Source organism: Talaromyces rugulosus, chromosome VI (assembly GCF_013368755.1).
Source record: "Talaromyces rugulosus chromosome VI, complete sequence".
NCBI lineage: Eukaryota > Fungi > Ascomycota > Eurotiomycetes > Eurotiales > Trichocomaceae > Talaromyces > Talaromyces rugulosus.
Genome location: NC_049566.1, coordinates 3,478,194 through 3,550,282, shown reverse-complemented (window position 1 = coordinate 3,550,282; position 72,089 = coordinate 3,478,194). Strand labels below are relative to the sequence as shown.

General features: G+C 29.0%; 5 protein-coding genes across 5 annotated transcripts, besides 2 other annotated features; 4 read left to right on the top strand and 1 right to left on the bottom strand.

Annotated features, from left to right (window-relative positions):
- Positions 1-13,589: 13,589 nt before the first annotated feature.
- Positions 13,590-13,628: a sequence feature (Short protein (TRUGW13939_11542, QKX64368.1) was converted to a misc_feature.).
- Positions 13,629-13,686: 58 nt separating this feature from the next.
- Positions 13,687-13,689: a sequence feature (Short protein (TRUGW13939_11542, QKX64368.1) was converted to a misc_feature.).
- Positions 13,690-20,626: 6,937 nt separating this feature from the next.
- TRUGW13939_11541 (uncharacterized protein) lies at positions 20,627-22,391 on the top strand (the record flags this gene model as incomplete). Its single annotated transcript, XM_035494648.1, has 2 exons — positions 20,627-21,254; positions 21,310-22,391. 2 exons carry the CDS (start codon positions 20,627-20,629, stop codon positions 22,389-22,391), a joined length of 1,710 nt encoding a protein of 569 aa, XP_035350541.1.
- A 950-nt stretch (positions 22,392-23,341) lies between these two features.
- Positions 23,342-23,821, bottom strand: TRUGW13939_11540 (uncharacterized protein; the record flags this gene model as incomplete). The annotated part of the gene is made up of 2 exons (XM_035494647.1): positions 23,342-23,424; positions 23,482-23,821. The coding sequence occupies 2 exons, from the start codon at positions 23,819-23,821 to the stop codon at positions 23,342-23,344; spliced, it is 423 nt and encodes a 140-aa protein (XP_035350540.1).
- A 5,999-nt stretch (positions 23,822-29,820) lies between these two features.
- Positions 29,821-30,837, top strand: TRUGW13939_11539 (uncharacterized protein; the record flags this gene model as incomplete). The annotated part of the gene is made up of 1 exon (XM_035494646.1): positions 29,821-30,837. The coding sequence occupies one exon, from the start codon at positions 29,821-29,823 to the stop codon at positions 30,835-30,837; it is 1,017 nt and encodes a 338-aa protein (XP_035350539.1).
- A 5,656-nt stretch (positions 30,838-36,493) lies between these two features.
- On the top strand, positions 36,494-38,425 carry TRUGW13939_11538 (uncharacterized protein; the record flags this gene model as incomplete). Its single annotated transcript, XM_035494645.1, has 1 exon — positions 36,494-38,425. The coding sequence occupies one exon, from the start codon at positions 36,494-36,496 to the stop codon at positions 38,423-38,425; it is 1,932 nt and encodes a 643-aa protein (XP_035350538.1).
- Positions 38,426-38,588: 163 nt separating this feature from the next.
- On the top strand, positions 38,589-42,455 carry TRUGW13939_11537 (uncharacterized protein; the record flags this gene model as incomplete). Its single annotated transcript, XM_035494644.1, has 1 exon — positions 38,589-42,455. One exon carries the CDS (start codon positions 38,589-38,591, stop codon positions 42,453-42,455), a length of 3,867 nt encoding a protein of 1,288 aa, XP_035350537.1.
- Between the last annotated feature and the right edge of the window lie 29,634 nt (positions 42,456-72,089).

The following is a 72,089-nucleotide window of genomic DNA, read 5'->3' as shown; positions in this document are numbered from 1 at the left end:
TAGTTATCTAGTAGTTAGAGATTTTACTAAATCTAAAATTTATTCTTAAAGTCTACTATAAATATTACTTATAAAAAGATTAAAATACTAAAAGATAAGTGCAGATATTATATAAAGTCTAAGAACTCCCTCTAGGCCTAGTATAATAAATCTAAAAGGCTATTATATAGTTAGTAACACTTTATAAGACTAAGTTTTAATAATATAGATAAAAAAACTGTCTAGAAAGACTATAAAGCTTAATTAATAATTAGGTCTAAGTAGTTATAGATATACTAAAATCTATCTTATTAAAACTACTTATAAAAAAGATAGCTTTAGAATTAATAGAGGCTTTATTAAATAATAAATAATAGTAATATATTCTAAGACTTCTAAGACTTCTCTAAGAGTATCTAGTAGCAGAAATACTCTTTATAATACTTAGAAAAAAAGATATCTATATATAGCCTAAAGAATAGCTATTAAAAGACTAATCTTAGATAATACTAACTTACTAAAGTCTTTAGAAACTGGATATAGGCCTAGTTTATAAGCTATAAAAGGTTTTAATTATTAATTTTTCTTAAGACTTTAAGCATACAATAAAGCCTAGTAATAGATCTATATTATTAGATTTTAGGATAGACTCTTTTAAAACTATTATATAATTAGTCTTAGACTCTTTAAGTAGGATAAAGAACATTAATCTTTACTTAGATAGTTCTAGGTTAGATAATTAGTATATAGATGCTGTAGTAGTTTATAAATTACTTATTAGTCTTTAAAGATTATATTTAACTCCTCTAAATATAGACTTTAAAGTCTTTAATATAGAATTAATAGAAATAATTAAAGCCCTAGAGTAAATATTAGTAAAGAATTTTAAAGAATTAATTAAGATATTTTTTAATACTTAAGCTGCTATAAGCAGGCTTTAATATATCTAGCTAGGCCCTAGCTAAGCCCTAGCACTATAAGTATATAATCTAGCTAAGGAACTATAGGCCACTGGCTATAGGATTACTATATATTAGATACTAGGCCATAAGAAGGTCCTAGATAATAAAGAAGCTAATAAAGCCGCTAAAAAAGCTATAGGGAAACCCTAAATAGATAAATACTTGAGTATTTTACTAGTATATGCTCAATAGACTTATACTAAAGCTTATAGAGCTACTAAAGCTAATTAGCTTACTGTAAAGCTTATAAAGTATGTCTAGTAGGCAAGCTAGGCCTACTATCCTCTTTAGGGATAGAAACTTGACCTAATATTAGCGAACATTTCTAAATATCTAGTATAGTGATATTATCAGTTTAAGACTGGCTATACATTAATTAAGGCCTATTTACACCGAATTAAGGTCCAAGACTTTCCTAACTGCTTAGAATACTCTAGGGGGACTGAAATAGTAAGACACCTTTTTATAAGCTACTAGTAGTGGTATTATTAATAGAAAAAACTATATACTGGCTTGGCCGAAGTGAGGGTAGAGGTCTTATAGGATAAGAAATAATGTCTTAAAGTATATCTATTCTAAGATCCAAAGGCCACTGCAATACTGCTGGTATTTATAGAGGCTATTAAAGAGTAAGAGGATAATTAACAAGCCTAGGAGCAGATCTATAAAATTAATAATTAGGACATTGAGGCCCTGGATAAGGGGGAGCAAGAGGGGGAAGAATAGTAGACAGGAATAGCCCGCTATTATAGGCAATGCCCAAACGTTAGTGGCTATAAGAAGAGGGTAATAATTACTACCTACTATAAGCCTCTAAATTATCCTGCGCATATAAGCGGTATAGGATAAGGAAAGTACAAGATTGTGAGGATATTATATAGAGAGCAGGCAAGAGTTGGATTTGATAGTAAAGCTATGGTTCGCTAGGTAGTCAAACTGATTGCTGACCTTCAGCAACCCCTGTGCAAAGGTCAGTATATATATACTGCTTCATTAGTGGCTTAGCAATCCTCTGTAAGGCTAGTGTAGTAAGATATAATATTTAGTATATCCTGAAGATTTTATAGCCTTATATTACCCCCTCTTTTTTTAGAAACTGCGTTGGTATTTTTTATATAGATTTTTATAGAAAATATAAATAAACTTAAATATTATTATTACAAAGACTAGTATATATGGTATATAGATTTATCTACATATATTATTAATATATTATTTATAGGTTAGACTGTTATTTATTTTTTTTTCTTTATTACTAAACAGTCTATTATACTATTACTAATTTTATATTTATTCTCTCTACTTTCTTATTTATTTATATTATCTAAATGTAAATAATATATTTTTTATTAGTTATCTTATATCAATTATAATATCTGTTTAAATATTTACTTAGTTTATTATTTACTAATAGTTTGTAGAATAATTTTAAAAAAGAAGACTCCCTACTATCTCTTAGCTATTTTATTAATTATTTTGTTCTCTAATAAGAATATCTCTATATTAAACTGTACCTAGCTAATATATACTACTAATAATATAATTATTAATATACTATAGTCTATAGTACAGAAGAAATTATTAAAGAAATTACCCTTAAAAAAGAACAAGTTTATTACTATTTCTCTTTTTATAAAAAAGCGCATATGCTTCTTTTTTTTTATTAATACTGATAAGAATAACATTAAGAATAAAAACAATAATAATAATAAAAATAACAAAGCTAATACTGTGTTGTCTAGTATATTAATTCTCTCACCCTATCACAAATCTCATACGTATCTTCTAAAGGCGTATTTTCTACCTTATTAGCAGTGTTTATAATTATTAGACTATAATCCTAATTTAAAATATCCTAGTCCCAGCAACAAACCCTATCTCCAATACAAAGAGTTAAAAAAGTCTGCAGCTGAGTACTATCTAATAAGTTTTTTTTTTACTTATATATTTCTATAGATATTAATATTCACTAAGTTTCTATAGAGCAGTTTAATTAGACTACTATAATTATAAAACTAGTAATAATCTATACTGCTAATTAAAAAGATACTGTTATTTATTTATTTATTTATTTAATCAAATTTAACGTCTATACCGAGCCCTAGGCTATGACAGACAGCGATTCGTGTGGATTAGGCCTGCTTATAGGGGTTGCCCCCTATAAACCGGTGCCTCTACCCCCATTGGATCCATGCTTTCAAGGTATCTTGCACTTTCCTCGCCCCAAGCCACTTATATGCGCAGGACGATTCGGGGGCTTATAGTGGGTGGCAACCACTACCCCCTCCTTATGGCCACTAACGTTTGGGCGTTGCCTACAATAGCGGGCCGCCCCTGCCCGCTATCCTTCCCCCTCTCGCTCTCCCTCATCCAGGGCCTCAATGCCCCAAAGATACTGTTAAAATATTAAATATAGTAATATATTATTAGTCTAATCCTTGTTCAGCTAAATCTTTAACTAGTGTAGGTAGTTCTACTTTTATTATAGTAATATAGGATGATTTACCTGCTATTATAACAGCAGATTCTTTAACTACTATCTAGCAATTTATAAACCAATACTCTACCCCCTTTAATAACCCTATATTAGATATTACTACTCTATATAGATTAACTATATCACCCTATATACAGTGTAGATTACCTACCTTTAATTACAAAGAACCCTTTAGTAGTTATAGTGCTAAGTTCAATCCCAAACTTATATATCTACTGGCTAAAATATACAAAATAACTCATATTTTTAGTGATTATCTCTATTATTAGAGATATATCTGAAAAATTCTTTTTTATATAGTGATGCTATGGTTTTTAGATCTAAATTAAAATATGTTTGCTTATTTTTTAAAGCTTTTTATAAATATTCTAATGTTCTAGTGTAGTGCTTTATAGAGCTTATATTTAGATACCTTTAGATAATTTAGATTTATTTTATTTTTTGTCTTTTTTGTGCAGTATACACAGTTTTTAGGCTTTTAATAGAAAGTCTTTTTTGTTCCTCTTTTCTTTAGTTTACTGATATAGTTCTAATATAGTTTACTCTTTAGCTTTTTTTTATAGATAGATATTAAAAGCTTTAGTTTCTTTAACAGTTTCTTTTAGTTCTTAGATAGCTTTCTTAATTAATCATCTTTTCTATTAAACTATATATTCTGTTTCTCTGTCTCTTTTTTAGTCCCAAACTATTCCTTAAATAGTATACTTAGGTTCATTATCTACTAGTATTGGTCCTAAAGAAATATAATTTTTAGTATTAGTGTAGTGTAGCTCTAATAAAGAGATATAAAAAACTAAATAGATTTCTCTATATTTTAGAGTAAGGTCAAATTTATATATATTAAATCTCTATATATTTACTATTTAAAATAAATCTAGATATCTATTAGCTAGTTTTTTATTATATTAAAATAAAGTTATATTCTTTGTCTAAAGTATAATTTATTCTCTAATTTTGAATTTTTAATAGATTTTTTCTTAGTTATAGTATTTTATTTATACTTTTTTAACTTCTTTTAAATATTTCTAAATATTTGTCTGTTTAGTACAGAGCTTTTTTATCTAATTTATGACATGTGGCTTTTAATTCTTTAGATTTAAAAGAGTATTTTTAGGAATATCTATTCTTAGATCTCTTTAGAATCCTATAAAAGTTTTTATTAAAGATTACCCTATGACACTATGCTGATTATTGTTGTATATATTTTATATTAATAAGATTTACTATAGCCAGTCTATCTATTTATAGTTTATGTAGTATTAGAGGAAGTGTTTTATTATCTAATTCTAGTGCTCTGTCTGTCTATCTATTTATAAATAGACTATTGTTAACAGTTTCTAGATTATCTTTAAATAGAAACACATAATTTGCTAGAATTTATTAATAAATAGCTTATCCTAATCTAAGATAATATACTATAGAAAAATAATTTACTATATTAGGTTCTCTAAAAATAGCTTTATTAGTCTTTTAACTGATAATACTTTCTATATTAATAAGTAGATAGTGTATTTTAAGAATAGATTAATAATAATTAGTATAATGTTAACTATCATTCTTTATTATTCTATAGATAGTAATCTTATTATAAAGTCTATAATTACTATTTTAAACAGTTCTGATAGAACTAGTAACAGTTTAAATAGTCTATACTGCTGATATCTATATATCTTAACCTATTGGTAGGTAGAATAGATTTAGATATAATAGTCTATATTAGCTTCTAATATTAGCTAATAGTATTTCTAATAGATAGCTGCTATAGTACAGACTTTTTTAAAATAGTTTCTCTATACATTATCATGGTTATTCTTTATAATTTCTGACTATAAAGTTTTATTAAATAGTATATATATAGCTCCCTTGTACCAAAGAAGATTATGCTCCTTAATATTCTATACTAAACCTTTGGTCTGTTCTATATAAAGTTTTTTTAACTTCTTCTATATAAAGGCGTCCCCTTGTTGATATTTTTAAAAAAGACTCTCTATATCAGGTTTCATTTCTAAATAGGCTGTCTTAGTCTTTATAGTTTTAATTACTAGAGACTATAGCACTAAAAGTTTTAGATTCTCTATATTATCAGTAGTGGTGTTCTTATTTATAAAAGTATTTCTTTCTTTAGATCTATAGATATTTTCTTTATTAATAATAAAAAATATTCTTTAAGCCTTTTATATTTATATCAGTATATTTATAAATAATTTTTAATTATATAAAAAGATTAGATTTTATTCTTATTTTTTAAAGTAACCTTTTTATAGCTTTTTCTATAGAATTAAAAATGTTATTATATCTTTTTTAATACTATCTATATAGTCTAGATGATGATTTAATAAATCTATAGAATTTTTTAAATCTAGATAGTATTCTATATTGTAATCAAATACTAATAAATATTTTATCTATTAGATCTAACACCTGCTAAGTTTTTTAGTAATAGCAAAGTACTATAAATTACTATAATTTATTAAGATCTTAATTATATATTAGCTATTTTCTAGATATTATTACTAGTATTTAAAAGCTTCTATTATTATTAAAAGTTTTAAATTATATATTTTATAGTATATTTTTAGTTCTTTAAGCTTCTAGGATCAAAAAGCTATTAGATACTATTAAGAATTTTTAAATAGCTGAGTGATTACTGCTCCTAGGACTCTATCTGAAGTATCTATTTCTATATAAATTAGGAGTATTGGGTTATAATATCTTAGTATAGATTTATATTAAAATGCTTATTTTAAGTTTAAAAAGAATTCTCTGGCTTTTAAGATTATATTAAATTCTTAGATAATGCTGTTTTTTTGGTTATTATATTTTATTCTTTTTATAGGACTTTTAATTACTTTAGATAGCAGTACTGATATATACAAGAATTGATATATAAAATTATAATAGAAATTTATAAATTTTAAAAATAACTAGATCTTTTTAACTATCTATAGTTTAGGTTATTCTGTGATGATATAAATCTAGTCTAGATTTATTATTATTTTTTGTGGGTTTATAATGAACCTAAGATATTTTATAGTGTTTATTCTGAAGCTATATTTGCTTTGCTTGTAGTATAAGCTATGGCTTTTTAATTAGCTTATAACTTTCTGCATCTGGGCTTTATGTATCTATAGGTTGGCTGAATATATAATTATATTATCTAGATATATTATTATATAGATATCTAATAGGTTTAATATTATTTTATTGACATATATTTGGAATATGGTTGGTATATTTATAAGGCTGAATAGTATTATCTGGTATTTAAAGTGGCTATAATGGGTTTAGAAAGTGGTCTTCTATTTATTCTCTATTTAGATTCTAATATGATAGTATGCATCTTTTAGATCTAGCTTGGTAAAATACTTTGTGCTAGTAAAGTGATCTAATATCTTTTAGACTAGGAGAATTAGGTAATGATTCTTTACTATAATTGTATTAAGTCTTTAATAGTCTATATATAGTCAGAGCTCACTATTTTTTTTGGTACAAAAAGAATAAGGGCTCTTACTAGGCTTTTAGATAATTTAATCTAATCTTTTTTTTATATTTTACTTAGGTAGTTCTTTAGGACCTTATATTTAGTTTCTGTAAGCCTATATATAGATTTATAAAAGGAAGTTGTTCTTAATTCTAAATCTATAGTATAGTTATACTTTATATATTTAAATAGCATATTAGCAGCTTTTTCTAAGAATACATCTGCATAGTTAGATAGATAATCTAGTAATTAAAGCTTATCTATTCCAGATATCTTTATATCTGATAGTACTTCCTAGATGCATGCTCTATTATTCTTTTATAAGATATAAGCGGTATATAAGTATAAGCTTAATTCTAATACATCTTAAAAATCTATCCAGTATACCGCATACCTAGCTACTAAGCTTTTATATACTTTATAAAGAGATATAATCTCTATCTCTTCAACCAATATATAATCCCAGTATCTAAACCATTCTACAACCTAATCTATATTAAGATTTATCTTTTTTAACCAGAATATACTAAGGATTATATTATATCCATTAATATTCACTATATAAAGAGGGTGTCCACTTATTTAAATCAATCTTTCAGAGTCTATAACTTTTATATCTATATAATATTATCTATATATTTAGATAACTCATCTATTAATAGCTTTTACTAGCCTAGAAGCTTTTCTAGTAATCTTAATAAACTTCTTAGCAAGTTCCTAGCTTACAAAATTGTCCTGAGTACTATTATCAATAAGGGTCTATATCTTCATGATTTCTAATAGCTTAAGGAATTCTATTTCTATTATTAATAGTTACTTTTCTTCTATATTTTCTTCATAGACTATTCTTAGCATAGCTGTTATATGTAAGCACTGAGATTTTAATTTTTTAATAATTTAGATATTTTTTATATTTTATTAAATCTCTTTTTGTAACATTCTTTTTCTTAGTATCTTATCTTACTATAATAGTTATAGATAGACTTAGTCCAATTCTTTTTAGACTTTCTATATTCCTTTTTTTTTAGGTTTTTATTACTACTTTTATCTACAGTGGCCTTATTCCTTTAAAGAAACTGGTTATTCTTTCTATATTTATCTATAGAGAGTCTCACTCTAGTATAGCAATAATTCAGGGCTATCTAATATTTATTATCACTACTGCTATAACTATCTTATTATTAAAAATTTCTTATCTTTTAATATTCAGATATAATATTTTTCAGTTTCTGTAGAAATTATACTATATCTTTATATATTTAAGATTTCTCTAGATATTTCTATAACTCATTTTAGATAAACTATAAGATTTTTATTATAAAAAGCTTTATATACTATTCCTTACTATACTACATATCTATTTAGTCTTTAAAAGTTTACAGGTAGCAGATAAATTCCTATACCAATTAATCTTTTAACTATTTAGTATTATTATAATCTTATATAGTAATAATATAAAGAAACTTAAGATTATAAAATAGTCATTATAAATATATTTTAAAGTCTTTCTAAATAATAGGTTCTAGTTTTTTCTTTTTCCAGTATATATTAAAATTAAGAAATTATTTAAAGCTTAGATTATCTAAAGCTTTATCAACTTTATAATATAGATATTAGTTATACCACTCTAAATATTTACTAAACTATAATTTTATATATTTTATAAATATCTTAAATTCAGTCAAGAATTTCTTACTATAAAAATCTTTTATTTTAAATCTTAAGAGGTACTTCTTTATAGAAATTATATTAGTTTAAGGTCTCTTTTCCTTATAAGTGTTGTTATTAGGGATTCTAGTATCTTAGTTCTTGTGTATTAATATATTATATAGCTATATTTAGGTTTATAGGATCTATTATTTTAGGTTCGTAATATAAAGCTCTTAGTCTAGCTAGGTTTTTATAACTTCAAGTTTTTCTATTAATATGTCCTCCAGTTCCTATTCTAAAGATAATCATATTATTCCTAAATCCAGATCTTTACTAGTAAAATAATTCTTTTCTAATTTTACTATTGGTTCTTCTTTATTATTATATCCATCTAGTATTTCTAATATACTAGATTAGATTTCTACCGCTAATATGGAACGTTCAGTGATATTAATAAAAATAAAAATACTTCTAGTAGTAACTATAATTCCAAAACTTACTAGTCCTCTTCCTAAAAATAAAAAACAATCAGAATATAAGAATATTATATAAAGAATAGACAAGAGTTAGATTCAATAGTAAAACTATAGTTCGCTAGGTAGTCAAACTGATTACTGACCTTCAGCAACCCCTAAGCAAAGGTCAGTATATATATGCCGCTTTATTAGTGGCTTGGCAACTTTCTGTGAGGCTAGTGTAGTGAGGTGCGGCATCTGGTGCGTCCCGAAGGTCTCATGGCCTCACAAAGATACCTTGAAAGCCTGGATCTAATAGGGGTAAAGGCACCGGCTTATGGGGGGTAACCCCTATAAGCAGGCCTAATCCACACGAATCGCTGTCTGTCATAGCCTAGGGCTCGGTATAGACGTTAAATTTGATTAAATAATAATAATAATAATAAGAAGATTTAACTTTAAGTTGATGTATTTAGAACATAGATTTAGAATAGACTGTAATAGTCTTAGAGATATAGTCTAATAGGAATTATATTAGAGCTATAAAGAAAATCTATAACTTATATTACTAAAGATATTTAGTTATTATTTTTAAAGTAATCTGATAGGTCTTATTTAGAGATCTAATCTATAGATTAAAGATAGACTAAAGTCCTAAATTAACAAGTAAGTATACTGGGATTAGCTAGAGACTATTAGTCTAGAGTAGATAATAATAGAAGAACCACTTAAAAAGGAATATTAGTTGATACTATTATAGGTAGTTATAATAATCTTTTAGTTACTTAAGCATAACTAGTAGAAAAAGATTAGCTACTATACTATTAATCTATCTGATCTTTCTCTAGTCAAATAAGTTATAATAAAATATATATAGAAGAACTTTTGGTTATATAACTAAAATTTATAAGATATTATAGTTACTTAGTATTTCTATTCTATAGTTAATAATAATAATTATTTTATTTTTTTACTGTCTAGTTATAAAAGATAAAAGTTAATAGTAAAAGAAAATTTCTATTAAAGCTGGGAGTTAATTTCTATTAAAGCTGGGAGCTAATCTCTTTAGCCTAGTAAGTGTTAGATTCTATTAATATAGAACAGATAATAGCAGCTGTATTGAACGGAAATGGGAGTTTTAGTAGTAGGGAATAGTGAGAAAAAAGCTTTAGATAAAGTGTTAATGCAACTGACCGTGATATAGAGAATTTTCTTAATAAAATGCTTTAGAATAATACGGAATTAAGAGCTGCTAGTGACTATGATATATAAGATTTGATATTATAAGAGGCTCAGCATATTCCTTCTTCTACTGAAATCCAGTCGGAGAATGAAGTTAATATAGATAGGGAATAAGATGTCGCACTGGAATAGCTATAAGACAGCCCCTCATAGTTGTTAATGATTTCTTTAGATTTTCTACAACTATACGACCAGCTTAATCTATAGAAATAGGGTAGTGCGGATTCAAGTAACACTCCTAACCGCGTTGAAAGTATTTTATCTATCCTAAAATCTATAGAGACCAAGATTGGTAAGAAAGGACCATCTAAAAAGCTGAAGATAATAAAATCTCCTATAAAAAATCAACCTATAATTTAATAGGTATAGTAAGAGGTGTTTTGTGTTATGGCGGTTATTAATGAGTTGGGATTAGACCTTGATAGATCTCTGTCTGCTTTTACTTCTATGATAGAGCCCTTTATAGTAGAATCTCGTCTGCTATATCTGGAGGGTAATAATCCTGGGGTGTAATTAGGGAACTCTACTTTAAATCAATAGGCACTGACAATACCTGGTAGCTATTAGAGAGTTAATATCATGTCTGGTTTTAACTTTATAAATTAGATAGCGCAATAAGGGATAGCACAGTAGTAGGTAGAAGAATAATTGGTAGAATAATAGCATAAAGGGCCTTTTAAGCCTATGAATATGATATCTATTGGAGTTAAATTCTACTATTATAATAGTAAGAGCTAAGGAAAAAAGGATATTCTGCTAGTGAATTTATTGAACATAATACTACTGGAGGAGATCGTTCAGGGTTTTAAGTAGAGAAAATTTTTTGTAGTGAATGTAAAGAAGTAACTAATAGATAAGGAAAAAAGTTTCTATAGCGCGACTATTAAAGGATCAAATGCATTATTTGTAATTCTAAAGTCAATATAGAACCAGATTAAAGTAATAGATCTTCTACAGGTTTGGTAGTAACTATCTAGAGATTGGCTTTTGCGAAATTTATAAATTTTATAATGATGGATTAAATTAATAGTTTAAAATATAATACCACTTAAAATGAGGTTGAGATATATAGAATCTTATAATCTAGGGAAGGCTGTGTTAGTATGAATATGATAGCTGCCCGCTGTGAAATGTCATTATTAAATAGAAGTAATCTTCTAAGACAGTTATATAAATAGGAGTAGATTCTTAATTTTTATTCTAATATATATTGATTCTTTTATATAAATATAGAGAATATAAGAAGGAATAGTATATAATAATATTATTATATAGAGAGATACTGTATAATAGATCTTTTAAATAGCTATAAATTATAGATAGATAATAATAAGACTAATTTTACAATATAATTTTATTGATCTAACTCTTATGTTTCTTTTCTTATGTAGGGCTATATCTAAGAAAGAATTTTCAGAAAGCTTATCAGTCTATAAGAATCCTTATAAAAAGAAATTTAGATTAAGAGAAACCATCTGATTTGATGTTTATTCTAAGAATGATCACTATATATTTCAAACTATCTAATCTAATCTATCACCTAGTATAGCTATTCTATATATACTTATATCATAGGAAAATTGTATTATCCATTTAATTTCTCTATTGTTTATATAATATGACTGCTATTTCTGTAAATTTTATTCTATAAATACTAGTTTTACCTTATTAAGCAACCGCATTTGCGACTGGTTGTGAGGCTGTGAGACCTTCGGGACGCACCAGATGCCGCATCTTGCTATACTAGCCTCACAGAGGGTTGCTAAGCCACTAATGAAGCGGCATATATATTCTAATCTTCGTATAGAGGTTGCTGAAGGTCAGCAATCAGTTTAACTACCTAGCGAACTATAGCTTTACTATCGAATCTAACTCTTGCCTGCTCTCTATATAATATTTTTATATTCTAATTGCTCTTTACCTTTGGGAAGAGGGCTAGCAAGTGTTAGAATTATAGTTATTACCAGGAACACCCCTATTCCTACTAATAATATTGAACGTTCTGTACTAGCAGCAGAAATCCAACCTAGTATGTTGGAAACACTGAATGGATATAGTAATAGGGAAGAACTAGTGGTAGAACTGGAAGAGAATCATTTCACTAGTGAAGACCTGGATCTAGGGATAGTATGGCTACTTTTGGAATAGAAACTAGAGGATATGTTAATAAAAAAATTTAAAGCTATAAAAACCTAGCTAGATCAAGAGCTTTATATCACGAACCTAAAATAGTAGATTCTATAAATCCAAGCACAGCTATGTGGTGTACTGGTGTATGAGAACTAAGACACTAGAACCTCTGACAGCAGTGCTTATAGAGAAAAGAGATTCTGAACCGATATAATTCCTACGGAGAAACGCCCCTCAAGATTCAAAATAAAGAATCTCTACAATAGAAAATCTCTGACTAAACTCAAGACATTCATAGAACATACAGAATCATGGTTCAATAGATATCCAGAGTGGTATAGCTAATATCTATATCATAAAGTTGGCAAAGCTTCAGACAACCTAAGCTCTAAGCAATTTCTTAACTTCAATATATACTAGAAGAAGAAGGAACTAGAATCTATCACTTAGAAAGATTTTAAAGTGTATCTGTAGCAACTATTTCATAATCCTAAGCTCCTTCATATTGCTACCACACAAGATCATAATGATGCTAGGCAGTTGGAAAATTAATTAGTATAGAAATTTATTCACTACCTATAAATCCTTAAAGACTAGATAGATATATAGTATAGTAAGAAACAGCGTATAAAGCTTTTTATAATAAAGATCCTACAGTCTATCTAAGATAAGTCGCAGAAGTATCTAGAGAAACCCTAAATATACAAAGACACTATACAATTCCTGTAGAAGCTGAAAGATACTATACCTAAACATTAAAAAACAAGAAATTCCTGATGACAGAATAATCACAGCAGCAGCGGTAACAAATACCGGGTAGCCCTAAACCATCACTATACTAGAGCGAGATCCCCTATAGATAAATATAAGAAAGATAACCAGTTCTTCTAAAGAGATGAGGCCATTACAGATAGAAGTAGTAATAGAAACCTAAAGGGAAAGAAATGTAGGAAGTCTAAAGAGGATTAGACTAGGTCTATCTATAACTATTGTGGCAAGGTAGAATACTGGGAAAGGGAATACTATAAAAAGGGGTTTGATGAAGCGCGAAAGATGTCTAAACTATTAAAAAACTAGGACCCTGGTGCTTGCATGTAGTGGCTGCGCTAGGAATAGCCTATAAAGGGGATATAAGGGAAGAGTAACTGTTGATAATAAAAACAGAACTCCCTAAGCTACTAGGAATTGTGAAGATGTGGACCCTTATTGATAGTAATGCCCAGGGCAATTTTGTAAGTCAAAAACTTGTTAAGAAATTTATTAAGACTACTGAAAAAGTCTCTAGGCTAGTAAAAGCTATTAATAGGCGAGTTGTCCGAACATACAGGTAATATTATATAGATATAAAAGTTATAGATTTTAAGGGGCTGACCTAAATGAGCGGGCACCCTCTTTATATAATGAATATCAATGGATATAATATAATCCTCGGTATGCCCTAGTTAAAAAAAATAAATCTTGATATAGATTGGGTCGCAGGGCGGTTTAGATACTGGGACTATATGTTGGCTAAAGAAATAGAGACTATGTCTCTCTATAAAGTATATAAAAGCCTGGTAGCTAGGTGTATGGTATACTAGATAGATCCCTAAGATACACCAGAATTAGGTTTACACTTATATACCACTTATATTCTATAAGAAGATAATAGGATATGTATTTAAGAAGTACTATCAGATATAGAGATATCTAGAATAGATAAGCTTTAACTACTAGATTATCTATCTGACTATACAGATATATTCTTAGAGAGAGCTGTTAGTATACTATCTAAATATATAGAGCATAACTATACTATAGACTTAGAACTAGGAACAGCTCCTCTTTACAAACCTATATATAGGCTCACAGAAACCGAATGTGAGGTCCTAAAAAACTATCTAAGTAAAATATAGAAAAAAAATTAGATTAAACTATCTAAAAGCCTAATAGAAGTCTTTATCCTTTTCATACTAAAAAAAAATGGTGAGCTCTGACTATGTATAGACTATTAAGGACTTAATATAATCACAGTAAAGAACTATTATTTAATTCTCCTAATCTAAAAGACATTGAACCATTTTGCTGGTGTAAAGTATTTTATTAAACTAGATCTGAAAGATATATACCATTATATTAGAATCTAAATAAGAGACGAGTGGAAGACCGCTTTCTGAACCCATTATAGCCACTTTAAATACCAAATGATACTATTTAGCCTTACAAATACATCAGCCACATTCTAGGCATATGTCAATAAGACAATATCAAACCTATTAGACACCTATATAATAGTATATCTAAATAATATAGTTATATATTCAGCCAACCTGCAGGTACATAAAGCCCAAATATAGAAAGTTATAAGCTAATTAAAAAGTTATAGCTTATACTACAAATAAAATAAGTATAGCTTTGGAGTAAATACCATAGAATATCTTAAATTCATTATAAACTCACAAAAAATAATGATAGACCTAGACCAGATTTATATCATTACAGAATGGCCTAAACCATAGATAGTTAAAGAGGTCTAATTATTCTTAAGATTTACAAATTTCTATTATAATTTCATACATCAGTTCTCGCACATATTAGCGCCACTATCCAAGATAATTAAAGATTCTATAGAGAGAACAAAGTGTAATAGCTAAAAGAACAGCGCCATCTAAGAATTTAATATAATCTTAAAAGCTAGAGAATCCTTCTTAAACTTAAAGTAAGCGTTTTAGTGCAAATCTATGCTAAGATATTATAATCTAGCACTCCTAATTCATATAGAAATAGATGCTTCAAGCGAAGCCCTAGAAATAATAATCACTTAGCTGTTTAAGGATTTCCAATAGTATCTGATAGCTTTCTGATCTTAGAAGCTTAAGAGACCAAAGGTGTGCTATAAAATATATAATTTAAAACTTTTAACAATAATAGAAGCTTTTAAATACTAATAATAATATTTAGAAGATAGCTAATATATAATTAAAGTCCTAATAGATTATAATAATCTATAGTATTTTACTATTATTAAGGAACTTAACAGGCGTCAGGCCCAATAAATAGAATATCTATTAGTATTTGATTTTAATATAGAATACTACCTAGGTTCAAAGAACCCTATAGATATACTAAGTTGTCGTCTAGACTATATAGATAATATTAAAGAAGACATAATAACGCTCTTGACCCTGCAGAAAAAGCTATAAAAAGATTACTTTAAGAAACAAGAATAAAATCTAATCTTTCTATATAACTAAGAATTATCTATGAATATACTGGCATAAATACAAAAAGCTTAGAGGATATCTTTTATTATTGACAAAGAAAATGCCTGTAGGTCTAAAAAGGGAAATACCCCTACAGATAAGAATATCACTGCTGATGATACAAGGAGTCTAGAACTCCTAATGCCATAGTCCCTAGTGACTGAAGCTATAAGAACTAAAACGACCTATTTAAAAATGAAATCTGACATAGAGAGTCTCCTTTAAATATATCAACAAGAGGACGCCTTTATATAGAAGAAGTCGAAAGAACTCTGTATAGAACAGGCTGAGGATTCAATATAGAGTATTAGGGAGCGTAATTTTCTCTAATATAAGGGGGCCGTATATATACCATCTAATAAGGCTTTATAGTCAGAAATCATAAAAAATAACCATGACGATACGCAGGGAGGCTATTTTAGAAAAGCCTGTATTGTAGTAGCTATCCATTGGAAATACTATTGGCTAGTATTAGAAGCCGATATAGATTACTATATCTGAATCTATTTTATCTATTAATAGATTAAGATACACAGGTATTGGCAGTATAGGCTACTTAAGCTGTTGCCAGTTCTATTGGAACTATTTAAAACAGTAACTATAGACTTTATAACAAGATTACCACCTGTGGGATAATAGAGAGTGATGATTGACATTATACTAGTCATTATCGACCTATTCTTAAAATACACTATCTACTTGCTGACGCAGAAAGTGTTATTAGCCAAAGAATTAGCGAAGCTACTCCTAGAGAATTTAGTATAGTAGATTACCTTCCTGCAGTATATTGTCTTAGATCGGGATAAGCTGTTCACCAGCGAATTCTAGTAAACTATATACTTCTATCTAGAGATAACCTGGAAACTATTAACGACAGCCCATCTATAAATGGATGGATAGACGGAGCACCAGAATCAGATGGTGGAACACTTCCTCTGATGCTACGCGAACTATGAGTAGATAGACTAGCTACGGTGGATCTTACTGGCGCAGAATATGTACAACAATAGTTGGCATAGTATCACAGGGCAATCTCTAATAGAAACCCTTATGGGATTCCAGAGAGACCTGAGAATAGATGTTCCCAAGGACGCTCCCTTAAGTCCGAAGAATTAAGAGCCACGTGTTATAAATTGAATAGAAGAGCTCCGTACTAAATAGGCAAACATTCGGGAACGCTTAGAAGAAGCTAAAGAAGCACAAGCAAAGTACTATAACTAGAGAAAGATCTATTAGGAATTCAAAATCGGAGAACAAGTCATACTTTGAGCAAAGAATATAGCTTTGCTCCAATATAATGAAAAACTAGCTGATAGATATCTAGACTTATTCTGAATAGTAGATATATGGGGGTCAAACATATATAAACTTGACCTTACTCCAAGATATAGAGAAATCTATCCAGTTTTTCATGTCTCTCTACTGAAGCTGTATTATATCAATGCTAGAAACTATACTTCCCCAGGACCAGTACTAGTAGATGGCGAATCTAAGTATACTATTTAAGGAATAGTTTAGGACCGGAAGAGAGGCAGGGGAATAGAATATATAGTCCAATAGAAAGAATGGCCGATTGAGGAAGCCACCTGGGAATCAGAAGAAACTGTCAGAGAAACCGAAGTCTTTGATATCTATCTGCAAAAGAAAGCTGAAGGATAAACTATATTAGAACTACACCAGTGAACTAAAGAGAAGAGGAATGAAAGAGACTTTCTATTAAAAGCCTAAAGGCCGCGTATACTGCACAAAAAAGACAAAGAACAAAATGAACCTGAACTACCCAGGGATATCTAAATATAAACCCTACAGGGCATTACATTAGAATACTAGGATATTCATAAAAAGCTCTGAAGAGTAAGCAAACACATTTTAATTTAGGTCTGAAAGCTGCGGCATTGCTATATAAGAAAGAATTTTTTAGATATACTTCTAATAGTGGAGATAGTTACTAAGAGTGTAAGTTATCTTATGCACTCTAGCCAGTAGACACGCGAGTTCAGAATTAAATCTAGCGCTATAACCATTAAAGGGTTCCTTGTAATTAGAGACGGGTAATCTATACTGTATATAGGGTGATATAGTCAGCCTATACAGGATAGTAATACCTAATATAGGGCTGCTGAAGGGGGTAGGGTATTAGTTTATGGACTGCTAGGCAGCAGCTAGGAAATCTACTGTTATAACGGCAGGTGAATTACTCTGCGTCGTCATAGCAGAAGCAGAATTATCTATATTAATTAGGGGCTTAGCTGAATAAGGATCAGACTGATAATGTATTATTATGTCTAATGCCTTAATGGTATCCTTTTAATTAGCAGTATGGGTTGCTACTAATTCTATAATTACAGCAGCCTAGTTGAGCTGCTCTATAGAAATCTAGTAAATATTAATACCTATAGAAATATATAGATGAAAGAAGAATTTATTAGATAATATTTAGCTACAGACTTTTTTAACCCCTTGTATTGGGGGTAGGGTTTATTACTAGGGCTAGGGTACTCCAGGTTAAGGTTGCAGTCTAATAACTGTAGATACCGCTGGTAAGGCAGGAAATACATCTCTAAGAAACGCGCACGAAGTCTGTGATAAGGCGAGGGAGTTGATATGCTGAGTGGTGTAGTATCAGCTTTATTATCTTTATCATCATCATTATCTTCATCCTTAATGTTGTCTTTATTAGTATTAACAGAGAAAGAAGAGCGTACACATTTCTTTATAGAGAGAAAAGTAATAGTGGACTTGTCTTTTTTCAAGGATGACTTTTTCAATAATTTCTTTTATATTGCAGACTGTAATATACTAGTAGCCACACTACCAGCAGTATATATTAGCTAGATACAGCTTAACACAGAGATATCCCTGCTAGAGGATAAGATAATTAGTAAAGTAGCTAAGAAGTAGTAGGAAATCTTCTTTTTTAGAGCTATTCTATAAACCGTCAGTAAACAATAAACTGAGTAAATATTTAAATAGGTATTATAATTAATATAAGATAACCAGTAAAGGACATATTACTTATATTTAGACAGTATAAATGAATGAGAGAATAAAGAGGATAAGTATAGAGTCAGCAGCAACATAATAGACTATTTAATAGTAAAAAAGAAGAAATAAATAATAGCCTAATCTATAAACAATATATCAACAACACGTATAGATGGGTCTATATACTATACACGCTGGTCCCTGTAATAATGACGCCTAAGCTTATTTACATCTTCTATAAGAACCTGTATAAAGAACACTGGCGCAGTTTCTAAGAAAAGAGAGAGTAATATGAGACTATAAGATCTTCAAGACGCACCAGATGCCGCATCTTGCTACACTAGCCTCATAGAGAGTTGCTAAGCCACTAATGAAGTAATATATATATTCTGACCTTCGCACAGGGGTTGCTAAAGGTCAGCAATCAGTTTGACTACCTAGCGAACCATAGCTTTACTATCGAATCCAACTCTTGCCTGCTCTCTATATAATATCCTCACACTGGTGAACTTTGTTGTGATTATAATATATATAATCCTCTAAGATCGAGCATAGATAGAAGGCTATTAAGACTAAAGATTCTGCTTTAGGAGAGAGACGAATAAAGCTGTTAAGAACTTGAGTCTATTTCTCCACCAAAGGCACCAACATACAAGAAACATAAATTAAATCTAGGTCAACATATGATACAAGGTTTGTAAATATTAATTTATATTCAAGAAATACAGTACTCCTATCTTAGAAAATACTAACTGAAACAAAAGAAATTAGAGTTTAGTACAAGAGATAGATTTTTAACCTAAATCTTAGTGATACCCGATATAGGGCCAGATCTGTATCCAATAAAGGTAAGACGGCGGGCTGCTTTTTTATTCTAGACTAATAGGCTTATGTAAATACTCTAGAAGGTTCTAAAACCTAGGGTGCTTGGAGATCTCCAACGAGGGTTTGGTGGCCCCTGAGCTCCGCTATGACTTATCGCGCACGGTGGGTGTGTGCACCCGTTCTGGCCCGCATTACAAAACCGCTGAATCAGTTCCTAATTGGTTGCTGATAATTTCTTTTTATAGTACATTTTGGTATATTCACATCGACCTATCGCACTCCCAGGATGTTTGAAGGCTCCACTTGCTGTGGTCCACGTATCCATGCTTGCATGTGTGCGTGTTCAAGAGGGGTTTCATCTTTGTCCTCTTGTTCTTCATATCTAAGTTTTTTATTTAAAAATTTTTAATATTAGAATAGGCATTTCAAAAATAAATATTATTAAATAATTATATAATATTCTTCGGATATATTTCGGCGGCTCTAGAGTTCAGACTTCGGCTTCGCAAACCTTGAGCCAAGCTTCTCTTCAACAAAAGTCTTTCAAGCTAGAGCCATGATAGATATTCCTTTGCTCATCCCAAACCAATGACAAAGCGCCGATAACAAGGACTATTTTTGTTGTCTACCCAATACCCGATTCTCTCCGAAACACTCCCGAGAAAATGCCGAGAATGTGTATTATTTTTCTGAAAACCAGTTTTATATCCCCCAGGATACCCCGGGTTTGACATTGAGTTTTGCGGAGTTTTACCATCAGATCATGAGTTGCCCACCAACCAGTTACTTACGACCCAATGTCCTATTATTATTATGGCACTCGGTATCATGGTGCCAACGGGATGTAATTTTAGCAGGATCAACTTATAACGTATTAAATAACTTGGCAAAAGCCACTAACCAATCATGTTCAAATATTATTTTCAGCTCCCCACATAACAGAATATTTAAGTAGCGACATGGCCAAGAAAAACATTTAATAGGCGGCTATACATATCATATGCACTAGCTACCATGTGCCATGTGACGTGGCGTAGTACTAGACAGCCTAATGTTGTTGCAGCCTTGTAGTGTTATTTTCAGTTTCATCTTATTTTTTCCCTGTAAAATAACCTCCTGGCTATGGACATCAGCAGGGCTCTTTCTTTCTTTCTAAATGTGCTTATATTCTAGACGTGATGGCATATCAGAGCCTTGCATCACCCGAAAATCATGCCGAGCAGATAGAGATGGATGAGCGGAGATTCGCACATCAACCCCGGATTATAAAGCATGGCAAAGGTCATGAGAAGAATGTCAACTCAGTGTCAGCGTGGTCCTGGGAGATCGCCAGTGTTGCTGGTAGCCTGCTCACCAAAACCGCCATCGTCGTCCTGCTGGCTTATTATGGCGGGCGACCATTGGCTGACTGGAATTCATCCATGCCATATGACATATCCTTGAACGCTGTGATTGCCGTCCTGACAACTGGAAACAAGGCGTTTATGCTCTATGCAGTGAGCAGTTGTATAGGCCAGGCCAAATGGTTTTGCTTCAAGAGTTCCCAGCGGCTACACAACATGGAGATATTCGACGAAGCAAGCAGAGGCTCATCTGGGTCAGTGTGGTTGATTTTCAAGGTGGCTTGGAATTTTGCTACCATCGGAGCAATCATCACTGTACTAGCCTTAGGAATCGATCCTTTCACACAACAAGTTGTCCAGTTGAATACACGGAACGTCACTGTTGACGACCCGGACTCGACGTTTGGCTTTGCCCACGAATATAACAGAAACTCAACGATAAGTGCCAACAGCTACTTGGACTGTATGTACTTCTTGCCTCTCCCAAATGTAACTTATTTCTTATTAATATGTTGTAGCTTTCCCTCAGGATTTTCAGATGCAGGGTGCTATATACAAGGCCCTATACGGTTTAGACACGAGACAAAAGGTCAACTGCGCCGGTACTTGTGTCTGGGATGGCCCATATTACTCTCTAGGGTTCTCCAGTAACTGCAGCAACGTTACTATGCAAACATTAGAAAGTCAAAAGTGCGGCAAGGATGCCACAAACACGGCAGCCACTCTCTGCAACATGACTACTCCAGGAGGAGTGCAATTGAGCAAACAGGACGTTGAAACCGATTCAGTAACTTCGTTCCAAGTCCACAGCGTGTCACACCTCGAGGACGTCAAATTCGAAGACGTCGGTACCGCCCAGATCAACTTCCTGACACTCGCCGTTTACATGTCCTCGTTCAATGGAAACTACGAAGCTCTGGGCGAGAACATCACGGAATGTACTCTCAGCCTCGCCGGGTTTGAATATTCGAATATCACGGCACAAGGTAGCAGCTTTTCGTTGGGAAATCCCCGGCAGATTGACCTTCATCAGGGATCAGCTCGTGTTGTAACGAATGACTCTGATGCTTTGGGCCTTACCGGGAGCGACATTGTGTTTGAGACTTCTGGAGTCCCAGCTCTGACCATCTCATGGCAGGACTGGATGGCGCTCTCGAATTTCTTCACATCAAGCTCTTTCCAGGCAAATTACGTTTCCGGTAACGCTCGAACGCAGACAACCCCAGGCGCCGGCCAGGCTTTAGATGGGGCAGACGTGCCCAATACCTTCAAGGCCATGACCTCAAGCATGACGGATTATGTGCGCAACGGACCTAATATGCAGCTGGCACAGGGGCAGAGGGTGAATCCCGTTATATATGTGACAGTGCTCTGGGAGTGGCTCATCCTACCCCTATTCCTCGAGGTGGCTGCCCTTTTGTTTACTTTTACACTGATTGTTCGGAGTTGTCTGGAGGCGCATGTCCCCATCTGGAAATCATCTGCACTTGCTCTGTTGGCTTATCAGTATGACGAGACTACTGGTGTTTTATGCACTCAGATAAATCGCCCAGAGAGGCTGAAGCAGTTTGCCAAAGAGACCACAGCTCATCTAGAGTAGCATATCATTTTTTAAACATCAATATTTATGTATTAGTTGATATGCAAAACTACATGTAGAACATTGGTTGATATTTATATACATGTAGAGATACATCACTATGTAGCGGCCTTGTAATTCCTTCTGTCTATCTGCAGCAAATGACCTAAGCAACTCACGGTAAATTTCACTTGAGTCTCGCTCAGGCTCACATGCTATATTAAATAGCTTTGCTATTGCAACATTTGTCACGTTCTTATCATCATATCCTCTTTTGATAAATTTCCTTTTGAGAGATTTCATGTCAAGTGCTGGAGGCTGCCTTTTTGAAATGTCAAGCAGCAGCTCATCCAACTAACTATGCCTCGGACGCTCTCCTGGATACCTGGACGGTCATATTATCATGTTAGCAAACCGATACGAGGTTCGCGGTCAATATTATTCTACAACATACTTTTGGTCATCAGCATTACTTCGGAACTTGCTCGGGTTCTTAGAAAAAAGTGCTTCTTTGCCGATGATGTTGTGCTGTATGCGGGTTATAACATTTTAGTCTTGTCCCTAATCCACTCTAGAGATACATGATGTATGAACCTGTATTGGCTTTGAAGTGATTTATTAGCAATTCCCGTGTATTCTATTACTATATATGATAAATATCGTGATTAATATCCCAACCAAATAATGCCCTGCCCGAATAGCGATGTTTTCCCAAGCCCAGACACCTAAATAAAAGCAAAAAAAGCAAAACGCCACCAATGCAACCATGTTTATAATCGGGAATAAATTCCTTTACAACCAGGAACTAATTCCTGCCTTGTCGAAAGTTTTTTGAAAGTCTAGAAATTAACTTCTAGGACTTCTCGTGCGGGGGGATCCTGTGGTTGTCCATCCCATCCTATATATGGCCATCCCTCTGGCAAGTTGGAAAAGGGCGGCAGGATATATCGATTCTTGCAGTCCCAAGGCGATCACTCCAAGTTGCATAACCCCCAAACTTTGCAGTAGCACTCTACAGCATCGGGGCAATAGATTGGTTCCATTCCAAAAATCACTACTAGCATTAGCTTTCCCCGTTTTATCCTCGCTTTTATGCGTGTGGAGAACTTACTGTGCCACGAGTATTCCATGATCCGGCCACTCATAGCATCGTCCAGGTCCGTCTTGAGCAGCCACTTCTTGTAGCGCTGGTAGTCACTCTTTGGCCTCTCCAGGATCTTCCACTTGGCCACTCCAAACTGCGCGCAGCACGAGACTCCGACAGCATCCGGCACCTCGACTCCGGGAAAGAGTTCCTTGAAACCATTCATGTAATATGGACCGGCGTGGACGGCATCCATGTCGTTGTCCGTCATCGGGTGGATTTCTTCCGGGCAACCGAGGACCCAGGCGCATCGCAGGTTGACGTATCCGACCTCTTCGAGGTAGGGGATCTGGAATCGATTGATCATATTGACGCCGTCTTAGTACGGGTCATCGTTGTGCCATTGGTATCGTTGTGAGTGGATGAAGAGCATGTAGTCCGGCAAATGGTCGTAGTTGTCAATAATGTAACTAGTTTTGGGTCAGTCTGCCAACATTCACACGCACAAAATTGGTTCCATATCAGACGCACGTCAAGTACACCATCGACTCCCGGCCCTTGTTCTTCACAACAGTCAAATCGGCGGTTCCATCGTTCACCACATACACCTTCTTCTGCCAGTCGGGCAGGTTTTTGTGAAGCCACGAGGTATCGTCTCCCCACATGCTGGCCACAACTAGGTGTTTTTTCGAGGAGCTCGACGGAGGCGTGGGCGCAGAGAAAGGCGCCCGGCGGCCATCCTCTGCGGCTTTCAGGTGTGGCGCAGAGATCCAAAATCAAAGTTCCGATATAGTATACGAGCACATGACGAATGATGAAGTGCCAATCACCCTGGAGATAATATTAAGGATCTACACATCTACGCCAGATGCCTCTGTACTTAGAAAGCTGTTTTGTTTATGCTTCTGCAAACTTTATAGTCTAAGAATGTGCTATTTACCAGATACAGATCTGTCTGAATGGGAAATACTGTTTAACCACTTCTCTAATTTTGGTTGTGACTATTTCTAGTATACCCAAAATTCTTCTGAGTCTCTTAGTAGAACCTGTGCATGCTATTTTTATAACCACTCGAACATGCTTAATTAGGTTCCGGATGACGCACGATCAGGATCTAATATTTGTCCATATTCAGAAGGGGGTGACTAGATCGAAAATAAGATAGAGATAGAAAAATTGAGGGAGTTGGAGAGACAAAGAGAAGCTAAATAAGAAGCAAAGAAAAGAAAGAATAAGAAAAAAAAAAAGAAGTTAGGGTCACTGTCTCATATCGAAGAACCACCTGCCGAAGAGCCACCTGCCGAAGAGCCACCTGCTGAAGAACCTTCGAGTTAAGTAAGATCCTTATGAGAAACATCACCGGTTAATTGTTGGATTAAATCAAAGAAACTGTATGTTTCTGAAACTTGTTACCACGCTGATTGCACAGAAATGGAAGAATGAAGGAAAAGATATATCTAATCAATGCAAGTTGATTCTTTTTTCAGGTGCATTAAATATCGAAAAATGATAGATATGGATTAATCACTATAAAATGAATCCATGCACTTTTGTGGAATGCACTTTGAACATTATCTTTCTGTTTAGAACGATCTTGGAGCATATGTGAGTATCAGGATATGGGATTAGATTACCTGAGCTATAGTTCTGAAGATGTTATTGATCTATATACTTCTAAAAAGTATATATTTTTTTATATTGGTAGTCTTTTAGAGGAAGACCCTCTGCTAAACAGAAGAGATATTGAAATTTCCTATATATTAGTAGCTGATTATACTTGATTTCTGGTTCTAGTTTAATAGAGCGAGTTAGACTATATACAATATTGCTGGATAATTCCTTCTATAGTTAATATATTTAGAGCTATGGTCGCTCTTTTCGTTTATATAATATAGTTATATTGATTATAAACTTAACATATAGAAAGAAACCTTTGTGATTTATAAATATAGATGGGTTATATAGTGCAATCTCTGTAATCTGGTATTATTTGACTAGTTAAATCTTAGCTATCTTAATTTCTAAATTATTATCTTTATTATCTATGATTTTGTTATTCAACTGTTACTGAATAGCTAGTATAGGAGTAATAGTATTATAGTCTTTCTGAACTTATTTAAGTAATGCTTGTTCTGTGGTTTAGATAGTATTGTTAAGCTATTATTACACAGTTTGATAGTCTTAATAGATTGGCTCTTTTTTAGTTATCTTGACTATGTTAAATATCTCTTTAATCTGTGTATAGAGATAGACCTGAATAGAGATTAATTCTAATACCTAATAACTGTGATAGATCTTTTATTTCTGTTCTAAGATTAATTTTTTTGGGCAATTCGGATTTTAGAATTATTAGATATAACTAGCTATTTTTATAGATTTATAGTCTGTTTTGCGCTTTTAGAAAGTATTCTATATATTATATTATATTTATTAAGAAAGATAATTCTGTTCAAAGATCTCTAATTCTATAGTATAGTCTATTACTAAGTTACGAACCGCTGTGTTCAAGTTAGGATTATCTATCATTAATTAGTATCTCAGAGTCTGGTAAATTAGTTATGGTATAGCTAGTGTCTTACCATTGATGATATTCTTAAAATTTTACTGTAGAGAGTAGGTTGTTAAAATATCTATAAAGTTAAGGGCTTTATTAAGCCATACTATCCATCTATAATACTATCGATATATAAGACTAAGACAAGATAAGATATATATACCCTATAGTATTTTAATCACTTATTGAAAGATAAATATATCTAATATATCTCTATTCTATAGAATTATTTGATCCTAGCTATTTCTAGCTTAGAGAATATACAACTTCTTTAAACTAATTAGTTTAGGTACGCTAAAAGTCCTATTATCAAAGGTAAGACTGCTGATATAACTAATAATATAAAAAACTAGATTATTATTGAGATTAAATATATATATTTTTCTACTTTTATATAATGATAAGCTATTTAATATATAAATATATCCTAATATGACTTATAGTCGCTGTCATTTCTTACTAGACTTCGTTTTAGTTAGCTTTACTCTTAACTTTAGCTCATATTTCTTAGTTTTATAATTTTTCTCTATATATAGGCGAAGATCATAATATATAATTTAAAGTAATATATTTAGCTGCGAGCTAATAAATATAGCTAAAAGAAGAATTGCTATAATCTATACTTATTGTCGCTTATTAGGAAAGATATTAATATTAGAGGCCTAGTAATACTAGATTACTTAAATAAAGTTTTTTACCTTTAATAGCTGAGGCTTTTATTTATTAAGATTAAGATTGTACTCTTTAATAAGGATATCTTAAATAAACTGTTTTTATATTATTACTTAATATATTCTATAATAGATAAAGAATAGTACTATAAAAATTTATTTTAGAATTATCAGTTTAATATAAGAATATTACTATATAATATATAGTTGACTTAATTATTATTAGTATATTATTACTATATTTATTTTCTTGATATTATAGACCTTTAGTATTTAATAAAGGAAGTTTTTAAGCTAAATAATTTTACATTATCTCAGCGTTTCGTGAGGGTCTAACTAGAGGATATTATAGTATCTAGTTCTATAAATTAATTATTATAATAGAAAAAATAGAAGAATCATATACTTAGTAAATAAGGTCTCTATTCAGTTGATATGTCTAATAGTGGTATTAACGTAAAGTATTGTCTGATAAGACTCTAATAAAGACTGATTATATTTTTGTTATAGAAAGTCTTTTATGCAAATATCAATTAAAAATAAACTTTCATAAGAATCTCCAGACTGTAATAGAATAGTGTAAAAAGCCTTTTGATAACCCATATCGCGCTAAAAATAGAAAAATATAATAGATAAAGCAGAAAAGCATACTAGATAGAAATAATATAACAGGAAAGAGGAGGTAAATAGATAGGAGGAAGTATTTATAGAGAACTAAATAGAAGCAAAACATTATTGCAGGAATTAGTTAGATGTAAATCTATTTAAACATTTATACTTAACTAGAATTTATATACTCGCTTTAAGGTGATACAGTTTTCTAAAGTCTAGAATTAGACATTAGAGCCTTATATTAGCTCTAAATATAAGCAAGCTCTAGTCAGTGTCTTACTGCACTAATGAGCCGCTCATCTTCTTTAGGAAGTAGCATCACACTGAAATAACCAGACTTAACTAGCATTTTGAGGTTATAGCAGATACACTGGGCCTGAGAAGAATAGCGTTAAAAGGCAAGGGCTATATGGTAATGTGGAGGCTTTAAAGCGGCCAGGGAAAGGTGGAGGTAGGTTAGTGAAAACGTTGGTAAAAGCAGCGTCAAGTGTAGCCAAAAACGCTGATGCTTGCACCAGGACGGACATTTATAAAATAATATCAGATACTGATAAAACAGCAAAGAGTAAGCAGATAAGATTAGAAGCATAATAACAAAAATAGAGAAAAACGCTAGCACAAGTCTATAGCCTATAGAAATTATAATAATAAATAATATACAGATATATCAAATACTTCAAAATAAAAATAGCAAAGACATTCTTTAAAGAGAAAACATAATACAAAGCCTTTATAAAAACAAGAGACAAAAGAATACTATTAAAAACAATAGTATATATATTTATAATTTCTATACTTAAAAGAGTTAGTTTTAAAGAATAAATAAATATCTACATAATAGTCTAAAAAGATAGATAACAGGCTATTTATAGATCTTTACATAACTAGAAATACTACGTCCAACTAGACACCTATAGTAGAGATAGCAGTCACTCTACAGATATTTTATACTAAAACTAAGGATATTAAATTAGGAAAGAAGGGTTTGTATAGAGACCTCCCTCAAGACCAGGAGCTCTGTTACAAGCCAAATAGTTGCGTTTATAAATCATAAAAAGGTCTCTGGGTGGGAACATAATTAGGTTAAGAATTAAATATAAAACAGATATAAAGCATAATCCATTCATAGTAATTGGTTAGATACAGCTTCAGTCTATATAATTATTAAACGATGGTAGAAAAGCATGTTAAGGAAAGCCACAATACTAGTTTAAGTATGTTAAGAAAGAGAGAAGTTTGAGAAAAGATAATAAAAAATAGATATACATGTCTTAAAAGTTAAAATATAATAACACGCCAAGATAAGACGCTATTTTAGCTAATCAATAGTTAATTTAACTAGATTAGTATAATAATATCATCTTTTTTTTTATTAATTGACTTAGAGTGGTGATTACATCTAAAAAGAACTAAAGTCCAGTTCATTAGCTAAGTTCTGTAGAGATAGGACTAATCGACCTGATCACACAGAGCGCACGGTCTAGACCATCAATTAAAGTAGATAGAATCGAAAGAAAGCCGCATTGTAGAATTATCTACTGTGAAATGGAGAGAACAGAATATAGGAAATACTTTTAAGACTTATATTTTATGATATCTAGAAAATGTCTGCATTATATATATATTTTGTAAATAAGATAGTATCTAATCTACAAGTTATCTTACCCAGATCAGTATAGAAAGTGGGTCAGTGGCTGGCTCAACATCATATTAGATGTAGAAAGCTAACGCATAGTCATTACCCTATAATAGAGCTATTTATTAGTTTGTTTATGTCAATCGGTTCAACAACTCGTCACCAAGATGTGAATCGGGGTGGGTATTCTGCTAACAGAAGACAAGATAAGAATATTGTGTAAGGCAATCCTAAGATAAATAGAGTACTATCGTAATAATAAGCTGCAAAGTATATTGAAGAGTAATAATAGTATATTATTTGCTTAAGAGAATAAAATATAATAAGCTAGATATATAATAGTAAATAGGTTGTTAGGGTCTTAGCCCCTGGGATACTCAGGCTTCGCTCTCGTAGAATAACCGCACCTGGTCCGCACCTGGTTCGCCATAGAAGAACCCCCTGACGCTACACCAGATTCGCTAGGGCGCCCCCGGGACCCACACTCGCCTGTATCGACATTCGACAATGCGAACCCCTGCGAACCTTTTCCTTCTCTTTCTCACGTTCGAATCTACTCAATTCCTGGACCTACATAAGGCCAGTAAGACGGGACCTAGCCCGTAACATTAGATTCGAACGTCTCACCCCCCTCCCCTATTTAAAGGGTCGAGAACGCGCCACTCCCCTCACCCGAAGGGTTGAGCTATACGATCGCTCCTCGTTCGTTCGAGTCGAGCCCCTGAGAACCGTACCAACTCTCCTCATTCGGAGGATTGAATTATTATATCGCCGCTCCTCGACGACCGAGTTGAGCATTGAGAAATTTCCCCATTATGACGAATAGCCCACCGAGGGACGGCCCGGACCGAAGGGGCATACCTTTGGAACCGAACCAGCTGTTATTGGAACAAATGCAACGAATGGAACTCCTTCTGACGAATATGTCCGCTCGCCTATCGCATGTCGAAGGACAAGTTAACAATACGACCGAACCACCTATGCCCGAGGTCCCTACTGATGCCACACCATCGGTAACCCCTATGTACAGTGCGAACAAACCGCGCCACTCCCTTGACCATCCCGATAAATATGACGACTCTGATCGTTCACGATATATGCAGTTCGTGGCAATCCTATATGCAAAATTGACGGTCGATGCACCAGCGATCGGAGGACCGTACGAGCAACTGTGGTACGCCTATGGACGGTTGGCAGGAAAGGCCCAGACGAAGGTCTACCCCTGGATGCGGCTTCATGGGAACGTAAATACGGTCACCCCCGCTACACTAGAAGCTTTCTTTGCGCACCTTAACGTGCTGTTCGAAGATCATCAACTTGTGGAGAAGGCGAACCTTGAACTTAACCGTATACGACAGGGGCGCACCCCTTTCCAGGACTTTATCAGCGAATTTGAACGGATATTACTTCTTGCAGGAGGTCAATCATGGACCGACGACGTAAAAATCTCACGACTGAAAACCGCGATTAACCAAGAAATGAGGCGTGCGACTGTCGGGAGCGACATGCCGAAGCAGTACGAAGCTTTCTGCGAACGCTTACACCGAGTAGCGAACGACCTTGAAGAGCTGAAAAGGATTGACAACATCCAGTCCCGATACAAGCGGAACACTTCCCGTCCGCTCACAAAAGGAACCTCCCCCGACAGAGGACAGCCCCAAGTCATGGACTGGACACCTGCGGGCCTGCCAATTAATACTGTCAGAACGGACAACTGTTTTCGATGCGGAAAACCGGGTCATATTGCCCAATACTGCCCCGAGCCTGCGCCGCTCCGTCGGGCGCCATCTCCGAGGAACCGTGGCAAGAAGAAACACGATACGTTCACGAGAATATCCAACACCGGAGTAAAGGAGAATGAAACCGAATCTGATACAGGCTCAGATAGCACATCAGAGTCAAAAGAGTAGCTCCTGCGCAAAGTCGCCCGCAGGAGCCAAAATGCAAAACAGCTCGTGACTTCGAGAATTTTAAGAAGATGGTTGGAAGGTTTGACGGACCCCCATTCAATATAGACGCATGGTTAGACCGTAGAACCAATGCCAATGCTTTAATTGATAGTGGGTGCCTCACCTATGGGATCATCAAAGAGACCTTCGCTCGAAAGAAAAAGCTGAATTGTAGCGCTATTAAACCTCGACCTATTAAGGGATATGATGGTTCGGCACCTCAATACATCAAAGAAATTGCATGCGTGACATTAGATATCGGGGGAAATATACAGGAGAAAGCCTACTTCTATGTGGTTCCGAAGTGCGAATACGATATGATATTGGGTCTCCCATGGATGGAACACCAACATGTAAGAATTGACGCCGCTGGAGGCCGACTGGAATTCGGGAACGGAATATCCGTCGATAAAAAGAACCTGTTACGACCTGAGTACGCCCCCCGACAGATCGGTGCAGCTGCGGTGAACGCTTTGAAAAGGATGCGAAGCAGGAAAAAGGAGGTCGACATATTTGCAGTCTCCATGCGGGATATTGAGAAAGCTCTGGCCCCGAAACCACAGACAGACCCAGGGAACAAGCTACCTAAGCATTACCACGAGTTCCTGGAACTATTTGACCCGAAGGAAGCTGACAAGCTACCACCGTCACGTCCGAATATCGACCATCAGATTGAACTAATTGACGCCGACGCGAAGGGGCGCAAGCCAGAGATACCATGGGGCCCTCTCTATAACATGTCACGGGAAGAACTGCTGGTCCTACGGAAAACTCTCCACGACTTACTGTCGAAGGACTTCATACGTGTGAGCAACTCGCCCGCTGCAGCGCCGGTACTGTTTGTAAGGAAACCCGGAGGAGGACTGCGCTTCTGCGTCGATTATCGGGCGCTCAACGCTATGACAAAAAGGGACCGATATCCACTACCGTTAATACATGAGACCCTACAACGAATATCTAAAGCCCGATGGTTTACAAAGCTTGACGTTACAGCGGCCTTCCATAAGATACGCATCGCCGAAGGAGACGAGTGGAAGACAGCTTTCCGAACCAGGTTTGGACTCTATGAATGGTTAGTAACACCTTTCGGCCTTACCAATGCGCCGAGCACGTTTCAACGATACATCAATTGGACCCTTCGCGAGTTCCTGGACGACTTTGTATCTGCCTATCTGGACGACGTGCTTATCTTTACGGAAGGCAGCCGCGCGCACCATCGGAAACAGGTAATGAGGGTGCTAGAACGCCTGCGCACTGCGGGACTACAGCTAGATATCAATAAATGCGAGTTCGAGGTGCAGACAACAAAATACCTCGGATTCATATTAGAAGCTGGAAAAGGGATCCGAATGGACCCCGCGAAAGTCTCTGCCATTTTGGAATGGAAAGCCCCAACGTGTGTGAAAGACGTGCGATCGTTCCTAGGGTTCGCAAATTTCTACCGACAGTTTATCCGAGGGTATTCCGACATAATCCGTCCGCTGACAGAACTGACTAAAAAGGGAACTACCTTCGTTTGGACCAAGGCCGCCAATGAAGCCTTCGAACAACTAAAGCAAATGTTTGTGAGCGACCCAATACTAGTGCAATTCGACCCCGAGCAGGATACAATCGTGGAAGCCGACTCTTCGGGATATGTCGTAGGGGGGACATTATCACAGTACGATAACAAAGGACTCCTACGAACCTGCGCCTACTTCTCCCGAAAGTGCACGCCCGCGGAGTGCAATTACGAGATCCACGATAAGGAGCTATTGGCGATAATAGCGTGTCTGAAGCAATGGGAACCTGAACTAATTGGCACTAAGGAGTTTACTATCCTGACCGACCACCGGAATCTTAAATACTTCATGCAGCTCCGACGGTTGAATGAAAGGCAAATGAGATGGGCCGGTATACTCTCACGCTTCAACTATAAGCTCCAATACCGGCCAGGGCGACTAGCTGCCAGACCTGATGCACTATCGCGACGCTCGCAAGATATGCCCGATGGGATTGACGATGAACGCCTAGCATACCGAAATAAGCGTCTTATCAACCCTAACAAGGTACGGAGAGACTATCCAGAACAACCTCCCCAGGGTCGCTTATCGAACACCGCACCTGAACCCCATGTCCACGCTACCCACATAGAGCACTTAACGTCAATTGGAGAACAGTGGCGACTAGCCGAAGCCGAGGATAAGAATTATGAACGAATCAAAGAGGCCGTACGCCAGAAGCTCCCGCGGTTCCCTCAAGACCTACAACTTCGCACCATGGTATCCGAATGCACGATCGATGCAGCGGACCGGTTACTATTTCGAAACCGACAATGGGTACCAAACAGCGAACCACTCCGCACTCGTATTATACAAGATACGCACGACTCCTATCTCACCGGACACCCAGGCCGAAACATGACCTATGCCATCGTGGCCCGACAACTATATTGGCCGAACCTATCTGAGGATGTCCGAAGGTTCGTGAATAACTGCGACAAATGTGGTGCGAACACCGTATGGAGACAACGCCGACAAGGGTTATTAAAACCGCTCCCTGTTCCCTCGCGAATGTGGCGAGATATTAGTATGGATTTTATAGAGAAACTCCCAATGTCCGACGGGAATACGAATCTCATGGTAATCGTTGACCGACTGGGAAAAGGGATTATATTGGTACCATGCAAACACATAGATACTGAGACAGTGATATCGAAGTTCGTTGACCGATTCATACGCGAACATGGGCCGCCTAGCAGCATTATATCGGATCGGGGCACGCAATTTGTTAATGACCTTTGGAAAGGCGTGTGCGAACGTCTAAAGATCATGAGACGATTGTCAACCGCGCATCACCCCCAAACTGATGGACAGACGGAACGTGCTAACTCTGTGGTGGAAGAATACCTGCGGAACTTCTGTACCTACCTCCAAACCGACTGGAGCCCACTAACCGCAATTGCGCAACTCGCAATAAACGGGCGCGACGCTACTGCAACTGGTATCAGCCCCTTCTTCCTGACCCATGGATACAACGTCGAACCACTCCAGTTAGATGAAGCTATCCCCACATCTGAGCAGCAAAGACCCGCCGCCGAACGTGCAAACGATATAGTTACTAAGCTACGGCAGGCCTTTGATATAGCGCAGACTGAGCTTGTCTCAGCGCAGCAGCGAATGGAAGATAGTGCGAACCGTCGCCGAGAGACTCCTCTGGAGTATAAAGTAGGACAGAAGGTATGGTTAGACCTTCGGAACATTCGGACCGAACGACCTTCGAAGAAGCTGGACGCCCGACATGCGAAATATACTATACTAGAGAAAGTGGGATCCCATGCGTACCGACTCGATGTCCCCGGAACTATTCATGATGTTTTTCATACGACGCTCCTCCGCCCTGCGGGCACACGTCCGCTCCCTTCACAGACCCGACACGATTACCAGCCACCAGCGCACCTAGTAGAAGGCAATGAAGAGTACCTAGTCGATAGCATACTCGACGAACGGACCATACGTCGGGGCCGCGGACATATGAAGCAATACCTTGTCCGTTGGACCGGATATGCGCGACCTACATGGGAACCTGCCCGGTCCATGGAAGACACCGAAGCACTCGACCACTGGCTCCAACACCACAACGCCCTTGCCGAAGGGGGGGAGTAATGTTAGGGTCTTAGCCCCTGGGATACTCAGGCTTCGCTCTCGTAGAATAACCGCACCTGGTCCGCACCTGGTTCGCCATAGAAGAACCCCCTGACGCTACACCAGATTCGCTAGGGCGCCCCCGGGACCCACACTCGCCTGTATCGACATTCGACAATGCGAACCCCTGCGAACCTTTTCCTTCTCTTTCTCACGTTCGAATCTACTCAATTCCTGGACCTACATAAGGCCAGTAAGACGGGACCTAGCCCGTAACATAGGTATTTCTATATAGTTCTTAATATCAAAGCATTACTTTAATATCTAGCAGCACCGCTTTATTATATAGAATTACTAATTCTATATTTAGAAACACTATTTCTAGCTTATCTTAGCTTACTGAACGTGCCTGAAGTACTAAACCAATTCTAGTTAGTGTTATATATATATATTATATATATAATATTATTTTAGTAGCTATTAATATAAATAGTATAATTAGCTATAAATTATTTATTTTTTTAATAATTTTCTCTCTTAAGACTGGCGTCCTAACAATGTAATAAATAGTTAAGTTTTTTTATATTTTTAGTAGGTTAACTGTTATTTATATTTTCTTATACTTGTAATAATAATCTAATTATATCTTTAAAAATTTTAGGTATTTATAAAAATAAACTAGCTTATTAACTTATAAAGAAAGATTTTAAAATAATTATTCTTTATACTTGTTGTACTTAACTAAATAAATTTTATATTAAATATATTAATTTTTTTTATTATAGTAAGTATACTTATTTAAATTAAAAATATATAGATTTTCCTACGATTTTTTCTAATAAAGAGTGATGGAGGTTAATCATGACTTAGAAGCAAATCTGTATTTAAAAGAAAGAAATATTCACAAAGCTTCAGTATTTAAAGATATAGAATAAGTTATTTTAAAGTATACTGATAATTTTATAATAAAAAATATAAAAAAAATAAAAGAATTAAAGTATTTAGAAAAAAAAAAAGAGAAAAAGTAGAAATAAAAAAACCAAACAGCAAAAATTAAATAAGATAATTATTACTACCATTTAAGAGTTTCCTATATTATCTAATAATAAATTTAATTATATCCTCTCTAACTTCCTTTCTAATAAAATATTTAAATTTTTTCAGGACAGTTTAAATATCTAATAAATTCTTATAAATTATATTTAGGTCTATATCTTTTTTAATTAATTAAATAAAAGATTTTTTTATCTACTAATTTTCTTTTTAAAATATTTTTAACTTTATATTTATCTTTAGTTACTTTATTATTACTATTTTCTAAATTTTTAATTAGTTCTAATAATAAGATATAAAATATTAAATATACTTTTATTTTTATTAATAATTAAAATTTATAATTATTATTAATAAGTTTTTTTTAAATTATAAAAAGTCTATATTTAATAATATTAAGTTTATTATTTAATTTTTTACTTAGAATATTAAATTTTTTCTATCTAATTATTTATTATAATAAGTAAACTTTCTTTTTTTTTTTAAAGATTAATATATCTTTATACTTTTTATTATAGTAGATCTTTATTTAGTTTTTAGACTACTTAATATCTTTTAAGATTATTTAATAAAATATCTATAATTTCTTAGCTTATATTATTATAGCTTTAAATAATTTTTTTTATAGTACTTCAGACTATATTATTTTTAGATATTATCTAAGATTTATAAAATATAGAACTTATTTTATTATAGTATTTTCTATATTATTTAATATAAACTATATTAATAGTAGTAGTTCTACCTAATTATCTTATTCCTAATCTAAATAATATTAAAAATATTATTTAACTATTTGAATTATTCTCTTAGACTAGCTATTAGTCTATTAGTAATTTATAATTAATAACTTATAATATATTTTATATATCTTTATAATTATCTACTATTAATAATCTAATACCCGCCGGGAAAATCAAAAATCAACCTTTTGAAATTCAATGCTACTGGAAGGCATCCAGGGCTTCGCTATGGCCCCTGGACTCCCCAATATCGACAACCACCCCCTAGACCCAGGGGGGCAGGCGCTAGGTCTGGTGAACCCCGTAGGGGCCTATATAGGCACCCCAGCGGGGACAGCACCACCAGCGCCCCCCGAGGCAAGTGCAACAGTCCCTCAGAGCGAGGGCTTCTTGCCTAGCCTGGAAATCAACCCTAGGGAGTTGTTTCCCCCCCTAAGCAGCGTGCCAGGCTCCCAGGAAGCACCTAAAACTCTAGGGAAGAGACTACAGGAACACAGCCCTGACGGGGCAGAAAGAGCCCCCATGAAGGCCCTAATCGGCCCAGCCTACAAGGACATGGAACAGGCCTTATTAGGCCACTTTGCAAGCAGCAATAGCGCGCTGCACGCGGAGATGGCCGCTATGAAGGCCTATATGACCTCTCTGGTAGAGGCTATGGAGCAGCGCCTCACAGGCCAATTGGGCGCTCTGGAGCGCCGTTTCTCAACCCTAGAAGCTCAACAGGCCTCCCCGAACGCCCCAAACCACCCCCTAAAGCCCCTATCGTCAGGGGGCGACCGCCAGGGCCCACGACAGCCTCTGCCATCCCAGGGGACGACGTTTGCAGAGGTCGCCCATGGCCCCCAAGCTAACCCGAATAGGGCCGCTAAGCCCATAGAGCCACGCAGAGCCTCACCCCCGATATCAAAACCACCCCCTGGGGTGAAGCCCGCAGCAGGCCCCCAGTGGGCCGATATAGCGGCCAGCAATGCCCAGGAGTGGCAAATCGTTACAAAAAAACGGGCTTACTCCCCGAACCAGCCCCCAAAAGTCCAAATGGACCCAGGGAGCCTGAAGCCTATTCGCGGAAGCAACAAGGGAGACCGCAGGCTTATATTTAGGCGTGAAAATGGCCGCACCGCCCCTAGAAAGTCTAAAGCCGATGTCATCTTGCAGCTTAACCGCTGCCTAGCCCAGGCAGGCTTCCCGAACTTCGCCAGGGTAATAGACGCCAATTACACCGAATCAGGGGCTATCTCAGCCCTATTGGACCAAGGAAGCACCGTAGGCTCGCTATTACCAGCCTATAAGGACCTATTAGTGGCTGCCTGCCACCGGGTCGACCCCGCAGTCATCTCAGTGGAAGCAGACCAACAGTGGCACAAGATTAAGGTGCATGCGGTGCCGGTAGCCCGCTATAGCGCCTCAGGGCTAGGCCTAGCCAGGGAAGAAATTGAATTAGGGGGCACATGCACCCTAATGAGAAACCCTACCTGGATCAAGCCGATAGCGGCTATCCAGACTAATAAGCAGCGTTTCTCTACTATCGTTATAACAGTAGGAGGCCTAGATGACGCCCGCAGGCTACTCGCCCGGGGCGTACGCTTCGGGGGCAACAGGCACCCTACCAGCCCCTATCACGAAGTGGGTAAAGACACCGTTTGCACCCGATGCTGCGGCATTGGCCACCGAACTTATAGAGGCTGCGGCACCCGACCACCACTCTGCACCGTGTGTGCTGGCGCCCATGAAGCCCAAGAGCACACCTGCAACGTGCTAGACTGCAGGGCCCAAACAGGCCACCCATGCCTGCATGCACCCACTAAATGCGGCAACTGTGGGGGGAAGCACCAGGCTGATTCCCCGGGGTGCCCCAAGCTTCGGGAGGCCCGCCGGCGACTCCATAAGCGCTTCCCTGGCGTAGAGGTCGTTATGCCCCCTCCCCCCCCTGAATGGACCGAATGGGAAGGCGTTGCTGAGGAGGCTTCTCCCCCAACCACTACCCAGGACGCCCCCCAAGCCCCAAAGCTTAGGGAGGTCGATGACGCTATGGAAGATGCCCCAGGGACATCACCCCTACCGTACTCATCCCCGTGTCCAACACCAACGCCTGGAGCTGCAGCCCCTATTAATGTTGATTATTCAACATAATTGCGGCCGTACCTACCCCGCAACCTTAGGGGCTCTAGAAGCGGGGATAGAGCGGCAAATAGGCATTATATGCCTGCAAGAGCCTTATATTGCCTATGACTTCTCCCACCCAGGCTATCTGCTGTACTGGCCAGGGGGGGAGAAGCGGGATCAACGGGTGCTTATGGCCATCCGTAAAGACCTTATAGGGGCGGTTAGGGTCGAGAACCGCACTGATTTAGTAGACCACCCCTATTTACAGGCCCTGGACATATGGGAAGCACCAATAATTAGCGGGCATGCCCCCCGACGCACTAGAATAGTCAACTGCTATGATGTGTGGATTGGGGCCAGTTACCGGTGGCAAGGGGCCTTCCCTAGACGACGCCGGGCCATCGAGGACGCAGACTGGGACCTGCTTATAGTGGGTAGGTGCCTATTAGTGGGTGATTTCAACGCCCATAGCCCTTCGTGGAACCCACTGGCCAAGGGCCGGGTTAACGCTGAGCCCTTGGAACAGCTTATAGAGCGGCACTCACTATATGTTAATAACCCACTGGGGGAGGCCACACGCTATAAGAAGACCGAGGGGGTGTCAATTATTGATTTAGCGTTATCCTCGCCAACCCTAGGGCCTCTGCAAGCCTGGGAGGTGGATAAGGATAAGCCTACAACATCTGACCATGAGCTTATCGTCCTAGCCTGGGAAGCCCTAGAACCCCCCCCAGGAGGAATCTCCGGGGAGATTACTGGGTGGCAGATAGAAGCTCTGCAGGTAAACGAGGAAGCCCTAAAGCTGGCCACAGCAGCTTGGGCCTCAGAGGCTGTAGGCCACCCCCCTCTTAGTGATCAATGCACCGAGGAAGACCTTGCTAGAGAGGCCAATTGGGTGCAGGACACCCTAACCAGCGTACTCGATAGGCATGCCAAAGCAGTACGGCTTTGTGCACGCTCTAAGCGGTGGTGGAAGCCAGAGCTGCGGCAAGCCCGGAGCTTATGGGCTGCAGCCCGCAAGCGGTGGCAGGCCCATGCCTGTACCGACACCGAATTCAAGGCTGCAAGAACCGCTTATTACCATGAAATAAAGGCGGCTAAAAGGACCTGCTGGGAGGTCTTCCTTGCTGAGGGAGGCCCTGGGGGGAAGGAAGAGTGGAAAAAAGGTTCGAACCCCACTGGGAACCCTTTTCCCAAAGGCCCTAGGGATGGCCTGGAAAAGCCTTCTCCAGGAGATCCTAATAGGTGTTGGATAGCCCTACAGTACACTAAGCCACGGACTAATCCCACCACCCCAGCACTCCAAGGCCCGGATCTAGGGGCTCCCCCTGCCACTACCATGGCCGATAAAGAAGCCCTAATCAGGGAAATGGCATTTCCTAACGCCCCCCGTAGCTCCCCTCCTGGGGAGCTGCCAGGTGGACAGGCCCACATGCTTATAACGCCAGAGCGGGTGCATCAGGCTTTATTCAGCCAGAGCATTAAGAAAGCTCCGGGGGCCGACAGGCTCAATTTTAAAGCATGCCGGCTACTCTGGGCACTAGACTCACCCCGAATCATAGGGATGGCTAGGCAGTGCTTTCGGCTTGGGGTGCACCCAGGGGCCTGGAAGACCGCTAAAGGCATCCTACTTCGGAAGCCAGGGAAGCCTGATTACACCCAGGTGAAGGCCTGGAGGGTGATAAGCTTGCTTAGCTGCCTGGGCAAGGTTGTTGAGAAGCTGGCTGCAGGCCTTATAGCGGACTGGTGTGAGGCCCAGGGGGCTTTACACCCTGGACAAATGGGGTGCAGGCGGGGCCGTGGGGCTATTGACGCGGTGGCCTGCCTCGTGCAAACAGTGCACGAGGGATGGACTCAAAAGCTTCTCACAGGCACTATCTTTATTGACGTTATGGGGGCCTTCGACCATGTTGACCCCTATAAGCTTAGTGAGGCTATGGAAGCTGCAGGCCTGGACAATGACCTTATAAGGTGGACCTTATCCTTCCTTACAAATAGAAGGGTCAGCCTCGTAATTGACGGTTATAAAGCTCCTGAACAGCCTATTGACTCAGGGCTGCCCCAGGGCTCACCGGTCTCCCCAATCCTCTTTCTTATCTATATCCGGGGTGTGTTTCAGGCTATGGAACAGCAGGTGCCAGGGATCAAGGCCCTGTCCTATGCCGATGACATAGGCCTGGTAGCCCAGGGAAGCTCGGTCTCTGAGATCTGCAGGCAGCTAGAAGCAGCGGCAAAAGCTGCTATTGAGTGGGGACTGGCAGATAGCGTCAAATTCGACCCTAAAAAGACAGAGGCCATCCTATTCTCTAGGGCCACCAGCAGGGAACATAAAAATCAGGTCCAGGAAGCTAGGGTGCAGGTAGGAGACGCTTTAGTGGCATTCTCCCCAACAGCCATCCGGTGGTTAGGGGTCTTACTAGATCCAAAGCTTACCCTCAAAGCCCACTATAAGTACCGCCTGCAAAAAGGTCAAAATACTGAAAGACGAGTGCGGGCACTGTGCAAGGCCCAGGGGCTCCCCCCAGGCCTGGCATGGCGAATCCAAAAGGCCACCGCGCAGTCAGTGGCGCTTTATGGGGCCGAGCTTTGGTGGCATGGGCAAAAGAACTGCCTAGAAGGACTGCAGGGCCTAATTAATAACCAGGCCCGGGCAGTCACAGGCATGCTGAAGTCCACCCCATTAGGACCGCTTATAAGGGAGGCAGCTTTGGAACCAGCAGAGGCCCTATTAGATAGTAAACAGCGGCGGTATGCCCTGAGACTCCTAGGACTTCCCCAGGGGCATCCAGCAGCAGAAATACTCCCCATAACGCTTAGGGAGGGAGACGCCCATGCACAGCCTGGAGAGCAGCCGCTAGAAGACCGAGCTTGGGCAACACCAACCCGCCGAGGCCCCTGGAAGCTGGGCATGGGCCTGGCCCGCAGGCTACGAGAGGCCTTGACCGCCGACCCCTCCCAGGGCTTTGAGCGTACAATAGAGCCTGGTAATAGGTCTATACCACTAGATTTCAGGATAGACTCCCCTGAAACCGCTATGCAATTAGCCTCAGACCCCCTAAGTGGGATAGGGAACACTGACCTTTACTCAGACGGTTCCAGGTTAGACGATCAGCGCGTAGGCGCTGCGGTAGCTTATAAGCCACTTATTGGCCCCTGGAGGTCGCGCCTAGCTCCCCTGGGCGCAGGCTTCGAAGTCTTTGATGCAGAACTAATAGGAGTAGTCGAAGCCCTAGAGTGGGCGCTGGCAGAGAATCTTAGAGGGCCAATTAGGGTGTTTCTCGATGCTCAAGCCGCTATAGGCAGGCTTCAGCATACCCAGCCAGGCCCTGGCCAAGCCCTGGCGCTGCGGGCACATGATCTAGCCAAGGAACTGCAGGCCACCGGCCGCAGGGTTACTATATGCTGGGTGCCAGGCCATAAGGGGGTCCCAGGCAACGAAGAGGCCGATAAAGCCGCCAAGAAAGCTGCGGGGAAGCCCCGAACAGGCAAATACTCGGGCATCTCACTGGCACATGCTCAACGGGCCTGTACCGAAGCTTATAGAGCTGCCAGGGCCAACTGGCTTGCTGCAAAGCTTGCAAAGCGTGCCCAGCGGGCAAGCCAGGCCTACTATCCCCCCCGGGGATGGAAGCTTGACCCAATGTTGGCGAACACCCCCAAGCACCTAGCGCGGCGATATTACCAGTTCAAGACTGGCCACGCACCAATTGGGGCCTATTTGCACCGAATTAAGGCCCGAGACTTCCCTAATTGCTTGGGGTGCTCTAGGGGGACTGAGACGGTAAGACACCTTCTTACAAACTGTCGACAGTGGTGCCACCAGCGGGAAAAACTATATGCCGGCTTGGCCGAAGCGGGGGTAAAGGCCCTGCAGGATAGCGAGCAGTGCCCCGAAGCACGCCTATTCCAGGACCCAAAGGCCACTACAGCGCTGCTGGCGTTTATAGGGGCCATTAGGGAGCGAGAGGATAACCAACAGGCCTGGGAGCAGGCCTATAAGACTGATAATTGGGGCATTGAGGCCCTGGATGAGGGAGAGCGAGAGGGGGAAGGATAGCGGGCAGGGGCGGCCCGCTATTGTAGGCAACGCCCAAACGTTAGTGGCCATAAGGAGGGGGTAGTGGTTGCCACCCACTATAAGCCCCCGAATCGTCCTGCGCATATAAGTGGCTTGGGGCGAGGAAAGTGCAAGATACCTTGAAAGCATGGATCCAATGGGGGTAGAGGCACCGGTTTATAGGGGGCAACCCCTATAAGCAGGCCTAATCCACACGAATCGCTGTCTGTCATAGCCTAGGGCTCGGTATAGACGTTAAATTTGATTAAATAAATAAATAAATAAATAATTATCTACTAATATTTAGATATAAATAACTTATTTTAGTCTATAATAAGTTTATTTAATAATTTAGTTTATATAAAAACTTTTTATAATATAAATTTTATATATTATTCTATTATCATATTCTTTAATATTGATTCTAAAATAACATATTTTATAAGTCAGTTAATTATTATTATAATATTAATATAGATAATTCCTGTTATTAGATCTTTAGACTGTAGTAGTCCTTAGATAAAATTAATAATAATATTTTTCTATACTTCTTCTAGTACTTCCAGTATTTATATTTTTCTAAAGGATTTATAATATATTGCTTTATTTCTATTATATTTATTATAGTTTCTGATATAATTCTCAACTTTTTTTTAGATATAAAGAAAGTAGAATATTTAGATAATTATTTTAATTATTCTTTTAACTCTTTAATATCCTTTTATTAGAAGATTATAATAGTGTTAAATAATTTCTATAATTATATTCTGTAGTATTCTAATTATTCTATTCTATATTACTAAGCTCTTCTGGATATTTTTTATAACTTATCTAGCTTATAATTCTTTTTATATTTTCTAATCTTTATTGGTTTTTTAATATATCTATTCATAGAATAGATTATTATTAATAACTCTTATTACAGTTATAATAATTATATTATGGTTATAGCATAAAACTCCTAATTTTTCTTATAGAATATTTATCTTAGAGGGTTCTATCTTAATTATATAATCTAGTCGTCTATTTAATATATCTATAGCTATATTCTATTTTTCTAGAATATATTCAATCCTATAATTAAATTTAGCTAGTTCTTTGGTCTATTATATTTGTCTTCTAGATAATTTTTTTATTATTATAAAGTATTTTAAATTATAATAATTACTTTTAATAATTACTTTATATTTTGCTTTTTAGAGATAGTATTATTATTATTAAAATATTTAAACTATTATAAGTAATTCTCAGTTATAAATATTATAGTTAACTTTTATTAATATAAACTTTCTTAAGTAGAATATAATAATCTATATTTCTTCTTTTTTATTAATTTGTTTATAGATTACTCTAAAAATATATCTAGATATATCTATTTATAAAATACTTTATAACTTTAGATTAAATAGTTGTTATAAGATTAGCACAATTTTAATGAGTTCTTTAATATTTTTAAAAGATCATTATCTTCTTACTATCTAATTAAATAGTTCATTTTTTTTTAGTAATTCTATTATTAGTGTTATAATATCTAAGTATTTTTTAAAATATTGTTAAATATATCTACTAACTCTAAAAAAAGATTATATATTATAGATATTTATTAAAATTGACTATTTAAAGATAGTATTTAATTTTTCTTTTAGTATTTCTAGTCTATTTGTTATATATACTATTTCTAAATAGTTGATTTATATAGTATTAAATTTATACTTCTTAATTTTAAAAGTTAATCCTATTTCTATAAGTTTTATTATAACTAGTTATATATAGTTATTATATTTCTTAAAGTTTTTTAAGTAGACTATAATATTATTAAAGTATACTGTAATAAAAAGATTAAGATATTCTTATAGAATATAGGTTATAAATCTTATAAATTCTATTAATAGCTGTTTAAGTTCTATAGACACTACTAGCTATTTGTATAATCTTAAATCTATAAAGAATACTATTTTCTAGATATTATTATTTTTTATTTATAGGTTATAGTATCTCTATTTAATATTAAACATTATTATAGTTTTTATGTTTTATAATAAATCTCTTTTCTGTTTTTAGTATAATACTTTATTTGCATTATCTTTGATTATATTGTTTAATCTTTAGTAGTTAATAATTATTTATAATGATTTATTGTGTTTTAGTATAAATATTACTTATATAAAAGTCTTTGCTTTTAATTCTCTAATATAATTAGCTGCTAAGAATTTCTTAATGAATTTCTTAATAGTTTAGAGTTCATCTTATAAGATTTATTATTGTTTTATTTATGATATTTATACTCTTTTCTTAAATAGTATCTCTGCTTATATTTTTTTTTATATTATAATAGTCAGTATTCTTTTTTTATAAATAATTTGATAAAGTCTTGATATTTTTTTAATAGCTTATTAAGTACTTCTTTCAGTTCTTTTTCATAGATTTCTTTTAATTTCTTTTATATTTCAATTTATTAGTCTATTTTGTTTATTTCTTTAGTTAAAAAATAAATAAAAAATTAAAGATAAATTTATTAATATTTTTTATTTTATTAGATATCTATAGAAATCTAGTTTAGTGAATTTAATATAAAACCTTTATATATTTAAAAAAGATAGAATAAAGAAAATAGTATATAATTATTAATAACTAAATAGTTAGATAATTAATAATATAAATAAGACATTACATTAAAAATAAAAAAAAGATTATTATTATTATTATTATTATTATTTAATCAAATTTAACGTCTATACTGAGCCCTAGGCTATGACAGACAGCGATTCGTGTGGATTAGGCCTGCTTATAGGGGTTGCCCCCTATAAGCTGGTACCTTTACCCCCATTGGATTCAGGCTTTCAAGGTATCTTGCACTTTCCTCATTCTATACCGCTTATATGCGCAGGATAATTTAGAGACTTATAGTGGATAGTAATTATTATCCCCTTCTTATAGCTACTAATGTTTAGGTGTTATTTATAATAATAGGCTGTCTCTGTCTACTATTCTTTCCCCTTTTATTCCCCCTCATCCAGGGCCTTAATACCCTAATTATCAGTTTTATAGGTCTATTCCTAGGCTTATTAGTTATTCTTTTGCTCTCTAATAGTTTTTATAAATACTAATAGCGCTGTAATGGCCTTTAGATCCTGAAATAGATATGCTTTAGGGCATTGTTTATTATTCTATAGAGTCTTTATCTCTGCTTTGGCTAAACTGGCATATAGTTTTTCTTATTAGTGGTATCACTGTTGATAGTTTGTAAGAAGGTATTTTACTATTTTAGTCTCTCTAGAGTATCCTAAGTAATTAAAGGAGTCTTAGGCTTTAATTTGGTGCAGATAGGTCTTAATTAGAGTGTGGCTGGTTTTAAATTAGTAATATTGCTGCGCTAGATACTTGGGGATATTTGCTATTATTAGGTCAAGCTTCTATCTTTAGGAGGGTTAGTAGGCTTGGTCTATTTATTAGGTGTGTCTTGCAAGCTTTATAGTAAGCTAGTTGGCTTTGATAGCGTTATAAGTTTTAGTGTATATTTGTTGGGTATAGGCTAGTAAGATACCTGAGTACTTGTCTATATAGAGCCTCTTTATAGTTTTCTTAATAGTTTTATTGGCTTCCTTGTTGCCTGGGATCTTTTTATGGCCTGGCATCCAGCATATGGTAACCCTGCGGCTGGTGGCCTATAGTTCCCTGGCTAGGTCGTGTGCCCGCAGCGCTAGGGCTTGCCCTGGGCCAGGCTAGGTATGCTGGAGCCTGCTTATAGCGGCCTGGGCGTCTAAAAACACCCTAATTGGCCCTATAAGATTCTCTGCCAGCGCCCACTCTTAAAAAAAAGATTTATTATAAAGAGCAAAAATTATAATAATATTTAATATTAAATAGGGTTATTATAATCTATAAATAAAAAAAGAAGATATTCTAAAAATAGCTATTTTTATAGATAAAAAATTATATAAATAGATAGTTATATCTATAGAATTAAAAAATTTATTTATATAATTTATATAATATATAACATATTTATTAAAAGATTATCTAAATAAATTTGTAGTAATATACTTTAATAATATTATAATCTTTTTTAAAGAATCTAAACTATATAATAGCTATATATAAAATATTATAGATAAATTAATAAAAATAGGAATCATACTAAAGATTAAAAAATATAAATTTAATATAACTACTATTAAATATTTTAGAATAATCTATTTAATAAAAAAACTATAAATTCTATTAAAAAAAGTTAATATAATTATTAATTAGTCTATACTAATAAATATCACTAGAATATAAAGATTTTTAAAAGTAAATAGATATATATAAAGATACTTAGAATAATATACTAATATTATAAAGCCTATAATAAAAATATTAAGAAAAAAACAATTATTTAAATAGAAAAATAATGTCAAAAACGTATCAACTGTTCTTTACCAGAATGGGTGTTCGTTGGTAGTATTCTGCTAAATAAGATAGAGATATCGGTAATCAAGGTTAGATAAAAAAATATCTTTTATAAATAAAAGGATATTTAAGAGTAACTTATTAATAAGCTAGATAAAGTATAGATCTAATTTAATATAAGAATAAAATACAATCAAACTAAATATATATTAGTAAATAAATATTTTTATATAATAAATCTTTATTATAGCTGTCAGAGCTTTTACTTAGATAGTTATAATATTTTTATTATATTTATTATATTAATTACTCTAATTGCTTTAATGATTATATAACTCTATAGCTTAGTTTTTTTTATAACTATTATATAAGTTTTAAGATATTATAATTTTTTTTTATTATTTTAAAATATTATTTAATAATAGATTTTGTTATAAAGTAATATCTATTATTTTTATTATTTATTATTTCTATAGTAGTAATACTTTCTTATTTATAACAAAGTTATTACTTATAGATATAATTTATTTTAAGGATATTTTAAATAAATAGCTTAATTACTTATATAAATAGTATTTATTACTTTTATTAATTAGTTAAATGTTATTAATTCTTATAATAATCTTTTTTTTTAAAGATTAGCGTTTTAATAATATTTAAATAATTATATACTCTTATTATATAGATAAACTAGTTTTAATTTTATTAATATTCTTAGTAATGATATTCTAACTATATTATCTAAAAAAATTTTAAAATCTGAAGGTCTTACTTCTTAAGTTAATAAATTTAGTATTTCTTTTATTTTGCTCTATAATCATTGTTATTATCTAGATAGAATCTATATTAAAACTAAATTTTTAAATTATTATAGTAATTATATTTATATTAGCAATTATTATTATATTACTACATTTATTTCTAAGTTATTTTAGAAATGCTTAATTTCTGCTTAGAATAAAATTAAGACTAATAAGAAAAAGATTTATAAAGAAATAGTAGTTTTAATAGCCTAAATATCTTATCTTTAAAAATAAAAAAAACTTTTCTAGAAATATATTAAAGAATTTATTTAAATTAATATAAAAAATATAAAAAAGTTAAAGTGGCTAGAAATATAAAAAGAAATAAAAAAAAAAGCTAAATAGTAAAAAGTTAATAAAGTTATTACAGCTATTTTTAAAAAAAAAATTTTTAATTTTAATAATATAGACTTTTTTAACCTAATCCTCTTTAACTAATCTATTAATAATATTTCTAAATTTTATTTAGATAATTTAAATATCTAACTAGTTCTTATAAATTATATTTTTTAAAATATCCTTTTTACTTAATAAAATATAATATTTTTTCTTTTTCTATTTTTTATTATATTATCTAATTAACTTTATATTTTTTTTCTTTTATTTTATTATAATTTTTATACTGACTTACTATTAATTCTAGTAATAAAATATAGAATATTAAATATATCTTTATTTTATTTAATAGTTAAAATTTATAATTATTATTTATAAGTTTCTTTTTAATTATAAATAGTCTATATTCAATAATATTAAGTTTATTACTAAGTTTTTTATTTAGAATATTGAATTTTTTATTTTTTATTATTTATTATAGTAAGTAAACTTTTTCTTTTTTTTTAAGAATAAATATATTCTTATATTTTTTATTATAATATACCTTTATTTTTAGTTCTATTTATTAAATATTTCTTAATATATTTTAATATAATATTTATATATATTATTTTTCAATAATTACTTGCTCTGATATTCTTTTTTTTAAAATATCTATCTATGATATTTGTAAATATTATTTAAGATTAGTATAATATAGTACTTATTTTATTATTATATTTTCTATATTATTTAGAATAAATTATGTAATTAATAGTAATTTTATCTAATTTATTTAGTTCTAATTTAAATAATGTTTTAGATATTACTATATTATCTAAATTATTCTTCCAGACTAGCTATTAGTCTATTAATAATTAGTAGTTAATAACTTATATATTATTTTATATATCTTTATAATAGTCTATCAATATTTTAATATAAATAATTTATTTTAGTCTAAAGTTATTTCTATTAATAATCTAGTTTAATTAAATGCTATTCTAAGTATTAATATTATATATTACTCTGTAGTTATATCTTTTAATATTAGACTAAGAATAATATATTTTATAAGTCAATGTATAATAATAATTATATTAATATAAGTGATTCTAGTAATTAGATCTTTAGACTACAGTAGTCTTTAAATAAAATTTATTATAATATTATCCTATAGTTGTATTAGTATATCTATAATATTTATTTTTCTATATAGCTTATATTATGATGGTTTATTTTAGTTATATTTATTATATTTATAGATATATTCAGTCACTTCTTTAGTAATATTAAGATAGTAGTATATTTATTATATTTTTTAAGTGTCTTCTTAATTCCTTAATATTCTCTATTTAATAGGTCATAGTTTCCTTAAATAATTTTAATAATTATTTTTAATAGAATTATAATTTAATTATTCTATAATATAAATTTTTTATTTAGTCATAGTGTTTTGACTTATAATTTTTTCTAAATTTTATTATTATTTCTTATTATTTCTTTAAATCTTTATTTAAATTTAGTTTTATTAATTATAATAGTTATTACTAGGATTACTTTTTTATTATATCTGATTCTATCTAAATCTTTTTGTAAAATATTTGTTTTTAATTATTTAATATTAATAAAGTAATCTAATTATTAACTAAGAATATCTATTATAATATTTTTTTTTCCTTTGATATATTCAATCCTAAAGTTAAACTATATTAAATATTTAATCTATCTAGCTTATTATTCTAAAAGCTCTTTTATTATTATAAAATAAGTTAGATTATAATAATTATTTTTTATAATTATCTTATACTTTATTTTTTAAAGATAATATCTTTAGTATTTAAATCCTTTAATAATTATTAGTAGTTTTTAATTATATATATTATAATTTCATTCTATTATTATAAATTATTATAAATAGAATATAATAATAATTTTTTCTTTATTTTCTTTAATTTATTTATATATTAATCCTAAAGTAAATCTAGAGATATTTAGTCATATTATATTTTAAAGTTCTAGATTATATAGCTAAAAAATAGATATTTCTCTAACAAATTTTTTACTTTTATTAAATATTTATTATTATTTATTTTTTTATTTAAATAGTTATTTTTTTTTAATATTTTTATTATAGGCTTTATAATATTAGTATATTATTCTAAATATTTTTATATATATCTACTTGCTTCTAGAAATCTTTATATTCTAGTAATATCTATTAATATAGACTAATTAATAATTATATTAACTTTTTCTAGTGGAATTTATAGCTTTTCTATTAAATAGAATATTCTAAGATATTTAATAATAATTATATTAAATTTATATTTCTTAATCTTTAGTATGATTCCTATTTTTATTAATTTATCTATAATACTTTATATATAGCTATTATATAGTTTAGAATCTTTAGAAAAGACTATAATATCATTAAAATATACTATTATAAATTTATTTAGATAATCTTTTAATAAATATATTATATATTATATAAATTATATAGATAAATTTTTTAATTTTATAGATATAACTACTTATTTATATAATCTTTTATCTATAAAGATAACTGTTTTTAAAATATCTTCTTTTTTTATTTATAGATTATAATAATCTTATTTAATATTAAATATTATTATAATTTTTATTTTTTATAATAAATCTTTTTTTTATTTTTAATATAATACTTTATTTATATTATCTATTATCTAGCTATTTAGTTATTAATAGTTATATATTAGTTTTTTTATTCTATTTCTCTTAGGTATATAAAGATTTCATATTAAATTTACTAAGCTAGATTTCTATAGATATTTAATAGAATAAAAAGTATTAATAAATTTATTTTTAGTTTTTTATTTATTTTTTAACTTCTATTTCTACTTAATTTATTTAAGTTAAGTCTTAGACTTTAGCTTAATTATTGCTTTATATTCTAATAAATATATTAGAATTTAGTATTTTTTTTTTATAAATAATTTAGTATAGTTATAATATTTTTTTAGTAATTTCTTTATAATTTTTATAAATTTTTTTTTATATAATTTTTTTAACTTTAATTTTATTCTATAATTTATTTTTTTATTAATTTAGATAATTATTTTAAATAATTTATATATTTTAAATTTTTTTTTTTGAATAATAATTTTTTCTTGTTCTTAGTTAATAATTAGATTAAAATATTTTAACTAATTTATTTTAATAATTATATTATAGTATTTCGAGTTAAAAAATATAATATTAAAAATAATTTTTATATAATAGTTATTTAATTTAATTATAGTATTATTAATCTTCTATTTATATCTTTTAATAATAATTTCTTTATTAACTTTAATAATCTCTATCTACTTATTAGTTTGCTTAAATAATAGATTATATTATTTTATAAATTTCTAGTTAATATAATTTCTAATTACTTCTAAATCTACTAGAATTCTAGCTTTATATTTATTAATTATTATTTCTAATATTATTAAGTTTCTATAATATTCTATAATAATAGAAATCTAATATTGTTGTTAGTATTACTTTTTATATTATTAAATATTTTTAAAATAGGCTTTCTACTATTCTTTTATTTCTATATAGATTCCTTTATATTATAAATATTCTATTAATTTATATTATATACTAATAAGATTATAATAGAATAAATATCTAATTTTAGTTTTTATATAGTTGTATTAATTATAATCTAATAAATATTCAAAGTATAGTATATATAAGATATTTAATATTATTAAAATCTATCTTTAGTAGTTTTTGATTCTTTAATATCTTTAATAATTTAGATTAAAATATAATATCTAGTCTATTTTAGTATAGATATTTCTTTTATAGCTTAGATAATATTTATATATATAATTCTAAATATATTTTTAAACTTTATTATATAGACTTATTTCTTTTAATTATAATAATTATTTATATTCTTTTATTATTTCTATATTGTTTTTTCTATATATTAAATATTTATTATATATTTACTTATAATATTTTAAATAGCTTTAAATATATTATTACTATATCTATATAGACTTTTTTCAGTATATTATTTTTAATAGCTAATAGTTATATTTATTAATTTTTTTTTGCTCTTTTTTATAGTTATATTTTAATATTTTATAGATTTCTTTTTTTATTTTATTAAGTTTATTAACTATATTATTTTCTTAATCTAAGTCTTTATAATTTATTTAATCTTTATTATTCTATATTATTATACCTTCTAAGATACTTTAGTATAATAAAGAATTATTAATATTTTATAAATATTAGTCTTTTCTATAAGATTCTTTTGTTCTATTACTAATATTTTATCTAAAACATTTTTCTTAAACTAATTTTTTCTTAAAACTCTGTTATAAGTGTTCTTTTAATAATTTAAAATAAGATTCTTTTTTTATAAAGATTTTTATAAATCTTTTTTTAATAATTTTTTAATATTATTTCTTATCTAATGGTTCTTCTTAACTATTATTATCTTTATGATAACTATTTTTAGATATTTATAGTATTTCTATAAAAATTATAATTTTTTTTATTAAGTTTTAGTTAACTATTTTATTACTTAAATCTTATCTATATTATTTTATAAACTATTTTTTTTTTCTTTTTTTTTTTTTTTTAATAATAATAGTGTTAAGTTATATTTTAATATCTTTATCTTTGTTATACTAAAGATATCTAGATTAAGAAATATTTAACTAATATTTTTTTTAATAGTTATTCTTCTTTTTAAGTTATCTATTATATTATTATAAATTAATATAGAATATTATTTTTATTATATTATAGAATATTTCTAGTTAAGACTATATTATTATAATTATATTTTTAATACTTTTTTTTAAGATCTTTATAGAATTAGTCTTAATACTTTTAATTACTATACTTTAGATTATTAAATATTTAAAGATATTTTAATATATATTCTTTAATAAATCTAATTTATTAGATATTTTATATTTTATAGATAGTGATTAGTTTTTTATTAATAATTCTGTATAGTTACTTAAACTTATTTTTAAAATATTTAAAACTTATAAATAACTAAATTATTTCTAGTAAGGCTTATTTAATATTATTATTTAACTAGCTTTTTATATATAGAGTAAACCACTTTATAATATTTTTAGTTAGAAAACTAGAGGCTATTAAGACTTTATTAGATTTTTTTTTAATATATGTAAGATTATTTATAGAATAGATTTTTATCTAAGTAAGGAATTAATTAAAAATTCTAGATTCTTTTAAAAAAAGTTTAACTTTTTTAATTTATAAAATTTTATTATTTATAGTAACTTATTAGATAACTAATTATTTAAGCTATTTAATTCTTTTTTATAATTACTGTTAGGATATTCTAGTAAAATCTATTTTAATATTTCTATTTAAAGTAGTAGTATTTCCTATTATTATTAATATATTTTTAAAAGATAACTATATTTTTATTAATATCTTTATTCATTAGGATATTTTATTATTAAAAACATATTAACTGTTCTTTACTAGAATAAATATTTATTAGTAGTATTCTGCTAAATAAAATAAAGATATCAGTAATCAAGATTAAGTAAAGAAATATCTTTTATAAATAAAAAGATATTTAAAAATAACTTATTAATAAACTGAATAAAATATAGATCTAATTTGATATAAAAATAAAATATAATTAAATTAAATATATATTAGTAAATAAGTATCTTTATATAGTAAATCTTTATTATAATTATTAAAACCTTTATTTAGATAGCTATAATATCTCTATTATACTTATTATATTAATTGTTCTGATTGCTCTAATAGTCATATAACTCTATAGCTTAATCTTTCTATAATTATTTATATAAGTTCTAGGATACTATAATCTTTTTTTATTATTTTAAAATATTATTTAATAATAAACTTTATTATAAAATAATATTTATTACTTCTATTATCTGCTATTTCTATAGTAATAATACTTTTTTATCTATTAGCTATATAATCTAGAACTTTAGAGTATAATATAACTAGATATTTCTAGATTTATTTTAAGATTAGTATATAAACAAATTAAGGAAAATAGAGAAAAAATTATTATTATATTCTATTTATAATAATTTATAATAGTAAAATGAAATTATAATATATATAATTAAGAGCTGTTAGTGATTATTAAAATATTTAATATTTAGAGATATTTTAAAATATATTTTTTAATAAACCTAATCTATTAAATATTCTATATTTTATAGATAGTAATTAATTTTTTATTAATAGTTCTATATAACTTTTTAAACTTATTTTAGAAGTATTAATAACTACTAAATAATATAATTATTTTTGGTTTTAATAGTTGTATTTTATTATTAAACTAGTCTTTAATATAGAGCAAGAATTATTTTAATATATCTTTATATAGATAACTTAAAATAGCTAAAACCTTATTAATATTTTTTCTAATAAAAGAAAAATATTGCTTAAAAGGTAGATTTTTATCTAGATAAAAAATAGTTTAAGTTTTTAATATTTCTAAAAATAGTTTAATCTTTTTAATTTTTAGTTTTTTAGTCTTAGTATTTTTTTATTTTATTTCTAGGATCTTAATTTTTTTAAAGACTTTATTAAGCTGTTTTATAGTTAAGCTTATATTATATAATTTTTTAGTTAAGAATACTATTATATTACTAAATATTATTAGTTTATATTAAGAAATAACTATATCTTTATTTACTATCTTTATTAAAATATATCAACTGTTCTTTACTAGAATAAATATTTATTAATAATATTCTACTAAATAAGATAAAGTTATTAATAACTAGGGTTAGATAAAGGAATATTTTTTTATAAATAAAAAGATATTTAAAAATAACTTATTGATAAGCTAAATAAAATATAGATCTAATTTATTAATAGATTACTATTAAATATCTTTTTATTTATAAGAGATATTCTTTTATCTAACCCTAGTTACTAATGTCTCTATCTTATTTAGTAGAATATTACCAACGAACACCCATTCTGGTAAAGAATGGTTGATATGTTTTGACAAGGGCTCAGTATAGACGTTAAATTTGATTAAATAATAACTAAACTATTAATAATATAAATAAAGTATTTTATTCAAAATAAAAAAAAGATTTATTATAAAATATAAAGATTATAACTATATTTAATATTAAATAAAACTATTATAATCTATAAATAAAAAAAGAAGATATCTTAAAAATAGCTATTTTTATAGATAAAGAATTATATAAATAGATAGTTATATCTATAAAATGTGACGTGCCTTTTCCAAAGATATTTGATTCCTATCTAGGGGTGCGATTCTCTAAAACAACAAGCATGGGAAAGGAATCTAATTACTAGGATCTGCAGGAAGGTTTTATTTTATATACTTAAGTAATCAGCTTAACCTTTTATAGCTCTAGAGTAAGACTATTATTAGATCTGGTACTATAGGTTAAAATTAATACTTTTTCTGTCTAAGGCCTTTTATCTAATTACAAGGCTACTTCTATTTTTAAGAATAGCTTTAGGTTTAGTTGTTATATTATCTTTTCTTTTAGAAATACTTGCTTTTAAGTATTAGTTATTAGTTTATTATTATCTATATATTTTTTAATAAATTAATCTTTTTTTATAGCTTTTATTTATATATTTAATTAATATAATAGATTTAGCTTTTTAAGATTGATATTATAAAATAATTTCAGTACTAATAAAATATTTAAAAAGTATTCTATTAGATACTATATTAGATCTAGATCTTTATCTAGTTAGTTTACTTAATAGTATAGTTTCTTTCAATATATTCAGAAGTCTAAGATCTTATTGATTTTCTATTCTGAATTTCTATTAATTTAAAGCTTAAAACATTTTTTTCTAATTAACCAGCAAGAAACTTGGTTGAAGTAGCATAGTAAAACTTATCTAAAGAAAAGATATAGTATATTTATATACTCTATAATAAATCTAATTTAAAGATATATTTTATTTTATATAATATTTTATATAGCTTTTTAGATTAATAGTCTAGCTTTTTATCTAATTGTCTTATATTTTATTCTTTATTATTAATATAGATATGATTACTAACTCTAAAGTCTATTTTTTATTTATATTTGTTTATTTACTGTTATTATCTACTTTATACTTTTGTAATATTATTATAAATATAGTCCTATATATGCTCTAAATACTGTATTTATGCTCAGGCTTTTTTTTATTTAGTGTGTAGCTTCTAAGTAGTATTAATAATATTTAATTAAATAATATTTAAGAAGTATAACTCTTTTTTATTTTAAATAAAGATATTTTTATAGATTTTTATAATAATAACACAGTTATAAAGTTAATAATTAATAGATATTCCAACTAGTTATTTATTATAAAACTAATATATAGCTACAACTATTATTAAAGATACTGATTTATTATCTCTATTTATTTATCCATTTAGATATACTGTGCTATTAATAGCTTTATTTTAATGTAAAAAATTCAGTATATCTTTTTTTAGAATTTAAAGATAAACTAGTCTTTTTAATCTAATATAATACTATTTAATAAGTCTATCTATAAGAAAACATACTAAATCTATTTCAAAACGTATCAACCGTTCTTTACCAGAATGGGTGTTCGCTGGTAATATTCTGCTGAATAAGATAGAGATGTCAGTAACTAGGGTTGGATAGGAAAATATCTCTTATAAATAAGAGGATATTTAAAAATAATTTATTGATAAGCTAGATAAAGTATAGATCTGATTTAATATAAAATAAAATATAATTAAACTAAATATATATTGATAAACAAGTATCTTTATATAGTAAATCTTAAATATAATAAATATATCTAACTCCATAGTAATTACTCTATTAGCTATATTTATTAAAATATATTTAATATATCTTTAGCCTAACAATAGCTTTGTTAGCTATATTATTTGTATAATTATATGATTTTATTTAATTAATTTTTTTATAACTACTTATATAAGTCTTGAGATAATGTAATCTTATTTTATTACTTTAAAGCTTTATCTAATAATAGACTCTATTATAAAGTAATATCTATTACTTTTATTATCTATTATTTCTATAATAGTAACATTTTCTTATTTATAATAAGATTATTATTTATAGATATAACTTATCTTAAAGATGTTTTAAATAGATAGTCTAGTTATTTATATAAATAACATCTATTATTTCTATTAATTAGCTATATATTATTAATTCTTATAATAATCTTTTTCTTTAAAAGCTAATGTCCTAATAGTATTTAAATAGTTATATATCTTTATTATACAGATAAACTAGTTTTAATTTTATTAATATTCTTAATAGTGATGTCCTAACTATATTATTATAAAAAAATATAAATAAAAATAATCTTTATACTTAAATTAAATAATCTAGTATTATTTTGTTAATCTTTTATTATTATTATATTTTATATAGAAAAATGTATATTAAATCTAAAATTTCAAATTATTATAATAAATATATTAATTTTAGCTGCTATAAGTATTATATTAAAATAGCTTTATTTAATTTTATTTAAAAGAAGCTCTTAATAGTCTAAAAAAAGATTTATATTTAATAAAAAAAAAACTATAAATAAATAATTAAAATAATAGCTAAACTTAATTATCTTAATAAGTAAGATAATCTTTTCTAAAAATAAGTTAAAGAATTTATTTAAACTAATATAAAAGATATAGAAGAGTTAGAGTAATTAAAAAAAAAAAAAAAAAAAAAAAAAAAAAAATATAAAAAAAATAAAAAAAAAAAACTAAATAATAGAAAATTGATAAGATTATTATAGCTATCTTTAAAAAGTTTCTTTTTAATCTTAATAATATAGATCTTTTTAATCTAGTTCTCTTTAACTAATTTATTAATAATATCCTTGAATTTTATCTAAATAATTTAGATATTTAATTAATTTCTATAAATTATATTTTTTACAATATCTTTTCTACTTAATAAAATATAATATTTTTTTTCTTTCTATTTTTTATTATATTATCTAGTTGATTTTATATTTTTCTTTTTCTATTTTATTATAATTTTTATGTTGATTTACTGTTGATTTTAGTAATAAAATATAGAATATTAGATATATCTTTATTTTACTTAGTAACTAGAGTTTATAATTATTATTTATAAGTTTTTTTTTTAATTATAAATAGTTTATATTTAATAATATTAAGTTTATTACTAGGTTTTTTCATTTAGAATATTGAATTTTTTATTTTCTATTGTTTATTGTAATAAATAAACTCTTTTTCTTTTTTTAAGAATAAATATATCTTTATACTTCTTATTATAATATAGCTTTATTTTTAGTTCTATCTATTAAATATCTCTAGATATATTTTAATATAATATTTATATATATTATTCTTTGACTATTACTTATTCTAATAATTCTTTTTTTAGAATATCTATCTATAATATTTATAAATATTATCTAATATTAGTATAATATAGTACTTATTTTATTATTATATTTTTTATATTATTTAGACTAAATTATGTAATTAATAATAATTCTATCTAATCTATTTAATTCTAATCTAAGTAATATCTTAGATATTACTATATTATCTAAATTATTTTTTTAGACTAACTATTAGTCTATTAATAATTAATAGTTAATAATTTATATATTATTCTATATATCTTTATAATAGTCTATTAATATTTTAATATAAATAACTTATTTTAGTCTAAAGTTATTTCTATTAATAATTTAATCTAATTAAATATTATTCTAAATATTAATATTATATATTACTCTATAATTATATCTTTTAATATTAGATTAAAGATAATATATTTTATAAGTTAATTTATAATAATGATTATATTAGTATAAATAACTCTAGTAACTAAATTTTCAAACTATAGTAATCTTTAAATAAAGTTAACATTTTTTTATATTTGTATTAGTATATTTATAATATTTATTTTTCTATATAGTTTATATTATAATAGTTTATTTTAGTTATATTCATTATATTTATAAATATATTTAATTATTTTTTTAATAATATTAGAATAATAGTATACTTATTGCATTTCTTTAAATATTTTCTTAATTTCTTAGTATTCTCTATTTAGTAGATCATGATTTTTTTAAATAATTTCAGTAATTATTTTTAATAGAATTATGATTTAATTATTCTATAATATAAATCTTTTATTTAGTTATAATATTCTAACTTATAATTCCTTCTAAATTTTATTATTATTTCTTATTGCTTTCCTAAATCTCTATTTAAATTTAGTTTTATTAATTATAATGGTTGTTATTAAGATTATTTTTTTATTATATCTGATTCTGTCTAAATCTTTTTATAAAATATTTATTTTTAGTTGTTTAATACTAATAAAGTGATCTAATTATTGACTAAAGATATTTATTATAATATTTTCTTTTTTTTAAATATATTTAATTCTAAAGCTAAACTATACTAAATATTTAATTTATTTAATTTGTTTTTCTAAAAGCTTTTTTATTATTATAAAATAGGTTAGATTATAATAGTTATTTTTTATAATTATCTTATACTTTACTTTTTAAAAATAATATTTTCAATACTTAATAATCTAAAATATAGCAATTAAAGAAATTAAGACTAGTTTTACTATAGACTTAAAAAAGTATTAAAGATATAATTACTATAATATAATTCTAACTAAAAATATTTTATAAAATAATATTAGTAATATCTTATATTAACTTATAATAATATAATAGAAAAAAAAAAAATAGCTATTAAAAACAATACTAAAGTAATATCTTATAATCTAAATATTTATAATATAATAAAAACAAAGATATCAAAATATAATTAAACACTATTATTATTAAAAAAAAAGAAAAAAAAAAAGTATATTATAAATATAGAAAGAAAAACTATTTTATAAAATAATATAGATAAAGCTTAAGTAATAAAAAGACTAACTAGAACTTAATAAAAAAAATTATAATAATTATAGATAAACTATAAATATCTAAAAATAATATTATTAAAGATAAAAATAATTAAAATAAATTATTAGACAAAAAAAGATATTAAAAGATTATTAAAAAAAAAATTATAAAAACCTTTATAGAAAAATAATCTTATTTTAAATTATTAAGAGAACATTTATAATAGAGTTTAAAGAAAGAATTAACTTAGAAAAAATATTCCAAGTAAACTAGAAGAACTTTATAAAAAAAACTAATATTTATAGAATATTAATAATTTCTTATTATACTAAAGCATTCTAAAAGATATAATAGAATAAGATAATAAAGATTAGATAGATTATAAAAATTTAAAATAAAGAATAAAAGATAGTTAATAAACTTAAAAAAATAAAAAATAAAATTAATAAAATATTAAAGCAAGAACATAACTATAAAAAAAAAGAATAGAAAAAAGTTAATAAATATAATTACTAGCTATTAAAAATAGTATACAAAAAAGAATCTATATAGATATAATAATAATATATTTAAAACTATTTAAAGTATTATAAATAGATATATAATAAATATCTAATATATAGAAAAGATAACATAGAAATAGTAAAAGAATATAAATATTTATTATAGTTAAAAGAAATAAGTCTATATAATAAAGCTTAAAAATATATTTAGAATTATACATATAAATATTACTTAAACTATAGAAAAAATATCTATACTAAAATAGATTAAGCATTATATTTCAACTTAAACTATTAAAAATATTAAAAAATTAAAAATTAATAGAGATAGATTTTAATAGTATTAAATATCTTATATATATTATACTTTAAATATTTATTAAACTATAATTAATATAACTATATAAAGATTAAAATTAGATATCTATTTTATTATAATCTTATTAGTATATAATATAAATTAATAGAATATTTAATATATAAAAGAATCTACATAGAAATAAAAGAACAGTAGAAAGCTTATTTTAGAAATATTTAATAATATAAAAAATAATACTAGTAATAATATCAGATTTTTATTATTATAGAATACTACAGAAACTTAATAATATTAAAGACAATAATTAATAAATATAAGATTAAAATCTTAATAGATTTAAGAATAACTAGAAATTATATTAACTAGAAATTTATAAAATAATATAATCTACTATTTAAATAGATTAATAAATAAATAAAGATTATTAAAACTAATAAAAAAACTATTATTAAAGAATATAAATAGAAAATTAGTAATATAATAATTAAATTAAATAACTACTATATAGAGATTACTTTCAATATTATATCTTTTAACTTAAAATATTATAATATAATCATCAGAATAAATTAATTAAAATAATTTAATTTAATTATTAACTAAAAATAAAAAAAGATTATTATTAAAAAAGAAAAATTTAAAATATATAAATTATTTAAAATAATTACCTAAACTAATAAAAAAATAGATTATAAAATAAAATTAAAACTAAAAAAATTATATAAAAAAGAATTTATAAAAGTTATAAAAAAGTTATTAAAAAAATATTAAATTTTAATATATTTACTAGAATATAAAGTAATAATTAAATTAAAATCTAAAACTTAACTTAAATAAGTTAAATAGAAATAAAAATCAAAAAATAAATAAAAAACTAAAAATAAATTTTATTAATATTTTTTATCTTACTAGATATCTATAGAAATCTAGTTTAATAAATTTAGTATAAAATCTTTATATACTTAAGAAAGACAGAATAAAGAAAATAATATATAACTATTAATAATTAAATAGCTAAATAATTAATAATGTAAATAAAGCATTATATTAAAAATAGAAAAAAGATTTATTATAAAAAACAAAAATTATAATAATATTTAATATTAAATAGAATTATTATAATTTATAAATAACTATTTTTATAGATAAAAGATTATATAAATAGATAGTTATATTTATAAAATTAAAAAATTTATCTATATAATTTATATAATATATAATATATTTATTAAAAGATTATGTAAATAAATTTATAGTAGTATACTTTAATAATATTATAGTCTTTTCTAAAAAATCTAAACTATATAATAACTATATATAAAATATTATAAATAAGCTAATAAAGATAGAAATTATACTAAAAATTAAAAAATATAAATTTAATATAATTATTATTAAATATCTTAAAATAATCTACTTAATAGAAAGACTATAGATTCTATTAGAAAAAATTAATATAATTATTAATTAATCTATATCAACAAATATCACTAGAATATAAAGATTTTTAGAAGCAAGTAGATATATATAAAGATACTTAGAATAATATATTAATATTATAAAACCAATAACTAAACTATTAAAGAAAAAAGAACAATTTTTATTATATTCTATTCACAATAGTTTATAAATATAGAACGAAACTATAATATCTATGATTAGGAACTATTAGTAATCATTGAAGTATTTAAACACTAAAGATACTATTTCTAAGGAATAAGGCATAAAGTTATTATAAAAAATTATTATTATAACCTAATCTACTTTATAATAATAAAAAAACTCTTAGAAATATAAGCTAAATAGACTAAATATTTAGTATAATTCAATTTCAGAATCAAACATATCAAAGAGAAAGAAAATATTATAATAGATATTCTTAGCTAATAACTAAATTATTCTATCAGCATTAAACAACTAAAAATAAATATATTATAAAAAAATCTAGATAGGATCAGATATAATAAAAAAATAATCCTAGCTATAACTATTACAGTCAATGAATTACAATTTAAATAAAAATTCAGAAAAACAATAAAAAATAATAATAAAATCTAGAAAAAATTAGAAATTAGAACTCTATAACTGAATAAAAAATTTATATTATAAAATAACCAAGTTATAATTCTAATAAAAATAGTTATAGAAATTATTTAAGAAAATTATAATCTACTAAATAAAGAATATCAAAAAATTAAAAAGATATTTAAAGAAATATAGTAAGTATATTATTATTCTAATATTACTAAAGAAATAATTAAATATATTTATATAATAAATATAACTAAAATAAACTATTATAAATATAAACTATATAAAAAAATAAATATTATAAATATATTAATATAAATATAAAAAAATATTATAATTAACTTTATTTAAAGATTATTATAGTTTAAAAATTTAGTTACTAGAGTTATATATATTAATATAATTATTATAAATGTCTAACTAGTTTCTATAAATTATATTTTTTAGAATATTTTTTCTATTTAATAAGATATAATATTTTTATTTTTTTTTTATTTTTTATTATATTATCTAATCAACTTTATATTTTTTTTTCTCTATTTTATTATAATTTTTATATTGATTTACTATTAGTTCTAATAATAAAATATAAAATATAAATATATTTTTATTTTATTTAGTAGCTAAAATTTATAATTATTATTTATAAATTTCTTTTTAATTATAAATAGTCTATATTTAATAATATTAAGTTTATTACTAGATTTTGTACTTAGAATATTAAATTTTTTATTTTTTATTATTTATTATAATAAGTAAATTCTTTTTTTTTTTAAAAAAATAGATATATTTTTACACTTTTTATTATAATATATCTTTATTTTTAATTCTATCTATTAGATATTTCTTAATATATTTTAATATAATATTTATATATATTGTTTTTTAACTATTATTTATTTTACTAATCTTTTTTTTAAAATATCTATCTATATTATTTATAAATATTATTTAAAATTAGTATAATATAATACTTATTTTATTATTATATTTTTTATATTATTTAAGATAAATTATATAATTAATAATAATTCTATCTAATCTACTTAGTTTTAATCTAAATAATACCTTAGATATTATTATATTATCTAAATTATTTTTTTAGACTAATTATTAATCTATTAGTAATTAATAATTAATAACTTATATATTATTTTATATATTTTTATAATAATCTATTAATATTTTAATATAAATAATTTATTTTAGTTTAAAGTTATTTCTATTAATAATCTAATCTAATTAAATATTATTCTATAGAAGATATTATTAATTAAATAAATATATATATCTAAAGATTTTGAGCTACTCTAACTAAGTAAAATAATTATATTAATTAACTCAAAGCCTAGATCATGATTATTCTAGTTATTAGAATAACTAATAATAGGATTAAACTATCAAAGCTTATAACTTTTAATAGAATTTATTCAAAGCTAAAAATATTTTTAATTAATATAGAGATATATATTAAAGCTAAATAAATCACTAATAATAGAAAAAAGATAGTCTTTATATTATTATACTTTATTAACACAACCACTGAATAGATATAATCTATATTAAATAAATTATATACTACTAATAGAAATAATTAGAGTACTATTATCAGAAAACTATTTTCGAACTATAGTATATTTAAATAGAAACTTAGTAAAGTATTTAGAAATATTAATAAACTATAGATAGACTATAGAAGAATAATTAAGATATCTATAATAAACTAGATCTACTTAATAGTTAGTAACTAAATTCTAATAAATAATAATACCACTATACTACAATAATACTATCCAAATTACAACCTTTGAAAATATGTTTAAGAAAGAAATCTAAATAGAACTTATTAAACTTAACTAATCTAATAATATCAATAAATTTATTAAAATAGCAGTTAAAATTAATAATAAATTGTTTAAAATTAAATAGAAATAATAAGAATTTCAGAAATAGAAGAAAGTTAGAAAATTCTTTTAATATATAAATATATTAGTGAAATAAAGAACTCAGTATAATAAAAATAAAGATATTAAAATATAACTAAATATTATTATTACTAAAAAAAAAAGAAAAAAGGAGAAAGAAAGAATAAATATACTATAAATATAGAAAAAAAAACTATTTTATAAAATAATATAGATAAGATTTAAGTAATAGAATAGTTAATTAGAATTTAATAAAAAAATTATAATTTTTATAGAAATACTATAAATACTTAAGAATAGTTATAATAAAGATAATAATAGTTAAAAAAAACTATTAAATAAGAAATAATATTAAAGAATTATTAAAAAAAAATTTATAAGAATCCTTACAAAAAGATAAACTTATCCTAAGTTATTAAAAAAACACTTATAACAGAATTTTAAAAAAAAACTAACTTAGAAAAAATATTTTAAGTAAAATATTAGTATTAAACTAAAAAAACTTTATAAAGAAAACTAATATTTATAAAATACTAATAATTCCTTATTATACTAGAATATTCTAGAAAATATAATAAAATAAAATAATAAAAATTAAATAAATTATAAAGACTTAAACTAAAAATAAAAAATAATCAATAAACTTAAAAAAATAGAAAATAAAATTAATAAAATATTAAAGTAAAAATATAACTATAAAAAAAAAAAAAAAAAAAAATTAATAAATATAACTATTAGCTATTAAAAATAATATATTAAAAAAATCTATATAAATATAATAACAATATATTTAAAGCTATTTAAAGTATTATAAATAGATATATAATAAATATCTAATATATAAAAAAAATAATATAGAAATAGTAAAAAAATATAAATAATTATTATAATTAAAAGAAATAAATCTATATAATAAAACTTAAAAATATATTCAGAACTATATATAAATATTATCTAAGCTATAAAGAAAATATCTATACTAAAATAGACTAGGTATTATATTTTAATCTAAACTATAAAAAGTATTAAAAAATCAAGAATTAATAAAAATAAATTCTAATAGTACTAAAAAAATAACTAAATATATCTATAAATATAATAAATATAACTAAAATAAACTATTATAATATAAACTATATAGAAAAATAAATATTATAAATATATTAATATAAGTATAGAAAAATATTATAATTAACTTTATTTAAGGATTACTATAGTTTAAAGATCTAATTATTAGAATTACCTATATTAATATAATCATTATTATAGATTAATTTATAAAATATATTATCTTTAGTCTAATATTAAAAGATATAACTATAAAGTAATATATAATATTAATACTTAAAATAATATTTAATTAGATTAGATTACTAATAGAAATAATTTTAGACTAAGATAAGTTATTTATATTGAAATATTAGCAGACTATTATAAAAATATATAAAATAATATATAAATTATTAATTACTAATTATTAATAGACTAAATAATTAGTCTAAAAAAAATAATTTAGACAGTATAGTAATAGTTAAGATATTATTTAGATTAAAACTAAGTAATTAAATAAATTATTATTAATTATATAATTTACTTTAAATAATATAGAAAATATAATAATAAAATAAATATTATATTATATTAATCTTAATAATATTTATATATATTATAGATAAATATTCTAAAAAAAGATTATTAAAATAAGTAATAATTAAAAAATAATATATATAATATTATATTAAAATATATTAAGAGATATCTAATAGATAGAATTAAAAATAAAGATATATTATAATAAAAAGTATAAAAATATATCTATTTTTAAAAAAAAAAAAAAATTTTATTTATTATAATAAATAATAAAAAATAAAAAATTTAATATTTTAAATGTGATGTGCCTTTTCCAAAGATATTCGATTCCTATCTAGAGGTGCGATTCTCTAAAACAACAAGCATGGGAAAGGAATCTAACTACTAGGATCTATGGAAAGGTTTTATCTTGTATACTTAGGTAACCAGTTTAATCCCTTATAACCCTAGGGTGAGGCTATCCCCAGATCTGGCACCGTAGATTAAGATTAATATCCTTTCTATCTAAAGCCTTTTATCTAGCTATAAAGCTATTTCTATTCTTAGAGATAGTCTTAGACTTAACTATTATATTACTCCCTTTTTTAGAAATATTTATCCTTAAGTGTTGGTTACTAGTCTATTATTATCTATATACTTTTTAATAAATTAATCCTTCTTTATAGCTTTTATCTATATATTTAATTAACGCGGTAGACCTAGCTTCTTAAAATTAGTATTATAGAATAATTTTAGCGTTAATAGAATATTTAAAAAGTATTTTACTAGATATTATATTAGATCTAGATCTCTGCTTAGCTAGTTTATTTAATAATATAGCTTTTTTTAGCGTATTTAGAAGTCTAGAATCCTATTAACTTTTTATTCTAAATTTTTATTAACTTAAAGCTTAGGATATTTCTTCTTTAGTTAACTAGTAAAAGATTTAGTTAAAACAGTATAGCAGAGCTTATCTAGAGAAAAAATATAATATATTTGTATACTCTATAATAAATCTAATTTAAAAGCATATCTTATCTTATATAATATCTTATATAGTCTTTTAGACTAATAGCCCAGCTTTCTATCTAGTTATTCTATATCCTATTCTTTATTACTAATATAAATATAGTTATTAACTCTAAAGTCTATCTTCTATCTATATTTATTTATTTATTATTACTATCTGTTTTATACTTTTATAATATTATTATAAATATAGTTCTATATATACTCTAAATATTATATCTATACTTAGACTTTTTTCTTATTTAGTATATAGCTTTTAAATAGTATTAATAATATCTAATTAAATAATATCTAAGAAATATAATTTTTTTTATTTTAAATAGAGACATCTTTATAAATTTCTATAGTAATAACTGTTACGGGCTAGGTCCCGTCTTACTGGCCTAATGTAGGTCTAGGAATTGAGTAGATTCAAACATAAGAAAGAGAAGGAAAAGGTTCGTAGAGGTTCGCATTGTCAATACAGGTGAGTGTAGGTCTTAGAGGCGCTCTAGCAAATCTGGTGTAACATTAGAGGGTTCTTCTATAGCGGATCAGATACGGACCAGGTGCGGTTATTCTATAAGAGCGAAGCTTAAGTATCTTAGAGGCTAGGACTTTAATATTATTCCCTCCCTTCGGCAGAGACGTTGTGGTGTTGAAGTCAGTGGTTAAGTACTTTAGTGTCTTTTATAGACCAGACAGATTCCTATATAGATTACGTATATCTAATCTAATAGACAAGGTATTACTTCATATATCCATGGTCCTAATATATAGTCTATTTATTAAGTATGCTATTGATTAGGTACTCTTTATTGTCTTCTACTAGATACGCTAGTGGTTGGTAATCATATCAGGTCTATAAAGGGAGTAGACGTGTGCCTATAAAACAGAGGAGTGTTATATAAAAAATATTATAAATAGTTCTAAGGATATTAAGTTGGTATATATAGAATCTTACTTTCTCTAATATAATATATTTTGTATATCAGATATCTAGCTTCTTTAAAAATTATTTAATCTAAATATTTTAAAGGTCTAACTATATCTTCTGTCTTATTTTATACTTTAAAGAAGTCTCTTAGTGACAGTTCATACTATTTTTTATTTGCTGCTACGCTACGACAAGCTTAGTCTATGCTATATAAAAGGCCTATTATAGCTTAGTAACTATATCGTTTACATGTTTAATAGCAGGTCTTTACTGCTTAGATATAGGAGTAGCTTTATCTAACTAGAGTGGTTCGATGTTATATCTATGGATTAGAAAGAAAGAGCTGATACTAGTTGTAGTAGCATCGCGCCTATTTATTGTGAGTTACATAATTATAGTTAGTAAACTCCAGTTAATTTAGAGATAGATATAGAAATTCTATAGATATTCTTCTATCACAGAGTTAGCACGCTCTATCTATCTATTAGTTTAAAGGTAATACACAGTCAATAATTATCTTGTAATCTTTAGACATTCACACATGCCTTTCTAAAGGTCATTAACAAATTGTGTGCTCCAATCTAATATAATACTATTAGACAGTCTATATTTACATATGAATCGGTTAATAAACATTAATATTACTATCTCAGTATCTATATGTTTGCATAGTATCAATATAATCCCTTTTTCTAGTCAGTCAACAATCACCATAAGATTTGTATTCCTGTCAGACATTGGGAATTTCTCTATAAAATCTATACTAATATCTCGCTATATTCACGAGGGGACAGGGAGCGGTTTTAATAATCCTTATTAATATTGTCTTTATATAGTGTTCGCACCATATTTATCACAGTTATTTACAAATCTTTAGACATTATTAAATAGATTCAGCCAATATAGTTATTGGGCTATAATGGCATAGGTTATGTTTTAGTCTAAGTGTCTGGTGAGATAGGAGTTATATATCTCTTATATAATACAAGTGCGTAGTGGTTTACTGTTTAGTACCTATTATTGATTTTAAAATAGTAATCAGTCCGCTGTATCAATTGTGCATTCAAATACCATAGTACGAAGTTATAAGTCTTAAGAAAACCACAAGAGCTTCTAATATACAGCCTCTTTAATTCATTTATAATTCTTATCCTTAGCTTTAGCTAGTCACTACTATTCTTCAATTAACATTAAGTACTCTATGTGAGTAGCATAGATATAGGATTCAGATGCAGTGTTCAATAAGCAACCCTAAGGAAGTTGTTCTGGATAGTCTCTTTATACCTTGTTAGGGTTGATAAGACGTTTATTTCAGTATGCTAGATATTCATCATTAATCCCATTGGGCATATCTTGCGAGCGTTATGATAGTGTATTAGGTCTGGTAGCTAGTTATCCTAGCCAGTACTAAAGCTTATAGTTAAAGTATAAGAGTATATTAGCCTATCTTATTTATTTTTTATTCAACTATCAGAGCTGTATAAAGTATTTAAAATTCTAATGGTTAGTTAGAATAGTAAATTCTTTAGTACTAATTAGTTTAGATTCTTATTACTTTAAATATACTATTATCGCTAATAGCTCCTTATTATGGATCTCATAATTGCACTCCGCGGGCATGCACTTTTAGAAGAAATAGGCGCAGATTCATAGGAGTCCTTTGTTATTATACTATAATAATATCCTCCCTATAACATATTTTGAAAAGTCAGCTTCCATAATTATATCCTAATCGGGGTTAAATTGCATTAATATTAGATTATTCATAAATATTTACTTTAGTTGTTTGAAAGCTTCATTAATGGCCTTAGTCTAAATGAAAATAGTTCTCTTTTTAGTTAGTTCTATCAGCGGGCGGATTATATTAGAATACCCTTAGATAAACTGTTAGTAGAAATTTATGAATTTTAAGAATAATCACACATCTTTTACACATGTTAAGGCTTTCTATTCCAAAATAACAGAGACTTTCATAAAGTCTATTCAGATCCCTTTTCCAGCTTCTAATATAAATCCAAGGTATTTTATTGTCTGCACCTCGAACTCGCATTTATTAATATCTAGTTATAGTCCTATAATACATAAATATTCTAGCACCTTTATTACCTGTTTCTAATAATACGCATAGCTACCTTCTATAAAGATAAATATATCATCCAGATAAACAGATATAAAGTCATCTAGAAACTTATGAAAGGTCTAATTAATATATCATTAAAACATGCTTGGCACATTAGTAAGGCCAAAAGATATTATTAGCTATTTATAAAGTCTGAATCTAGTTTAGAAAGCTATCTTCTACTTATCTTCTTTAATAATGTATATCTTATAGAAAGCTGCTATAACGTTAAGCTTTATAAACTATTAGGCTTTAGATATTTATTATAAAGTCTTATATATTAATAGTAATAGATATTAATCTCTTTTTATTATAGCGTTAAGTATCTAATAATCTACATAGAAATGTAGTCCTTCTCTAGGTTTCTTTATAAATAGTACTAGCGCTGCAGCAGGCGAGTTGCTTATATGTATAAAGTCCTTTAACAGTAAATCATGAAAAGTTTTTTATAAAACTAGCAGTTCTTTCTATAACATATTATAAAAAGAATCCTATAGTATCTCTGGCTTGCACCTCTTCGCGTCAGTATTAATTAGTTTGATCTAATAGTCGATATTCAGACACAATAGTGATAGCTTATCAGCTTCCTTTAGATCGAATAATCCCAGAAACTCGTGGTAATGCTTAGATAGTTTGTTCCCTAGGTCTGTCTATAGTTTCGGGGCCAAAGCTTTCTTAATATCCCACATGAAGACTATAAATATGTCGATCTCTTTTTTTCTGCTTCGTATCCTTTTTAAAGCGTTCACCGCAGCTGCATTGATCTATTGGGGGGGATACTTAGGTCGTAACAGGTTCTTTTTATTGATAGATATTCTGTTCCCGAATTCTAGTCGGCCTCTGGCGGCGTTAATTTTCACATGTTGGTGTTCCATCTATAGGAGACCTAATATCATATTGTATTCGCACTTCGGAACCATATAGAAATAGGCTTTCTCTTATATATTTCCCCTGATATCTAGTGTCATACATGCAATTTCCTTGATATATTGAGGTACCAAACCATCATATTCCTTAATAGATCTAGGTTTAATAGCGCTATAATTCAGCTTTTTCTTTCGAGCAAAGATCTCTTTAATAATCCTATAGATAAGACACCTACTATCAATTAAAGCATTGGCATTGGTTCTACGGTCTAACCATACATCTATATTAAATAGAGGTCCGTCGAATCTTCTAACCATCTTTTTAAAATTCTTAAAGTTATAAGCTGTTTTATATTTCGGCTCCTATGGGTGACTTTACACAGAAGCTACTCTTTTGATTCTAGTATACTATCTAAACCTGTATCAGATTTAGTCTCATTCTTCTTTACTTCAGCGTTGGATATCTTCATAGGCTTATTGTGTTTCTTCTTGTTACAGTTCCTTAGAGATAGCACCCAATAGAGTAGCGCAGATTCAGAACAGTATTAGGCAATATAGCCCAGTTTTCTGTATTAGAAATAGTTGTCCGTCCTGACAGTGTTAATTAGCAGGCCTGTAGGTATCTAGTCCATAACTTAGGACTATTCTCTGTCGGGAGAGATTCCTTTTATGAACAGACAGAAAGTGTTCTGCTTATATTAAGACTAAAGGTTATTAATCTTTTTTAGCTCTTCAAGGTTGTTTGCTACTTAGTGTAAGTATTCATAAAAAGCTTTATATTACTTTAGCATGTTGCTCCTAACAATCATACACCTTATTTCTTAGTTAATTATGGTTTTCAGCTGTGAGATTTTTATATTATTGATCTATAATTGACCTTTTATAAGAAGTAATATCCGTTTAA